Source organism: Phalangium opilio, unplaced genomic scaffold, assembly GCF_054372755.1.
Source record: "Phalangium opilio isolate 3A_F unplaced genomic scaffold, DU_Popi_V2 ptg000390l_1, whole genome shotgun sequence".
Lineage (NCBI taxonomy): Eukaryota > Metazoa > Arthropoda > Arachnida > Opiliones > Phalangiidae > Phalangium > Phalangium opilio.
In genome coordinates this window covers 4,548,361-4,620,449 of record NW_028324234.1, presented here as the reverse complement: position 1 = coordinate 4,620,449, position 72,089 = coordinate 4,548,361, and the positions used below count along the sequence as shown (strand labels likewise).

Here is a 72,089-nt window from a genome sequence, read left to right as displayed (position 1 = left end):
AGTTATCATGATTGATTTTTCTAAATTTTCATGATTAAATTCTTGAAAATATTCATGATTAAATTCTTGAAAATATTCATGATGAGATTCTTAAAAATGTTCATGATCAAATTTTCAAAAATATTCATGATTAAATTTTTCCAAATATTCATGATAAAATTCCTGAATATTTTCATTAGTGAATAAACGTAAATCGTAACATCATATCCAACGTAGGCAGGCACTTGTTTACCGTGATTATACACTTTGGCGTGGTTGATGAATTAAGTGCTTGCCATGCTGCAAGCTTAAAAAACAAGGCTGCCTACCTACTCGGAAATAAAATACAAAAGGTATTTATTTCTCGTTTCATGGAGCCCAGCCTCTATTATTATTATTATTATTATTATTATTATTATAATGTTGATGACTATGTAAATTCCAGTGAACTACTTATATAGTTTTTTATATACACATTAAAAATCCATTTCATTCATTTTTTGAAGACTACTTTTTTAAATACAACGTTCTATAATTAACCTTAGATTTAACAAAAAATATATGGCATTCTAAAAGTTAAAGAGATAGTTGTCTAATTTCAAAAGTGGTGGAAAAATTAAACTTCCAGACAAAAGGAGGAGTATTCGAATATCAATATTTGCATGCCATTAGGGCGAATGAGTCTTTTTAATTTAAATAATATAATAATTCGAACCATTATCTTCGGAGATTACCATCCATTTCACAATAAAAATTATTATTCGTATCCTTCTTCAAGAATTTGTCGTTGTTAGATTCTTCTCTAATTCATGTCATCGTGAATCTTCATCCCCGATTCTTCGCTACATTTCCATGGTAGACACGTCACCTATTCTGCAAACAGGAGTTCTGCCACGATATTTATTCTCCAAGCACTCAAAACATTTCCTTACAAAATCCAACCAAACATTTTTATACCGAAAAGACACCCAAACATTATTTACCGAAAAGACACAAAAACATTAATCATCGAAAACCCACCCACCCAGAAGCTACACAAAATATTTTATTCTTTAAGAGCTTAAAACATTTACTACAGAAAAGCCACAGAAGAATTAAACCCAAAACGCAAACTTCGCACATGATAGAATATTTGCAATATTTTTAATGTCAAAAATCCTTCCACTTTAGCAATTACAACTTGCTTATTATTCCAAATTCACAGACTTAACACTACCCTGCACACAAATCCAAAATTTCTACTTTCCAAAGAGCCATCCAAAACCGTTATTTCTAAGTTGGAACCCTATTGTCCTTTTAAAATCAAGACCCTACTGGCAATTAACTAATAAATAAATAAATTACTGAACGTAATTCTTAAAACCTCATTTCTATAATTTCAGAGTAAAACCATGCTATGGCTTGAACATCCTGTTTTTCTGATCGTAATGTTTTACTACTGAGCTAAGGTGATATAGATAAAATATATAATCGTTAGGCTTATTTGCTATTGTTTTGAACGTCACGTTTTTTGTCATAACTTTTGATTTTCTGAACCGATTTACAATTTGAAAACAGTTTCGGATTCTACGTGACAAGACGCGTGCAACGATAGCATTGTTGATATATTTGAAGCATTATTTCGTATTAAAATAATTTTGAGAAGTAAACCTATTTAGAAAGTCCTATTTTGTTATTCTAGCTCAAATAGGAACAAAATGGCAGCCAAATGAAAATGTCCAGAAACTTTTGACAGGGACTGTACCTACAAGCACCCAGAAGTACTCGGGTCAAGCACCCACAAGTACCCGGGGCAAGCACCCACAAGTACCCGGGGCAAGCACCCACAAGTACCTACAAGAACTTACAAGTACCTACAAGCACTCACAAGTACCTACAAGCCCTCACAAGTACCTACAAGCACTCACAAGTACCTACAATTTTTCACAAGTACCTACAAGCACTCACAAGTACCCACAAGTACCTACATGAACCCACAAGTACCTACATGAACCCACAAGTACCTACAAGTACCCACAAGTACCTACATGAACCCACAAGTACCTACAAGTACCCACAAGTACCTACATGAACCCACAAGTACCTACCAGTACCCACAAGTACCTACATGAACCCACAAGTACCTACATGAACCCACAAGTACCTACAAGTACCCACAAGTACCTACATGAACCCACAAGTACCTACAAGTACCCACAAGTACCTACATGAACCCACAAGTACCTACAAGTACCCACAAGTACCTACATGAACCCACAAGTACCTACAAGTACCCACAAGTACCTACATGAACCCACAAGTACCTACAAGTACCCACAAGTACCTACATGAACCCACAAGTACCTACAAGCACCCACAAGTACATACAAGCACCCACAAATACCCACAAGTACCTACAAACACCCACAAGTACCCACAAGAACCCACAAGTACCTACAAGCATCCACAAGTACCTACAAGAACCCACAAGTACCTACAAGCACCCACAAGTACCTACAAGCACCCACAAGTACCCACAAGCACCTACAAGTACCCACAAGCACCTACAAGTACCCACAAGCACAAACAAGCACCTACAAGTACCCACAAGCACCTACAAGTACCCACAAGCACCTACAAACACCCACAAGTACCTACATGCACCCACAAGTACCCACAAGCACATACAAGTACCCACAAGCACCTATAAGTACCCACAAGCACCTACAAGTACCCACAAGCACCTACAAACATCCACAAGTACCCACAAGTACCTACATGCACCCACAAGTACCTACAAGTACTCACAAGCACAAACAAGCACCTACAAGTACCCACAATCACCTTCAAACACCCACAAGTACCCACAAGTACCTACATGCACCCGCAAGTACCCACAAGTACCTACAAGCACCCACAAGGTAATCAAGTTTAAATAGCTTTAACCTAAGCAGAGAAAGGAAAAAATGTCCATTAAGCTAGCTATTTGTTCTAAGAATTTGACTATAACCGCGGTAAAACGACCAAACTCGCTTCATACACTACATTAATCAAAAATGTCTTGATTAGAATCAAGACCTTAAAAGTATCCATAAGACTGAGGTTATCAATTGTCTGAAGGATCAGATATTATTTTTTCTTTTTAATTGAAACTTAAATGCATGCTTAAGAAAAAACAACGTTCCATTACCGTTTTCCGTTGAAATAAATTATTTTACTGGTAATCAATTTCAAAAATTTACTTATCTCGGCTTTTCGACCACAATTCCATTCCCCGAAAACATTTTATCATTACATTAATTACCTTTGGGAGAGTACGTGTATGGTTTTCGTTTTAAAAGGTTCCTAAAGACGTTACATCCCCATTCGTGACCGGCACGCTTCGCAGTGGAACATTTTAATTATTCTAAAACCAATGGCGCCAAATTCAATAGGGACAGTAACATTTTTACTCGCGGTTTTGCAAAATGATGTAATATCAAGTGTACTTTAGTGAACCGTCGTATTGTTCTTTTTCATAGTTCAGGGCATGATCAGTGTTACTGACCAATTTCTCTATCTAGTTTCTAACAATGGTTAGAGCCTATTTGATAGGGCACGGCACAACGTTATATACATTTGTAAATTCTAAGTAGCACAAAAGGAAAAAGAATCCATTTTTTATATTTTGGTTTCAAATAAATAAACTCATGATAGTAGTTATAACGAACAGAAAGTCAAGGGAATGGCACCGGTAATGAGCAGCAAAAAGAGAGGAAAGTTTGCTTCAAGGTAGCAGAGGGACATGGTAGTGAAAAAAGTAATCTAGAATTTTGTTCGTTCAAACCTTAATATATCATGAAAAATTCAAGTGAGGAGGCGGCAATACCTAGAAAGATTGATTTTGGCAGATAACAGCGAAAAAATTATGTTCTACACACACTAGGACTATGGGAGAGTTTCTGGGCCGCAGGTCGCACATGATGAAATTTCAACTCCAGTTTACATCAATTCTCCCTGGTCGTACTAGTAGCTGGTTAAGCTATAGTTTGCTCAGGTTCTGTTAGTCTCGAAAGGGTTATATAGTCCTTGTAACTCTTAAAAGGTTGTTGTCATGGCTAAACAGACCGCTATTACAGTTTTTATTGTCTTCATTTTAATTAAGAATGTTAAGAAACTGTTTTACATTTTCAAAATCTGCACTAAGCAGAAACATATATAAAGGGGACCATAACTTTAGCTCAAACAGACGTTTATTTATAATGATACTTCAAAAAAAACTTAAATCAATAAAAGTTTGTATTCTTATTGTAATTAACCTAATTCAATTTCGTATACCCTTAAAACTTCACAAAGACGATCCGAAATTGTCAATTTCAACTTTTTTGTAGCATAAACTAACGTCTGTTTGATATTAAGCTTAAAACCTTAAACAAAAATGGTCGGGGCTACCCTAAAAGTTCAAAAAGATGATCCAAGATTGTTAATATGCCTAAAAAGTGCCATCTTCAAAATATGTAGTCGGGGAAAAGAGAGCGCGATCGAGTGGGCTATGCAAGTGGTTGGAAGTCGCGGGGTTTGGGACAGGGATAAGGGAGTTGAAATGGATTGGAAATGATGATGGGCGACCTGCGGCACCGTATCTCTCCCAATGTACCTCGCGCACGCCCCTACCCTTCGGTAGGCGATTGCTAAGTGCTGCCGCGTACCGCCATTTTATATGTATGAGAACTAGCTTCTATTTTGAAGAAAGAGGGAGCGCCCTTTACAATTTCGTCCAGTACGACCCTACCTAACCGCTGAGGATGCTGGAAGGACTAGGTTGCCGTAGGTGGGGGTACACAGGCAACGCTATAGATATGGAGGTTTCCACTCCATTCCTCTCTCCTTCAAGGTTGGGACTCCAGGCATAGCCAACTCCATCACGCACTCGACAACGCAAAGCAACTCGCACCAGCGTATGAAATAAGGCGGTGACACAGGGCAAATGACCAGTTTAAAAATTGCCTGGTCCAGTTCAAAAATTAATTCGGTGGGGGGGGGTCAGTGGTCCACGAGAAAACTAAGAAAGTTCAAGGGTAATCAGACTCCACACATTAAAATTCTAATATTTTAATTATCCACTTCTTTAGTTTAGCAGACGACGTGCTCTGGTCAATGGTCACGGACCAGTTTATTCATACCAAGTCAGGAAATTCGCTGGCCTAATGTCCAGTTTAAAAAATGCTTATTTGGTCACGGACCAGAAAACTTACGTAAACGCGACGCGAATGACGAAAACTACGTATTTTCCGACTGAGGAGAGGCGAAATAGCCCGGCCTCCTTTTACGTCCCCCCTTGTACTTTGAAAGTAGGACTGGGACTATGGCGCGCGAATACTTAGGCATCTTATACCTTCTCCCTAGTAAACTAGATATCGCTTCTTGGAAAAACTTTATATAACTAAAACCATGAGTTTAAAACATATGTTCCATAAAAAGCTTCATACAACTTTTGGAAAACAAATTTCAGCACCCACAAGTATCTACAAGCACCCACAAGTACCTACAAGTACCTACAAGTACCCACAAGTACCAACAAGCAACCACAAGTACCCACAAGAACCCACAAGTACCCACAAGAACCCACAAGTACCTACAAGAACCCACAAGTACCTACAAGCACCCACAAGTACCCGGGACAAGCACCCGGGGCAAGTACCCACAAGTACCCACAAGCACCCACAAGCACCTACAAGTACCCGGGACAAGAAACGGGGGCAAGTACCCAAAAGCACCCACAAGTACCCACAAGCACCCACAAGCACCTACAAGTACCCACAAGTACCTACAAGCACCCACAAGTACCTACAAGCACCCACAAGTACCTACAAGTACCTACAAGCACCCATAAACACCCACAAGTACCTAAAAGTACCCATAAGTACCTACAAGCACCCACAAGTACCTACAAGCACCCACAAGTACCTACAAGCACCCACAAGCACCCACAAGTACCTAAAAGTACCCACAAGTACCTACAAGCAACCACAAGTACCTACAAGCACCCACAAGTACCCACAAGTACCTACAAGCACCCACAAGCACCTACAAGTATCCACAAGCACCTACAAGCACCCACAAGTACCCACAGGCACCCACAAGTACCCACAAGTACCCACAAGAACCCACAAGTACCTACAAGCACCCACAAGTACCTACAAGCACCCACAAGTACCCACAAGTACCTACAAGCACCCACAAGCACCTACAAGTATCCACAAGCACCCACAAGTATCCACAAGCACCTACAAGCACCCACAAGTACCCACAGGAACCCACAAGTACCTACAAGCTCTCACAAGTACCCACAAGAACCCACAAGTACCCACAAGAACCCACAAGTACCCACAAGAACCCACAAGAGCCCACAAGTACCTACAAGTACCTAAAAGTACCCACAAGTACCTACAAGTACCTAAAAGTACCCACAAGTACCTACAAGTACCCACAAGAACTCACAAGTACCCACAAGAACCCACAAGTACCCACAAAAACCCACAAGTACCTACAAGCACCCACAAATACCTACAAGCACCCACAAGTACCTACAAGCACCCACAAGTACCCACAAGCACCCACAAGTACCCACAAGAACCCACAAGTACCCACAAGAACCCACAAGTACCCACAAGAACCCACAAGTACCCACAAGTACCTACAAGCACCCACAAGTACCCACAAGTACCTACAAGCACCTACAAGCACCCACAAGTACCCACAAGAACCCTGGCAAAGCACCTACAAGAGCTCAAACGCCATGTTTTTCTTGCTTAATATCCCTCTAACGGCGTGAATCACGACAAAAACGCCGTAAGTCCAATATAAAATTAGGGCTTAAATGCGTGTCTCTAACAGTGGTAAAACGCCGTAATTCCAATACCCAAAACAACGTAAGTCAAAGTATGTGTTAATAATGATAAAAATCAATACTTAAATTTAATTGATCTTAATGAAACTAAGAAAAGGCACATCTATGGACTGTTATCTTTCATTTAAGATGGTTCCCAAACGTAACGAATGAATAGTTTTCTTTATACACGATCCCAATTAAGGTCATTTTTCAAAAAAATCTCATGTTATCTCTATGGAAGAATATTGTATCTTTCACCAAATGTCGGATTAATTTTATGGATTCTAAAACCACCCTTAACAACTTTTTTCTTTATAGAATTAACTATTAAATGGATCTCTATGAAATTTTAACCACATAATTAGGGCCCAAATTTTAGTTCACTGGCAAAATTTCAAAGATGCAAACACAATACGAAAAAAGTTACGGCCAATCAAAGAACCCTCCTTTAGCATTAGAGGCAGTATCAAGTCTTATCTAAGAGAGCGACCGCTCTCCTAGAATAACTCATGCTAAAAAGTCGCAGGTTCCATAGTTTCAGGGTAAACCACGTAAGTCGGAGCATGTAATTAAAACTATGAAAAACAGTACTTAAACTTAATTTTTCTTGATGAAAAAAATAGGCGCCAACTATGGATATGGGGCTTTCATTTAAGACCGTTTTCAAATCTATCTGACGTACAGTTATTTTTGTAAGGGTATGGACAAAATTTGTAACTTTGGAAAATTTCCCATGTTATTTCTATGGGAAATTTCCAGTTTTTCGTCAAAATCTGTGATTAATTTTATGGAAATGAAAACCACCCTTAGCAACTTTAGTTTTTATAAAATAAACTAATTAATGGATCTCTTTGAAATTTTAACCGCATATTAAGGGTCCGAATTGTAGTTCAGTGTATTTTTTTCGAACCAAATAGTACAATACAAAAAAAAACTACCTCCAAACAAAAAACCCTCCTTATATATTAAGAGCAGTATGAAGCCTTATCTAAGAGAGCTACCGCTCTCATAGAATTTAGATATCGCGAACTCATAGAACGCACGAGTTGACACCAACCCTTTAGACGATAGTTATCAAAACTTTGAGATATTTAAATTTTCGAAATTGAAGGCCGGGGCATAATACATTGAATGATAGACTAAGTTTTAAGGCCGCATGTTGCCCATCCCTGCGTGACTAAACATTTTTTTTAACGCTTGACGTAACCAATTTCTCTTTACCGTTCGTAGGGTAAATACTGGATGTTCACATACTAGATTAAGAATCAAAAGTGATAAGCTTCGCCAAAACTAAAAATGGGGTTTGAAAAGAAAACCCCGGAAGATATCGAAAATTTGATAAACATTCTTGTTACCTTTAAAGACCAAATTTTTAAAAATGGTATAATAACAGGGAAAAAAGCGCTAGTTTGGTCGGACATTTCACTTAAGATGGCTCAAGAAAATCAAAGTATATCCGCAAACGGCCTTTACACAATCGTGCGAAAGAATTACTATTCGGATTGGAGTCGTTTAAATATAAATTTGACTCAAAAGAACGAAAGTGAGGATTTACTTAATGGGTCTCGTGAAAGTGAGACTGCTGACTCAAGCATTAGCAGTAATTCGAAACGAGAACTTAGTCCGAGTATGGAAAAAGGTACGAGTGATTCTGATATCGAAACTTTTGACTTTACCATTACACTTACACCAGAGGAGTTTGCCAAAATGTCCCCAATGGAAAAGAACTATCGGCGAAATGAACCAAAGATCAGTGTGAAGAATTATAGATCGTATTACATATTTAAACCTGGTTGCTAGACACACGTCATAAACAAGCATTTCTTAGAACATAAAAAGTTGCCTTGCGTTTTAGCTTTCAAGCGAGCCAAATTGAGCAAAACTGACGAATATTATGGGAAAATATTTGGCAAATGTACCACTTGCAATTCTAAGTTTAAAGGAATAATAGAAAGCCAGCCCAATGAGCTTACAAGAGTACATATAAAATGTGTTTACCAGGGAAATTACAATATAGATCACGACACGTCTATGAAAAGAAAACTATCAGGATAGGCAATAGAAGAAGCATTGAAGGAAATAATTGACAACAACGTTGCACCCAGTGCTTTTAGACGAAAAAAAGCTAACAAGCTTATGTCATTTGGAGATCGAGAACCTAATGACCTCCCTACAACCAACGTTTTGAGAGTCGCAAAACACAAAGCCTTAAAAAAGAAACAGCTAGATGCAAATCCGGTAGTGGCGTTAAGTATTATGATGGATCAAAGGCAGTTTAAAGGAGTAATTAGAGAACTAGGCTTTCGGCCTTTCAAGGTTTTGTACTGGTTACCTTCTCAGATTCACGTCTTCAAAAATATTTGTCACAATGGCGCTCCAAATATCATTTTAGCAATTGACGCAACAGGAAAGGTGATAAAAAGAATCATTTGGAGTTCAGGTGAAAAAAGCTCGCACATTTTTTTATATCAAGCTGTAACACGTGATTTTAATTCCGGAAAATCATATCCTGTCTTGCAAATGCTTTCTGAATCTCACAATACCGAAGTTATATCTTATTGGCTAAACACTTGGGTTGGCCAAGGTGGCGTTGTTCCAAATACTGTCGTAACAGACATGCCTGTCGCACTGCTTTCGGCAGTATGCAAATCATTCACCGGAACTACATCACTGTCTAGTTACTTGTCTCTGTGCTTCGATATTGCTATATTGGAAAAAGTAGAACCATTGCCGTCTTGTTTTGTTCGCTGTGATGTTTCCCACACGATGAAACTGATATCAAAGTGGCCTTCTTTGATTAAAAATAAAAAAAGAACCAGAGAATTTTATCTCCGTGCAATGGGGCAGGTGATACAGAGTTCTACCGTGAAAGACATGAAATATTTAATCCATGCAATAGTTACCGTTGCTTTAGCCGACACCGAGGGCCAACGTCCAAATTCCCCCGAAGAAACTCTTTGTGAGAGTCGAAAAAAATGGTTGATTCGAAGAATATCAAGTGGCGTGAAGGAAGACCTTGAAACAGAAATTTCTAATCACTTTAATTTAACGAAAGACCAAGATGATGCCGAAAGTGCACCTAGGTCATTTAGTACCTCTTCAAAATTTGAGAAATGGGTTAAAAAAATTGTGAATGAATGTCGGTTAGAGCTTGCTGATCCAAAGGAAAATGGTGACAGAGGGAACCAACAGTACGAAGAAGGTTTAGTTGGTGACTTGATAGGTTTTTCGAAATTGCCTCCTCTTTGGACAGCCTTAATGGTACCATTTTTCAAGTACGACCGGAATCTTTGCGCCAGTAGCGCTATCGTTGAGAGCAGCTTTAAAGACTTAAAACATAGTGTATTTGGACACAAGAAGCTACCACTTAGAGCAGATGAGTTTCTTGCGGAACATATTCTTTCTTTGCAAGGATGTATGAAGTTAATTGCATCCGGTCCCACTGATTCAGGTAACTGTTATTACCGCAGTTATGTTCTGAGAGAACAGACAATCCATTTTGAATATTTTAGAACGGTTCCAAAAGGAAACAGATATTAAACAATTTGATCCAATTACAAGTGAAAGTACCTGCAGATATTGCGATAAGACGGTAAGTTTCCTTACGCTTTCTGGTTTTAGATAACAAATAAGCTTTTTTCTATAATTATATGATAAAATTGTAACATGTTTATAAAAGTAACACCACCGCATATGCGGCTGCCGTTTCTCTGAGATAATACAGTTTGAAAATTAGAAATGTACACTGCAGTTTAGTAACGTTTGTGAGAAAGATATGAAATCACGAGGACATTTAGCAAGTTTTGATATACCACAAATTTCAAAAACCAATTGTTCTCTTGTTTACTATTCTTTTCTGTAATGCGCTGCTTTCATGATTACTTTCAACGAAGACACCGCAGCTTTGATGAAAAGAATATTTCGAGTAAAAAAAACCGGTAGGCCTATTTGGTCGCTTGAACGATCCTTTAATTAGTAGGGTTGTGCTTGACCATAGTGTGGAACTCAATGGAGTATTTAAGTTATACTAAAATTATTTAAAATTTTACTGAAGAAGTTACCCCAATAATCAAAGGCAAATTTTACAAAACTTTGACCACTATGGAGAATAATATAAAATAACTATCTCAAACAGCTATTATCACAGAAAGACGTCTGTAATTTGTGTTTGAAAACATTGCTACGTGTTAAAAGTAAAGAAGCAGGTAAAAAACATTTCCAATAAATTCGATTTGTCTCTCTGTCCTTGCATACAAAAAATAAGTATTTCAGAAAATAAAAGCTCAACCAAAAATGATGAAAAACTAACAACCATCGCCGAAGATAAGGATGCATCGAATACAAACTATACTAGTATGACAGTTCATAGTTTTTCGTAATTGGATTAACAAGAATTGGTTCTGTTATTAATGTTTCCTATTTCTAAAGGCGATAACTTGGTAGAAGCTGAAATTATTTCTGAAGATGACAGTTTACAAACGCCTGCTTTGTTGAGAGGTTGGTACATAAATACAGTGCTATTTTTTACTAGGCCTTTACACTTTTTCCGTAACTTCTAAATAAATTTTGCATTAGAAAGAGATAATGCTCCAAACTCGAATATGTCCATGAGTTCTGATGGAGTCGAAATTAAATCAAAGCTATGCGATAATTCAAACCAGCTGAAGAAAAATTTTTGTGATTCGAGTTCTGACAAAGCTACATATCCTTTGGCAAATTTGCCTACGTCTGGAGACTATGGCGAACTAGTAATTTTTGGGCAAACGACAATGTCTAACGATGTTGATGAATCAATAGGCATTTTTCAACAAGAAAATGCGTCTGAGAAATTTCATCAACCAGAAAATAATTTGGAAAATGTGACGAAGAGGAAACCAATGGTTCCATTTGGTAATAATATATCCAATGAAGGTATGGTTCCGCGTAAATTCTGTGTACAAATTTATCTGAAATGAACAGAGAAGCTTTTACAAGATAATGGCGTCATTGCCAAGTACCTCTTTCTCCCTACTATTTGAGGCTCGAAATATGTATAAAGAAATATATAAACTTCTTCGCCAATATAGAGGTTTACCTTCTTAAAAGACCAGTTCCATCTAAAATCGAGTTTTCATTAAAATAAATCGTTTTCGTTAAAATCGGTTCAAAACTCGCAAAGATAATAATTTTTAAACTAAGAAAAATGGTCGATTAATCTCCGAATCCACTTAGATTTGTTAACTCGTGACAAATATAAGTATATACGTCATAGTTTGGTTCTAGTTTCGTTTCGACAGGCTCAAGCAAATTTTTCGATATAAGAGTAAATTCATCGCGCAGGGAAAATTAAAGGCAACTATCGCGGCGTTTAGGAAACAAAGCTTGCGTCAACAAGTATAATAATTCATGCAAGTTAAGAAAATGAAACCGATTCAGAGATTAACTACTGTTTTAAATAGTTAAAAAATTAATATCTTTGCGAGTTTTGAACTGATTTAAAAAAGGTTTTATTTTAAAAAGCAAAACTAAATCAACCACTCTTAGTCGTCATTGAAAACTTGACCAAGTGAAATACGGTCTTGAAAGGACAACCTTTCAAGACCGTTTTTCACTTGGAATAAAATAAAATAGGCTTTTCTTGTGATAGTACAAATCAAGAGTTAGAAACGTCTATTAATTTAGTCCAATTTAAATTTCTCCGCTATCTTAATTTGTATAGATATAGGCTACCATAAATCATCTTCATGCGTTTTATGCCAATCCGGAAGCTTCCCGAGTGACGACTATAAATGTGTCTTGTGCAAGGTAGTAGTATTTCAGGAACCCAAATAAGATCTGACAACGTTCTTAGACAGAATTGGGCTATAATATCGTGAGCCCAGGTTTCAATTCCCCCCCGGCAATATAGCCATGTTTTCGTTTATACCATCCTATTTGACGAATGACCTCATTGAAACCTAAAATGTCTATTCATACTTTCTCAGGTCTTACTGTTCTTGATGGAAATAATAACTCTTCATAACACGGAATTACTCTTTCAGACAACTGTTCATAATCTAGATGGCTGCTCCTTTGTAGCAGTTTTGGAAGAAGGCTATGATGAAAACCGATACTGTAGTAAATGCTATTTTCTTAGCACCGATGAAAGAGATAAGTTCAGGGAATTCAAAGCTAAAGAAAATTGTATGGGACTGGGTGCTTCACCTCCAGCAAATAGAAGAAGGGGATCATATCTAAATCCATTGCGTGAAATGTCTTATGCTGATTTTGCTTCTGGGAAACAAATAATTCCAAAAAAAATACTGAAAAATAGCAACCGATCACAGCTTCAAGCTGTGAAAGTTCGAAACGAAGTTTACAGTTTCTCTAATACATGCGCCTTCGATGCGGTGATACAGTTATTATGCTCTTCCTACTGTGATAGTGACAATTTTAAGGAGAAATTAGACGATATGGACATTTCAAATCCAATATGTGTTTTGGCGAAATCAATTGTCGTCTCCGGAATTAGTGCCAAAACATACCGCGATAGAGGACTTATTCTTAAAAATCACTTCGAGTCAATTGAATTTCCAGAGAATGTTTATTCATATAATTGTAATACATCCGCTGCGGTTCTGGTCAAAAAACTTTTTACTCAAATTCCTTCGTTATCTGAGACAAGTTTATGTCACAATAAAAATTGTTCAAGCGCTATAAAAATTTGCAAAAGAGAAATAATTGCTATAGAATGCCCGCCTAACGAGATAAGCAGCCTCTTTGAACTGCTCCCAGAAATGTTTTCAACGCAGAAAGAAACTTGCCAAGTTCGTAAAAAGGAGAGAACGATTTTCAAGACCTTTTCAAGCATAGGCCTAATATTTGTAGAGCCAACTAACTTCACCGAAAGACTTGATTATGAAGGTTCCCATATAGTCAAACTTCATGATATACCTATATGTGTTAACATTCAGGATGTCAATTTCAAACTACGCGGTGTTATCGGGTACAAGGGTACAAATAACCCAACTTCAGTTGGCCATTACGTTGCATACGCAAGAAGGGATGATATAAAAAGGGGAAAATGGGAAATTTATGATGACTTAAAGAACAAAATCGCTGATTGCACGGAAAAAGAAAGTATATGCACACATATCATATGTTATTCATTTTAATTACAAAATTGTTATCAATTAAAGTACATTGAATTAAGTATAATAAATAATTGCGATTTAAGTATTTAATAATGAATTAACAGTGAGAGAAAAGAAATGGAGGCGCATATTGGTGCACATACAATATGTCATCTTTTTTACGTTTCGGATACGTGTTTAGCTTTCATTTCGTCAGCCCCCAAAAACATTAATGAACTAGAGGCGATCCGTAGTGGTGCAAGCTAAGTTAGGGGTGGTGCATGATGGTGCATGCTTGGTGCAATTGATTCATGTATGTTTGGTGGCGGTTCCAGTATTTAGTAATAAATTAACATTGAGAAAAATAAAAATGGCTGTTCATGTTGGTGCAAGGATGGTGCACATAGAATATGACATTAATTTTCCATTTCGGATACGTGGGGCTGTCATTTCGTCAGCCCCCCAAAATCTTTTATGAAGTAGAGGCGAACCATAGTGGTGCAAGCTAAGTTAAGGGTGGTGCATGATGGTGCATGCTTGGTGCAATTGATTCATGTATGTTTGGTGGCGATTTGAGCACCTGGGGGGCCAAGTTAATGGACGTGACATATTGGAATATGGATACATAATCAAAGGAGAAGAAGACAAAAATCTAACTGGCGTATTGAATTTTTTTAGCAACAAACGTAATATCATATTGATCAAAATATACAAGTAGCGCTAGAAACGTCGCCTGGTTACATTATTTTGTAGTTGTTTGCCATGCAACTTTCTTCATATAACATTGAAACAACGGAACGTGCTCCTCTTGTTGTTAAAATGTTAATTACAATTATAACGGATAAACCGCGAGTCACAGAATTTTTTATCCAGACAGTAATATATATATTTCTTCTACTTGGAATACTAATATCTGCTTGAATGTAAGGAGAAGTGTTTTAAACAAAGTTAAACCGTTCAATCCTCCTTCCTGGAGTTTCATAGGCTATTCACCCTAGGTTTTCTCGTTCACAACTCAAAGATAACTTGATTACATTCGGATTCTGCGCAGATAGGTCGATAGCTACGTCTGTGTCACTGGGCTTCTAAGTTCAAATACATTAGGTGTGACGTCAGGGGTGACGGTTACTGCACCCTATAGTTCAAGCAAGTTAAAGATTTCAAGTAGACGAAACCTATGCATTCCTAATCCAGACTAATGTATTTCTTCAGGAATACATAGATTTACTACTTGGAATCTTTAAGAGGCCATTTTATGGGCCTGGGTGCTTGACTGAAAGTAGAGGAGGTGTAGAACCGTCACCGTTGACGTCATGCATAAGTTATTTGATCTTACAACCCACGTGACATTGACGTACTTTGCGACCTGCACCGCGACTCCCGCGACCTATGCGCGGTGAACCCGAAAGTAAACATGATACGTCGTCTGAACGATTAAGTTCCAAAACAAGTTGGAAAAACCAAAATATTACCTCTCCGTGTCGAGAAGATTATATAAACTTAAGTATCCAATAAAACGTCGACCTTTTTGCCCTCATCCTTTCCCGCGCTTTGTGCTTCCGCATTTAATCCTTACTCTCAACATTATCTTCCTCCATTTTACATACAAAAATCAAATACTCACAAAAAGAAGCGGCAAAAACTGCTGGCTGTTTACAACCACTTAATTTAACTTAATATCCAACTTCCAAACACTAATATTTACTGGTAGATAAATTTACAATCTACAAGCAAAGAAAAATTCTGAAGAATGGCTCCCGCAAAATTAAAAGGTCTATTTTCAACTAGGTGGGCGTATCTGATTAGATTTAAAATATATATTTTTGAAATTTTTGGTCTGACTGTTATCTACACCTAGGTGGTTTTCAGTCAAACAAACTAGGAGCATAAACACAATATTAAGTAAGTTGAGTGACTTATAACGGTACTTACGTATAAAATTATTAATATTGAAATAAAAACTACTTTCATTACGCAATAAATATTTTAAAACGTTTTTTATTTAAAAACGGAGACGACTAGTTTCGCTACTTTGTTACAAAGGCATCATCAGGTCTGATCTGTCGCTCGCTAAAATTCAATTTAGGAAACCGCATGATTCGGGTCACGTGTCGTCCGTTGCGGGAACTTTGTATTCACCCCTATGCCACAATTCAGCTAAAAAAACTCGCGGGGCCGTTATCTCGATTTAGACATTTTTTAGTTTTTCTTTTTTTAAGGATATTCATAGATTCATGATGGTTAAGTTTAAAATATTGGTCTAACATTATTAGGTTTTTTGCATTGTTAAACAGTATAGAATGGCCAGGGTTTAAGTCGATGTGTTCTGCCAGTGCTGACGAATCACATCTTTTGTTTTTTATATCATTTTTATGTTCATTGAACCTAAATTTAAAATTACGGATAGATTGGCCGATATAAACCATTCCACATGAACATGGGATTTCATATACTCCAAATTTTTCTAACGTTTTGATTTTGTCCTTTAAGGGGGTGATTGTAGATTGGATTTTGTTTAGAGGTCGAAAGATGGGTTTTATCCCATTGGTACTAAAAAGATTACCTATACTTTCACTTATACCTTTGATATACGGTAACACTACTATTGGTTTATCTTTAAATTCGTTAATTAATTTTGTATTATTCCTAATTTGGTGTCTGTTGACAATTTTATCAAAACCTCGTTTTAGTATATTGGGATGAAATCCCCTGTTCATGGCTATTGTTTTTATCATATTAATTTCGTTCTCTAAATCCGATTTTTCTGTACAGATATTCAGTGCTCTTGTGAGGAAGGCATAGAATGCCGACAATTTTTGGTTTAGAGGGTGCCGTGATTCTGCATGTGGGGGTAGAGATACTGAGAATGGTTTTCTATAAACAGTTGTGTTAATTACGTTATTATTATTTTTGACTAAGTAAATGTCTAGGAATGGTAATTTGTTTTGTTGTTCGATCTCTGCTGTAAATTGAATAAAGGGGTTAATTGAGTTTAAGAATTTTAAGAATGGTTGTACTTTTTCTTTTCCTAGTTTCCATACAGATAAGACGTCATCTACATATCTTTTCCAAAAATTGATAGGGAATAATGCATTCCTCAGAGCTACTGTTTCGATTTTGTTCATAAATATATCACTTAATCTATCCGTAATTTTAAATTTAGGTTCAATGAACATAAAAATGATATAAAAAACAAAAGATGTGATTCGTCAGCACTGGCAGAACACATCGACTTAAACCCTGGCCATTCTATACTGTTTAACAATGCAAAAAACCTAATAATGTTAGACCAATATTTTAAACTTAACCTTCATGAATCTATGAATATCCTTAAAAAAAGAAAAACTAAAAAATGTCTAAATCGAGATAACGGCCCCGCGAGTTTTTTTTAGCTGAATTGTGGCATAGGGGTGAATACAAAGTTCCCGCAACGGACGACACGTGACCCGAATCATGCGGTTTCCTAAATCTGGGAGCACGGCAGTGCTCCCAGCCAAGTCGAGCACTGACACCCTTTTCTCGAAGCAACTCACGACACTTTTAAGCCCACTGTAACTTCGTGATGGGTATAGGTAAAAGTCTGAAATTTTGCTTGCCGCGAGGACCGTCAATCCTAGCCATATTTTCCAAATTTCAAGCTCCTACCCTATATACTTTTCGAAATATCGAAGGTGAAATTTACCTTATTTTGTCACTCACTCACTCACTCACCGATCATCAAAATTCTAAGGTACTTAAAATTCAGGATTTAGTTTTCATTTATTTTATAAAGCACAGAAAAATTAAAACATCCCGAAATTCTTATAAAATTGTTCTTTAGTTCTTTATTTTAAAACTAGATGGCGCTGCTGTCTTTTGAACAGAAATAATGTGTGTTCTTGATGAAAGGACGTAATGGTCCAAAGTTAACCGAAAGTTAAATATATATTAAAGCTAATAAGAGTAGTAGTTTAAAAGAAATGTGTCGTAACTGATGCTACATTCTTATATTAGGATATCGCGTAAAATCTTTATTACATATTCTCTGCGGGTCGAAAGGGGTAATTCAGCGTAAATAAGGACAAACGTTAGCGATTATATTGGCAAACGAAGTACCACGAGAGGGTCTTGTTTTAATATAACTACCGAAGTATAACGAGAGGGTCTACAAAAAGAAGTGAGATCCTATGAAAAACATTAACATGTACAAAAATGGGCCAAGCCTCGCCTCGTGCCCTTTCCGCCGTAAAACGTTCTGAGATCCCATGTAGAGCCAAGTCTGCCTTTTGTTCTCATTCAATCGCCAATTGAACAATTATGTTATAAATTAAGTCCTTTTCCTAATTAATAACCAATATTCTTTGACTCTATCATAATTATACATCTTTGTTCGTATCAAAAATATCGTGACTTGGCAAGCGCAGGTCATCCCCTTCGATTATTTTAAAATCGGCAACGATTTAGTGAATATCCCTTCGACTTCCTTTTAATATTACTTACCTGCGATTGCCAAGTCACGATATTTTTGATACGAACAAAGATGTATAATTATGATAGAGTCAAAGAATATTGGTTATTAATTAGGAAAAGGACTTAATTTATAACATAATTGTTCAATTGGCGATTGAATGAGAACAAAAGGCAGACTTGGCTCTACATGGGATCTCAGAACGTTTTACGGCGGAAAGGGCACGAGGCGAGGCTTGGCCCATTTTTGTACATGTTAATGTTTTTCATAGGATTGAATTTTAGCGAGCGACAGATCAGACCTGATGATGCCTTTGTAACAAAGTAGCGAAACTAGTCGTCTCCGTTTTTAAATAAAAAACGTTTTAAAATATTTATTGCGTAATGAAAGTAGTTTTTATTTCAATATTAATAACACAATATTGGAAGCTTCAGTCTTATTTAAAACATGTAAAAAAATTATCATCTCTGCAAATAGCTAACACATGTCTTTTTTACCAATGCGTAACCGTTTGGATTTTTCTAAAGTAATCTAGATATAGATATAGGAGGCAATGAATGAAATATATCACAATGCACGGGCCTTGATAGATATAGGGGACAATGATAATCACTATTTTTGCACGAGAGGTTTATCTTTAATATTTAAATAAATATAATTATTTTCTATTATTTTAATCTTCAATAATTAACATTAATAATAGTTAAATCGTTTAAAATAAAGTTATACCTATTATCTTCTCAAACTTTGCTAATATTGACGTTTAAACTGAAGCGTACCCCTCTTACCCGATTCTTTTAAAATTTTGGTATATATATGGAAATCGTTTCCTTATAACAGTAAGGAAAACGCGCAATTGCGAAAACCTTTGGTGGCCGATCCCTTCTTAGGGAGGCTAGATGTTTCTCGTAACCCTAGCTGATCGCCGCGTATATCCTAAAACCAAACGATGATAATGCAGTAGAAGCCAATGATACAGATTGGTCTCTATGTGGAATAGACGGAAGACCAGTGGATGGTGGTGTTAGAAGCCAGTGTAAGTGCAGACTGGTGTCAATGTGGGATTGACAAAGAACAGAAGATGGTGGTGTTGGAAGCCAAAAAAGTACCAGACTGGTGTTCATGTGGGATGGACGAAGACCAAACATGGTGGTGTGAGAACTCAAGTATAGAGTAGCCAACGGAGAGAAATACAATTTTCCAAATTTCTGTGAACTGTCAATGCGGTCCGGAAATTGGGAACACGTTTGCTCCGATACGCAAACTGCGAACGCGGTCACGCGGGTGTAACAACGGACAGACAGACACACAGACACGGCCGCTACAGAACCTCTCCTGGACTACGTCACACGGAGAGGTAAAAAGGCGAAAATACTTGGAGACTTGCTTTCAGTTAAGAACTCGATATTACTATTCTCACAGGGTGGAGTAACAATTTTATTCCTTCCACTCTTCACCAAAGCTAAACACAACAAAACATCAGTATCCCTATGCAAAGGCTTAGGGTATAAGGGGAGGTAAACGTCATCTTTCCTCGAAATTCTTATAGCATTCGTTTTCAATGCTGAATTTCGAGCTACACTTCTGAATCGTCGACTTTAGTTACAGTTCGAGAAATTTCCGCTTCAAAAACGTCGTTAACGTCAAATTGATCCAAGTTCTCGCACTTCCCGACCATTTCCGCGCCGAAACTGATGCAGACGACAGCTTAAAAGGTCATGATCTCGATCTGTCTCACACATTCGCATAACCAATGAGACGCGAGGAAGGAGGAGCAGGCGGTTTAAAAGTTTTTGGCGCGTCCCGTCACATCAATCAGATATTTGTGTGGTGTCTATGGCCTCTTAAAGATTCCAAGTAGTAAATCTATGTATTCCTGATTTCTTGTTCAAGTTTTCATTCTGGGTGACTATAGAAGAATCCAACCTTGAAAGGGGCAAATCTTCCCATGATTTTCCTTTTTCCCCCATGTTGGATTCCACTTATTATGTGTTGATTCTATTATAATCTGGGCTTAGTAATATTTTAGATGCGGATTAGATATGTTAAAGGCAACTAATTTACAGATGTCAGATATTGCGCTACATCCTGTCCACATGGGTCATAAGGAATTTGACTACGTAGAATATCCACCAATAATTTCAATCACGCAGTGAAAATATTGTCAAGTCGTCCTATTAGAAGTGAATCTCACCAATTTGACGCGAAAATCATTTTCAACGTACAGGTAAATCCATCAATGCTTAAAGGGAGGGTGAAGTGGAAAATCAAGTGATTTTTTAATCGATTCCTCCACTAATTATAAACCAGTCTGCATAGTGAAACATTCAGGAAATACCAGCTCCGAATGATTTTAAAATTCAAATCAGGTTCAGATTTTAAGGGTAATTGGAAATAAGGACCTGTGTCCAATCGCATAACGTCCTGTGTCCAATCTCATAACGTCCTGTCTTTTGGTTAACAAAATTTTCGTGGCCCGCTCCGTGTTGAATGAAATTTGTCGCGAGATTTGGTAAAATTTGCGCGCGATGTGACAATCGTGGCGCGAGACATGGAGACCTAACCTAAACCTAGCCAAGGCAAACCTCAACCTAGCCAAACCTAACCAAATACGCCACTAACCCTTCACAAACTATCTTTTCGACTATAATGACGTTCGACAAAGTTCCGTGTCGACCGTATTCCGAGTTTGTTATTTTCAACCTCATTCCATTCGACACTAAAGGTTTTGGAATTGGGGCGATACTGAAAACATTTGTCTGATACGTTTCGCGTAATTTTTGTCGGTAAATAATTGTTAGGTACTTTTCAAAAAGTTGTCGATGATGCAGTCCAAGGAGAAAATATAAAACAATCGATTAAGAGACGAGCGAACGAAACCTTTTCAAAAAATTCGAAAAAATTCAAGGAAGCATATTTTAACAAAAGGAATCAGAAAAAGTACTTCATTTCTGACAATAATTATCCCATTAAATGATAAACGTACTGTTGTATAGGTGATATCAAATTTATTTATCTCCCTGAAATGTAGATACATATTAAGCATGGAAGACTCTTTTTAATGTAATATCTATCAAACAGCCTACGATATTGAGTATTTATCTATATAAATTTAAGTAACATTCTCAGTTATTTAATGTTTCAAGAATACTCGACCGGAACACGTAACACACTAAACTAGTATAAAATTTATGCGTAGAATTGTCAACGTATCCAGGACACTTATAATGTGCTTTCCTATCGGGAGTCACTATCGTAAGCGTTTGGGAATAAATGACTAAAGCAAGTGAATTTCAGTTTGAAAACAAGTTAGAGTAATATTTTTGCAAGAACTTGTTGCATTAACCCCAAAGGCATTTTACTTGTGATATTATCAAGAGAAAATAGAAGAGAGTATAATACTTCTGTCTCTGAGTGCTTCTCCTCGTTTGAGGGGTTAGATTTCTACCCCCTCCAAAAATAGCCTTGTTCCAGCTTTTAGAGAGATAAAAATTGATCCCGTATGAACACTGGATCTCCAGCGTTCATGGTTTCGCACTTGGAGGCGGCTGATGAGGAGCAGCTCCCTCTCCAGAATCCTTTGAGGAACGCTAGTTTCCAAAAACACTATATCAATCCTCTAGCTTCCTAATTGGCTAATTGAAGTTTTGGGCTGGTAAAAAAAGAACAGGATGACCCCCTCAATCGAGGTAGAAAGCAGAGCTAAAGTAAAATTTGACCCAAGTGTTATGTTCTCTACTATTTTCTCTTGATATTATCGTTTCAAGTTTCTTCTTTACAAAACTTTATCCGTCGATCTCATGTTTAGAGATCTTTCCATCTTTGTTAGTGTCCATTCTAGAAAACTCATAAATCATTTTATGGACGTCTCTTTTACTCATCGAATGATATTTCAGCCCAAAATCTTGAACTTCGGAAAATTCGAGCACTCCGTTGTGATTCTTATCGTGGTTTACGAATATTTTATTCAGATATTTCTCTTTTTCCTCTTCGGGACTTTCATTCGCCATTACGGCAGAAGTTGAGTTGAAAAACTCTTCCTCTGACAAGGAACGACGAACTCGGCAATAGTAGCACCCGATTCCTTTGCGGCAACCTCCTCCACAATTGCATCTACGCGCAGATGAACAGGGTGCGTTAAGGCCAACAAATACGTAAGTCTACTAGGCCTAATTAAAAATTTAGTACCGATATTATCATTTGATTAAGAATATTATGGTATTATAACGCCCTGACCCAAAAAATATACAAAGTATTATATCGCAAATCCATTCTTGATGCGTTGTAAAATTTGTAAAATCACTAAATATGTTGAGTCTAAGCAAGCACGTGGTTTAAACAGAAAAAGGTAGTGAATTCTATACAAGGAAATCAATGCCTCTGGTAGTTCTCTGAAGCTAGATTGCTGTAAATCTTTCCCTCAAAATGTTAAACCAGGGATAGATGTAATTTTAGAAGCAGAAATGGAGAACGGTATTTACTTCAGTCCGACTCGCAGTCCAGTGTAGAGCCCCTCCCTCCAACACGCAACGCAAATTTTGAAATTATCTTATTGGCTCACTTAAGCTACGTTTTGATGACATTGCTACCGCGGATGGCGAGAAATACGTAATTGTTTTTTCCTCTGTCGCTATGACCCGCCTCTTATTTCATATCCCCCGTTCCGGGGAAGGGGTCCGGGACCAGATTACGCTGATCTCTACTCCTACTTTTAAATTTTTATCTATTCCTGGTTAAACCTCCGATTTCTGGCGATATTTAAGTTTGAGTATGTATAGGAAAAGCTCTGACGGGATTACCTTTATAATTTTGAATCAATTTCATATGGAATATAGTGACACAGAAATATGAGATATACCCCTTCTGACCAAAATCTCAAGTCTCTACTTGCTCCATCCACTATCACTTTACTTTATAAAAGCGTCCATCATGTACGATGTAAAAGCTACACAGCAAGAGTCTTCTTTAAAGGTCAAGTCGCGTTTAAATAGTAAAATTTAAAATACGCCATTAAGCATGCCTTTTCTTTAGTACGTAAAAATAAAACAATATTTTTTAGACTTAATCTTTAAAGAGAGTGAAATGGCCTGACAATTTTTTTAATCTTTTTTGATTGTTTAAAACAACATTTAAGTTAGTAACTATCCGTTTATTTTTATATAACATAGAGCCAATCCTAATTTTTAAATAATATAGAAATTGATGGTCACGCATATAATATACTCACCCAAAAATATTGCAGCTGCCATATCCGCAATAAGGTGTTGATGAAGTACAATCATCGCAAGACCACGGATTGCCAAACCTGGTGCAACGGGCCTGGCAACAGTCGCTTGAAACAGATTTGTAAGCTGACGCCACCAATAAAATCGTGTATAATATAGTGGTAACCGTGCCCATTTTGGTATCTAGAAAATTTTGGAATAGAGAATTTCAATTGTGAGTTTTATTATTGGGAAAAATTATTTGTGTTTTTCTAATCATGTGTGTGAATCTGACAAGTTATTATAAAGTTTAGAAAGATCACACATAAATAATTTATTATTTTTTTTTAATCAAACTCTTTTATTTGGCGATCTATTAACCATGCATTAAAAGAAGATGACCCAAGAGCTGCACCATAACAGTAGCCACATCGTTCTCTACTTAATTACAACATATTTAATTAAGAAACGAACATTGCTTATATTAAAGTAAAACTTCAGATAACATAATATTATACTTTAAAAGAATATGCTTCATAAGATGTGGCTAATAAACTGAGCTTGTGAATTTACTCTCAAAAAATTAAATATTTCTCAAATGACAACCAACCTTTCAGGAGTAATTATACTCTGCACTTGATCTGAGAAAAACAATGCATGCCAAAGATAATTTTTATATATTATCTGCGGATGCCATATTGTGAAATTGTCGGAAGGAAAGATTCCGTACATTTCATAATTTTCATTATCTAAAATATCAATAAGGATAATAGCTCAACTTTTCAATTCCGGTGGAAGTTCCTCTTAACGTACAAGTTATTTCCTATACATATAATTTATCTATCCGGATCCACCTTCAGATTTTTACCACCCCGTCCGTTGCCTACGTTATATCAAGGCCCGAGTACGCACTTCTGGTTAGTGGGGACTTTTAAGGAACGCGACACCTTGTTTTTTGCTCTTTTTTCGATGATGGCGCTCGTAGTAATCCCATTTTAAGGGTTCTTCCATTTATTTGAAATTGGAGGGAGCGTGCTTAAAAATGATGGGCCAAAATTTTTAAATAAAAAATTAATATTTTCCAGCGTTTCAATGCTTTTAATAGTGTTTAAAATTATGAACTGTATCTTCTATGATATCTGATTGCGATATCCTTCCTGCAAAATCGTCAACAGTCCACTGAACGTCGTATTTACTTTCTGTTATTAAATCTGATCCGATAAGGTGATAATTTTCATCCGACCTAGCGCTATCTGAACGATTTCTAATCTTATATCTGTTCAGATATCTTTATAATTTTACAGATATCCGTGTTTAACTTTATATACTGATTATATATACAACCATTCCAGTACACGTGAAAACCTTCAATTATGTATTCAAGACAGAGATACAGAGATTCATGTAACTTTTGAAGTAGGAATAGAGAACAGGGTACTTTTTGGTTTTTGCGCGCGTCAAAGTCACCGGCACCCTTCTTCGAAACGGGGGGGATAGGTATGAAAGAAGAGGCTGGTCATTGCGACAGAGGTAAAAAGCAACGATCTATTTTTGGCCGTCTCCGTCAGCAACGTCATCAAAACGTAGTTTAAGTGAGCCAATTAGATAATTTAAAATTTTCGATACGAGTTGAAGGGATTGGATTTATACTGGGCAATGAGTCGGATTGAAGTTTAGACCATGAACCTTCTATATAATGGACCAGAATCTTAATGGCGGATCCCATGTTAAAGTTTTCTTGCTAAAGTGTCCCAAAATAATAAAAAAAAAGCTAGCAGACGACAAGGTCTTGGAGAAAGACGGTACAATGTAAACAAGTAAAATGTCCGCTTGGTTTCATTTCGCTTTTAAAAGTAGAGTTTAATAAAATAATTCAAAATAGGAAAATTAAAGATTTGCGCGTTTGGCAATTGTGAGAGTGATTCAAAGAAATTAAAATGTAAAAACATAAGTTTTGTTTACGTTTTACCGCGGTGCGCGTACCCTGCGAAATTGGCGGGCAACTGCGCACAGACGTTGTAAGCAGAAAACAAGTTGGAAAAACCAAAATATTACCTCTCCGAATCAAGAGATCTACTACTACAAACCTATTTATCTAGATATGTAATTATTTTTTTTTTTTGAAGTAAAAATTTACGAATTATTAAAGCAGCATTCCAAGCATAGAGAAGTAAAGCAGACGACATTTTACATCCAATAAGGATAAATCTTGGACACATGGAAATCAGTCCCATGAGGAAAAGAACAGGAAATGAATTGTATAAATTTTGGAGAGATATAACCTATATGTGTTTGTAAATTGTCTACGCTTCAGCTGTTTACCCTATATACTCATAGCTACATTCACAACATGGTTTGCAGCAGAGAGAATTTATAATAGGGAGTGGAAGCTCTTGCCCTTGACAGTGCTAATTACAATGTAGCTCAAACAAGTAGGCTGCGACGCTAAAATTGGCCAGGTAAATTTCCGGTCACATGACTCTCCTTTAATTTTAAAGTTTGCCCTCAATCACTGTTGGTTGTACAATTACCCAATAAGGGTTCGCGATTTCGAGTGTGACTGGCGCCATTTGGATTTATTTTAAGTCAGATGTTTCCGTTTCCCTTTCCCTAAAAAGATAGTGTCCATCTCCCCTAGACCCTCCCGCAACATTCTAGACCCAACAAAAAGTAGTACCGGGGCGGAAATAGACCTGGCCAGTTTTGTTGATCACGTGATTTTTGAGCTACATAATATTCCTCAGTTTCACTCCCTATTATAAATTCTCTCTGTTTGCAGTGTAAACACTCGTCTCGTCTCACATCAACAATAGTCTTAAGGCTGGTTTACATGTGCGCGAGAATTAAGTTTAAAGCGGAGAGTAGAAGTTGAAAGTTGAATCTTTTTCTCGCGCCCAAAAAAAATCGCGTCTGCCAAAAGCGTTTGTTCTCGCTGCTCCACCCGCTCCTTCGTTTACATTCGAGCTGGGCGGTAGCATGAGCCTAGATAGCAGAGTTGCCTTTGAAGCCTTTCAGTCGGAAGTAAACAACTAAAATGGCGTCGACTGTCGTTAGTTTGCTTGTGCTTAAAAAGAAACTATAGAGCTATTTCAGAGGGGGTAATGGCTACGTCACCAATGCTATTTGCCCATAGAGAAAATCTGCACAAAATGGCCGCCCTGGTCCGCCAAAGGCAGGCCCAATTTTCGTAGCAGACGAAATTTTTCCCCCACTGAAATAGCTCTATTGCTTTTGAAAAAAATTGGACATTTATGACAAAAAAAACAAAACAAAACAGAAAACTAGAATGGAATATCGTTGGTGGGGACATCCTGTATGGAGAAATAGAAACAAAGAAGGCAATTTTCGCACTTTGGAACGTTATTTGATATAATTTGTCAAGGTGCGTATATTTTCTCTACTTGAGTTTAGAATAATATTGATTTAATTGTATAGCTTGAAAGGATGAGGAAATGTGATTAAACGTATTTCCAAAATTATATCTTGTTCTTTTCTTCTTTTTAAAGACATTCTCAATGGGGGTGCCTAGGCCAAATTTCGCGAGATAAACAAACGCAAAAATATCAAACGATATTTGGTCCTTGGCTATTATGGGCTTGGAAAATCACGCGACTCTTTGCGACAAGCAAACATGAGCTGAAAAATCTATCACGGCAGATCGGAGCTGGGAAATAGGGAGATAGAAACGCGATCTATAAAATCCGCCGAAAAATGGAAAAAATAGGGGGGGGGAAGTAACAAAAATTTAGGACGCACGTCCTTCGCGCAAGGGGGGACCTAACCGCCTCTGTCTCTGTCATCCCCTACGTAACTGAAATTTCTTTCTAGTATTGGTAGCCCGAAAGAAGAGAACCTGTAACGTCAACTGTTCGCGAATAAGTTGCGCGTTAAGAGCCGCGGCGTACCGTACATTTTCCCCTCTTCTCACTACGCATGGATCACGGCTGCCTATGCTGATTCTCTCTCCCTATTTCCCTCCTCTTTGCTTCATCTATGAGCAACAAGCGCGACTTAAAAAGTTCTCGATTGTTTGTAAACGGTACGCCTAGGGAACGCAAACCCCAATACGCCTCATCTCTCAGCTTTACGCTTCGAATTTTTAGCCACATCGTAGTATACGATAGGCTCTTAGTTTGACCCGAGCCGTCCGTAGTAGTAGTAGTAGTAGTAGTAGTAGTAGTAGTAGTGGCCGGGGTTGTCGCTTCGTTATCGTCAGATTTTAGCTTAAAAGGAAAACTGAACCATACAGACTAGATAGAAACTCCGAGTTTTTTATTATTTATTCTTATCTCTAAAATGTCGGGGTGAAGTGGGGTGGGGTACCTCTTAATCTGTGGGGTCGGAAACTTTTGAATTTTTATCTGTAGGGTCGGCTGAATTTGTATCTTTGGGGTCGGATACTTCTGAATTTGTATCTTTGGGGTCGGATACTTCTGAATTTGTATCTTTGGGGTCGGATACTTCTGAATTTGTATCTTTGGGGTCGGATACTTCTGAATTTGTATCTTTGGGGTCGGATACTTCTGAATTTGTATCTTTGGGGTCGGATACTTCTGAATTTGTATCTTTGGGGTCGGATACTTCTGAATTTGTATCTTTGGGGTCGGATACTTCTGAATTTGTATCTTTGGGGTCGGATACTTCTGAATTTGTATCTTTGGGGTCGGATACTTCTGAATTTGTATCTTTGGGGTCGCATACTTCTGAATTTGTATCTTTCGGGTCGGATACTTCTGAATTTGTATCTTTCGGGTCGGATACTTCTGAATTTGTATCTTTCGGGTCGGATACTTCTGAATTTGTATCTTTCGGGTCGGATACTTCTGAATTTGTATCTTTCGGGTCGGATACATCTGAATTTGTATCTTTCGGGTCGGATACATCTGAATTTGTATCTTTCGGGTCGGATACTTCTGAATTTGTATCTTTCGGGTCGGATACTTCTGAATTTGTATCTTTCGGGTCGGATACTTCTGAATTTGTATCTTTCGGGTCGGATACTTCTGAATTTGTATCTTTCGGGTCGGATACTTCTGAATTTGTATCTTTCGGGTCGGATACTTCTGAATTTGTATCTTTCGGGTCGGATACTTCTGAATTTGTATCTTTCGGGTCGGATACTTCTGAATTTGTATCTTTGGGGTCGGATACTTCTGAATTTGTATCTTTGGGGGCGTATACTCCACCAGACTTCATTAAAGTGGAAGTGGCGACTTTAACTCTTAAAATAACCATTAATAATCTAAATTTTTTAAAGCTCAATGGAAATAAAAGGTATAGCTTGTTATATTTCCCCTTCCCGCGGGCGCCGGCCTTGACTGGCTGAGGCTCCGCGCTGCCTCTACCGGTATTACGGGTTATAGGTAGTTAACATTCGGTGACACTACCCTGCCTCTACTTATATATATGTATTATGGCTTTTGGGCAAGTTAACATGGGATCACACTACTATATGTCTTTCATTTTCGTTAGCTTTTCGCCAAAAATGAAATCATTGTGAGAGTTCGGCCTATCTAAAGTGAGATAAGGTTTGCTTGCCTTGGTTCTCTAAGTTTTTTGAAAACTAAATGGAAATAAAAGGTATAGCTTGTTATATTTCCCCATCCCGCGGGCGCCGGTCTTGACTGCCGGTGGCTCCGCTCTGCCTCTGCCTGTATTACGGCTTATAGGTAGTTAACATGCGATGACACTACCCTGCCTCTACCTTTACTATGGCTTTTGGGCAAGTTAACATGGGATCACACTACTATATGTCTTTCGTTTTCGTTAGCTTTTCGCCAAAAATGAAACCATGCTGAGAGTTGGGGCTTATCTATAAAGTGAGATAAGGTTTGCTTGCGTTGGTATGTTAACCATTTCCTGCTTTTTACGTTGGCCGTTTTTTTAAATCCTCTTCATTTCTGGACTGAAATTTCAATGTCGAGGTGTGTATTTTTCTGTCGGTGAATATTTTTGTGTATAAAAACGAGAGCTAAGTTACACCGTAAAGTTTTTCTACCTTTTAAAGTGAAAGACTGGCTTAGTGTTTGGTTAATCTGTGAAATATTGGTACAGTGTTTGGTTAATCTGTGAAAGACTGGCACAGTGTTTTGGTTAATCTGTGAAAGACTGGCACAGTGTTTTGGTTAATCTGTGAAAGACTGGCACAGTGTTTTGGTTAATCTGTGAAAGACTGGCACAGTGTTTTGGTTAATCTGTGAAAGACTGGCACAGTGTTTTGGTTAATCTGTGAAAGACTGGCACAGTGTTTTGGTTAATCTGTGAAAGACTGGTACAGTGTTTGGTTAATCTGTGAAAGACTGGTACAGTGTTTGGTTAATCTGTGAAAGACTGGTACAGTGTTTGGTTAATCTGTGAAATACTGGTACAGTGTTTGGTTAATCAGTGAAAGATTGATACAGTGTTTGGTTAATCTTTGAAGATTTCAAGTAGGATATTTAACTTTCTTATTTCTTATATATCCCATATTCGAAAATAGTTCTTTGTCATAAGCTCATATAGAAGAATGTCTGGTAGCGAAAAAGGGGACGATGTAGATGATGGTGAGAGAAGTAAGAAGGAGAAAGTTAGTGATAAAAAGGGGAGAAATATTGTGGATCCTGAGGTTCGAGCAAAACTAAATGCTAGGCGCAGAGAACTATATAAAATTAAGCGGGAAAAAGAGAAAAATAGCAAAGCAGATGGGCAAGGCCTAGGAGCGGAAACAATTGCGAATGCAGAGAGTAAAGCTAAATTAAATGCTAGACGCAGAGAATTATATAAAATTAAGCGAGAAAAAGAGACAATTGCCAAAGCCGAGGGAGGGCAAGACCCAAAAAATAGAGATAATATCGAGGGAGGGCAAAATGTAAAAAATAGAGAGAGAACTAGAATTTATATGGCGGAGCGAAGGCTAGAACCCGATTTCCGGGAAACAGACAAAGCCTACAAAACTAAAACAAGGCAAGAGGAAGGAAATAGGAAGAGGTATGCAGCTTATATGGCTGAGCGGAGGGAAGACCCTCAATTTCTTGAAAAGAAGAGGGCTAAGGTGGCGGAGCGAAGGGAAGACCCTGAACTTCGGGAGAAGGAGAGGGCCAGTATGGTGGAGCGAAGGCAACACCCTGAATTTCAGGAGAAGGAGAGGGCCAATATGGCGGAACGAAGGGAAGACCCTGAATTTCGGGAGAAGGAGAGGGCCAATATGGCGGAACGAAGGGAAGACCCTGAATTTCGGGAGAAGGAGAGGGCCAATATGGCGGAACGAAGGGAAGACCCTGAATTTCGGGAGAAGGAGAGGGCCAATATGGCGGAACGAAGGGAAGGCCCTGAATTTCGGGAGAAGGAGAGGGCCAATATGGCGGAACGAAGGCAAGACCCTGAATTTCGGGAGAAGGAGAGGGCCAATATGGCGGAACGTAGGGAAGACCCTGACTTTCTGGAGAAGGAAAGGACCAATATGGCGGAACGTAGGGAAGACCCTGAATTTCGGGAGAAGGAAAGGAACAATATGGCGGAACGTAGGGAAGACCCTCAATTTCGGGAGAAGGAGAGTACCAATATGGCGGAACGTAGGGAAGACCCTGAATTTCGGGAGAAGGAGAGTACCAATATGGCGGAACGTAGGAAAGACCCTGAATTTCGGGAGAAAGAGAGGGCCAAGGAGAGGGCCAATAAGGCGGAACGTAGGGATGACCCTGAATTTCGTCATAATGAAAATTTCGCTACCTGCTTTAGGAGGGCTATTAAAAAGGATGACCCATTATATCAAGAATTTTTATATTCTGAATCGATTAAAGATGTACCTACGCACAAGTGCGAAATATGTTCTAGACTTTGTTTTAAGAACAGTTCGACCTCAATAAGTTTAGAAACTTTTCAGGCGCGCGTCGGATTGGTTACCAGTGTTTTGACTCCCTTAGTGGAATTGTGCATGCCTTGTCACGCGGCCGTATCTAAAGGGTTGGTTCCAAAATACAGCCCCGTGAATGGCTTTTTTTTTCAGTCGTAAATGAGACTATTACAGGGTTATCTAATCTCGAGCAACGGCTTGTTAGCCCTAGAATTCCCTTCATTCAAATACGATCTCTTGGCTGTGATTCGCAAAAAGGGTTAAAGGGCACCGTTGTTAATGTTCCTTGTAACGTGGACACGTCCTGTTCCGTTTTACCAAGGCTGCCTGACAACACACATACAATACAAGTGAAATTAATGCGTCGCATGCAGTATAATAACCCATTTTTGTTTGAAACTGTGCGCCCTAAGCTTATTTTAGCCGCGTTTAAGGCTTTGCTGCAATCACCACTTTATAAGAAACATTGCATCACTCTTTCGGAGGACCTCATGAACACGTTGGTACAAGAAACCGTTGATTTCGTCGTAAACGAAAACGACAGAAATATTGCTCAAAGTGAAGCCGCACAAGTGAACGATACACCCTCAATCGAAGGTGATGGGCAAGTGGGCAAGAGTGTCAATGTGCAGGAAATTGATAGTGACGAAGAATGGGTTGAGGAAAAGGAAGAAGAAAGCGTCAATTGTGGAGCCAGAGATTCGTTGCTATTATCAGCTGATGATTTATTGGACACTAATATCACGATAACCTTTGCACCAGGAGAAGGTAGCAGACCCGTGTCTTTGCTATACGATGAAGATTGCGAAGAACTGTCCTTTCCTCGAATCTATGGAGGGCAGAAAAGGGACATTAAGGTCAAATGCAGCTATCAAGATATTGTAAAATGGGAATTGCTGTCTTCAGACAGAAGGTGCGCTAGTGACGTCACCAATCTATTTTTTAAATGGTTAAAGATTGAGACTATGAAAGTCAGTCAAGCAATTCAAATTTGTTTACGCAAAACTAAGTCTGCTGACGGGCGTGGACTAACAGCGGGGACACTGAGGTTAGAAGGTGGAATTGAATCGCTGCTTCACCATGACGATGGTTTCAGAATACTGGAGCCCCTTCGCAACTCCCCCGCATTTTGGCAACGAAAATCGAGGGACCTTCTGGCCATGGTGAGACAACTCGGAATTCCTACGTTTTTCCTGACTGTAAGCGCGGCCGAAACCCGATGGCCTGAGTTAATAAATGCGTTGTTGGTAACTGCTGGCAAAAGGATAACGAATAACCAAGACATTGAAGCTATGGCTTTCAAAGATAAAGCCAAGTTGATTCAGGAGGACCCTATTACATGCGCGAGATATTTTGATTACAGATTTCAAGCATTACCTCAGGAGCAGGGTTGGACCTCTGGGACTAGTGGTGGACTATTATTATCGAGTTGAGTTTCAACACCGTGGGTCGCCTCATGTGCACAGTGTAATTTGGGTTTCCGGCGCTCCAAAATTAAAACCGGATGGTTCAAACACTGAAGTAGTCGAGACTTTTGTTGAGCGCTTCATTTCTTGCGCCAAATCAGAAAATGAAGATTTGGTTAACCTGGTTCCTCTTCAAACGCACAAACACACAAGAACGTGCAAGGTGAAACGGGGAGAAGAAACGATTTGTCGTTTTGGAATTCCCTGGCCTCCAATGCCGAGAACATATGTTCACGATCCTGTTTTAAGAAATTGGACAGAAGAGTACGGTCAACATATCGCATTGGAATGCAAGAAAGTGGAAAAAGCCATAGCGGCTCTGACATGTGAAAATTCTCCTAAAACATTTGAAGAGTTTTTGCGGCCTCTTCAAATGACGGAACGGGTCTATATTGATTGCGTTACGATAAATCTTAAGAGAAAAACCATTCTCCTGAAGAGATCTCCTTTGGAAGTAAGGGTGAACGCCTACAACAAAGACATTCTTAGATTATGGAGAGCCAATATGGACATTCAATTTGTTCTCGATGCTTACGCGTGCATTATGTACGTCATCGCTTACATTGGAAAATCACAGCGTGGCATTTCCCAATTACTTATGGAAGCTATGAGAGCCGCTAGGCAGGCGGGCTCTACTGTTAAAGAAAGGCTTAAAGTTATCGCCAACAAGTTTCTCACTGGTCATGAAATTTCCGCCCAAGAAGCGGCGTACTTATGCCTGCAGATAACCGTGTCTAAGTCTAGTAGAGCTACCATCTTTATCAACACAAATATGCCAGAGAAACGAGTTCATATTCTCAAGCCAAAGAGTCAGCTTGATGATTTGCCAGAAGATAGTACAGATATTTTTTCGGAAGGCCTAATTGATCGTTACCCTTTAAGGCCAGATGATATGGAATCAGTCTGTTTGGCTGAATTTTCAGCTTGGTATGAATTCAATAAGAAAAAAGGCCGAGGTCGACAAGTTTCAAGTCTAAACGAAGATGAACGACCTGATAGCGAGCCTGAATCTAATGTAGCTTCGGTTTGGATCGCTTTGAAGCATGGCCATGGGTTTGTACGCAAACGTACACAGGCTAAAGTCCTCCGATACAGGAATTACAGTATCGAGAAAGATACATTGGATTTCTACAGAGAGCAAATTCTCTTGTTCTATCCTTGGCGCGACGAGGCCACAGATGTTTTGGAAAAAGATTTCAAAGAAGTCTACGAAGCAAATCTGGAACTGATTTCGCGGAAAAGAAAAGAATTTGTAAATGAAACTGGTGAAGCCGACTTTGAAAGAGCGAGGGTAGAATTCCTCGATAGTGAAGCTCAAGTAGATTTGGCTAATGTGCAACCAATACTGGAGCATCAAGATGAAAGAGATCGCCAATACACGATGGATGACCCAGAATTCGCCGTTCTGGCTTGCGCACGAGATGCTACGGCGGACATCGGACGGGAAATCCCCGATTGCCGTGTCCCAGATTACACAGTCGTTCAAACTGTTCGTATAGTAGAGGACAGTGAGTATGCCAAAATGGTACAGGGTCTAAACGTAAAGCAGAGAGAAGTATTTGGCTACATTCTTGGGCATTTCAAAACTAAGCCCGACCAGTATCTCCGCCTATTTGTCACTGGGGGAACTGGAGTAGGTAAAAGCGTCCTCATTAACGCAGTTTGCGAAGGCGTCACTAGGTACTTTCACAAACAACCTGGGGCTGACAACTCCAACATTATTGTCTTGAAGTGCGCTTTCACGGGAAAAGCCGGTTTTAACATTGGTGGAACCACTTTACATACGGCTTTCTCGCTTCCAGTTAGCCAATACGGAGGGCCCATGTCGAGAATGGAGTCGGAAACTCTGAACAAAATTAGGGTTGCCTGGAAGGACCTCAAACTGATAATTATTGACGAGATTTCAATGGCAGGAGTTGGGATCCTCACGAAGGTCAATTCTAGGTGCCAAGAGATTATGGGATCACAAGAATCATTCGGTGGACTATCAGTTTTGGTTGTTGGCGATTTTAACCAACTGAAACCAGTAGGCGATAGTTACGCATTTCAAATTCCTAAAGCTCGTGACACACCTTATGCTGGATTGCTAGATAATAATCCCCAATGGAAAGAATTTAAGGTTTTTTTCTTGAATGAGATCATGCGTCAGAAGGAAGACAAGGCGTTCGCCATGGCTCTGAATCGAATGGCAATAGGAAAAATGGAAGTCAGTGACGTATCACTAATCAAGAAACAGCAGGTGAATGTAAAAGGCGACCCTCCTCTCGACGCCATACATCTGTATGCTACGAACAAAGGCGCGGCAGATTTCAATGAGCTACGTCTCAGTCAGTTCAATACTGAATTTTGCGATTCTTGGCTTTCGATAACGTGAAAGGAGACTTTCAAGCGCTTGTGCGAAAAAATATCCTGGATAGAGCGAAACAACTGAAGCCCAGTTCCACTTACGGATTGAGTGAAAATATTCGCTTGCAAATCAGTGCTCGGTATATGGTTACCAACAACATTGACATTCAAGATGGAATTGTTAATGGAGCCACTGGTAGAATACGTCAAATTGACTACGGAGTGCGTCCAGATGGGGTTCGTGTTCCTATTAGAGTCTGGATTTCCTTTGACCACGAAAGGGTGGGTAAAGATATTAGAGTTAAAAGTGCCGCTTTGATTGTCGCTTCTAAGGCCGAGCCTTGTAAAGACGGTGAGGTCATTCACGCTTCGACACTCGAATAAAAACGTCACTGTGTCTAGGAAACAATTTCCCTTACAAGTGGCAGAAGCAATAACCATTCATAAGAGTCAGGGTGATACCTACAAATGCGTGGTGGTTCATACCAACAAAAACCGAAAAATGCAAAGGTCAATGTTGTACGTTGCTTGTAGCCGAGCCACTTCCGCTCAGGGGCTTTATATCGATGGTGATTTTGTAGCACCCGAACCTCCAAAGGACAATGACGTTGTCAAAATAGAAATGGAGAGAATGGAAAGAGAAGCGCAGCTCTTTGTGTCCACATTGCTTTCACGGCCAGTTATGTTTTTCCATAACCCCGAGTCTTTAAGGGGTCATTTGCAGGACGTCAGACGTGATGATTTCATTGTCAGTGCTGACTTGCTTTTGTTTGTGGAAATTCGAGCGAAAGAGCAAGATGATTTAAGTATCGCTCAATTCGAGAATTTTGGAGGAATTTTCTTGCCCGAGAACGCTCCCGAAAGAAGATCTTATGGATCGACGATTTTTGGAAATAGTAAAGTGACTGAACAGGTTTTGGACTGTAAAGTCACTCATGGTCGGCTTCCTAATGGGCAGCCATCGCCCATAGCCCGCCTTGAACGGATTTGGCTCGATTGTAAATTGGGAGGAGAGAAAATAGCGATAGTACTGTTGTACAAATCGCCTCAAGCCAGCTTGAAACTGGTGTTAGATGACTTGACTAGGCTATTTTCTAAAAAATACGATCCGACCGTACCTACTTTGGTCGTTGGAGATTTTAATGTTGACTTTTTACTAAGGAAACAGGCATTGACAAAGTTTTTTTTGCCTTGGCAAATTGAACTTATGCCAGGATTGAAGAACAAGGTTTCAACCAATAAAGGGAGTCAGCTTGACTTAGCCTTTGGAAACGTATTGCTAATCCAAAAATACAGGGTGTTTCTGAAAAGTCCATCACAAATTAAGGGGCGTGTTTATGGGACCAAACTGAGCGGAAAGTACCAAAGAACATGGGGTGTACAACATTTTGTTACGGAGATATGGCCTTCCAAACATTCGCCCCTAAAACAAGGAAATATCCAAAAATGAGGAGTAACACTTAAGACCGACTAACCAGCTTGTTTAAAATTACTAGACAATTTCAATAGCCTTTAATCGAACAATTGATTTCTACCTTTACTAATCAGAAGCGTATAAATGAGTAGAAGTATGCCTACGGTGGTAATGTAAAATTAATCCCAAGTGACATGATGTTTCAAGATCTTCCCAGCACCAAGTAAAATGGTTCTGATTGAAGGGACTTTTATTAGCACAGCGTAAACAACGTTATTTTCAGGAATTAGTCCAAATGTCCACGGGCGGCATTACAAAAACGAGGCAGTCTTTCGAATGATACTTGGACATGTTGGAAGATCTCTGGCTTGTTCCTGTTATCTCAAACCGTAAAAAGCTACGCAAATCTTCATCATCACGGACAACACTCTTGTACGTTAGGTATGACCTTGAGAAAACCTAAAAGGACATCTCGAATGTATTTGAAAAACCCATCTCCAATTAAGGGGCGTGTTGTTTGTTTCCAACAGAGTAAACTCGCCCAGAGAACAATTACAATGCAGAGCCACGTTTCGGCGTTAATGGCCCACAAAGGTGGTCCCAAAAACAAGAACAAACTTTAATTTGTTTCGTTCAGTAAGTGTTTCATGTGTCATAGATAAAACGCCATGATTAATGCACAAAGAAAATGTTATTGACAAGTTTTCGGACCGCGATGCTGAAATGTGGTGGTGCACCATCGTGCATGAACCACATTCTGTTTATTAAACCTAAGGGTACGTCTTCGAGTAGTTCTGGTAAATCGTCCCGTAAGAACTACAAGTAAGCCACACCGTTTAACCTGGGCTCTAGGAAATATGGCCCAATTAAATTGTCACCCACAATACTACACCACACGTTTAAGCTGAGTTGTACTTTGTGAATTCTAACGCAAGTTGCGTGTGGTTTTTTCTTAATCAGCAAACCAATTGGCGGCTGCTTGTTTTTGGATCGTCCTCGAAAATAGTGAGAACTTCGCCTATTCTTAAAAAACAGAGCACTAAAACAGAGCACTATGTTTTTTAAGAAAGGAATAAAAGAGGTTTCACGTACATGTGTTTGTTTTATTAAACTCATAATTCAACGAAGTCTGTTACAATGCCTTTCTTCACAAATGCCGAATATGCGGATATGCACCTAATGTATGGACTAGCCGAGGGGAATGCCGCTGCAGCTGTACGCTTGTATCAGGAAAGATTTCCGCAGAGGCGACTACCAAATCGACTGACGTTCGAGGCTGTGGACAGACGTTTGAGGCAAGATGGACGAATCCAACCGGCTGGACCTCAACCTAGAGCGAGAGCCATCCCAGAGGCCGTAGAAGACGAAGTTCTCACCATTTTCGAGGACGAGCCTGAATCAAGTACCCGCCAAGTTGGTCGCCGATTAGGCGTAAACCACACGCTCGTGTGGAAAATCCTCAGAAGCCACCGGTTTCATCCTTTCCATGTTCAAAAAGTTCAAGGTTTGAATCCAGCGGACTACCCACGACGCACGGCGTTTTGTCAGTGGTTTCTGGCTAAAGTAAACGATATCGATTTCCCACGGGATTTGTTGGTTACTGACGAAGCTAACTTTTCACGGGATGGTATTATTAACTTACATAATAAACATCAATGGTCCCAGCTAAACCCCCACGCAACTTGCGTTAGAAGTCACCAAGTACAATTCAGTTTAAACGTGTGGTGTGGTATTGTGGGTGACAATTTAATTGGGCCACATTTCCTAGAGCCCAGGTTAAACGGTGTGGCTTACTTGCAGTTCTTACGGGACGATTTACCGGAACTACTCGAAGACGTACCCTTAGGTTTGGTAAACAGAATGTGGTTCATGCACGATGGTGCACCACCACATTTCAGCATCGCGGTCCGAAATTATCTTAACGCGACCTTCCCTTTGCGGTGGTTAAGTCGAGGTGGACCTGTGGAGTGGCCTGCTCGATCACCCGATCTGAACCTTTGTGATTTCTTTCTTTGGGGCCACCTGAAAGACTTAGTTTATCAGACTGAAGTGCCCGATGTTGAAGAGCTACGTCGACGAATAATTCACGGCTGTCAAACAATTCGCGAAACTCCAGGCATTTTTCAACGTGTAAGGGAATCATTTGTAAGACGTGCTAATGTGTGCCTTAACGCGGGTGGTGAACACTTTGAACAATTTTTGTAACTAGTTGCAATTAAATGTTAAAACTTGTCAATAAATTCATTTTCTTCGTGCATTAATCATGGCGTTTTATCTATGACACATGAAACACTTACTGAACGAAACAAATTAAAGTTTGTTCTTGTTTTTGGGACCACCTTTGTGGGCCATTAACGCCGAAACGTGGCTCTGCATTGTAATTGTTCTCTGGGCGAGTTTACTCTGTTGGAAACAAACAACACGCCCCTTAATTGGAGATGGGTTTTTCAAATACATTCGAGATGTCCTTTTAGGTTTTCTCAAGGTCATACCTAACGTACAAGAGTGTTGTCCGTGATGATGAAGATTTGCGTAGCTTTTTACGGTTTGAGATAACAGGAACAAGCCAGGGATCTTCCAACATGTCCAAGTATCATTCGAAAGACTGCCTCGTTTTTGTAATGCCGCCCGTGTACATTCTAAGAAACTAATTTTATCAAATATGTACAGTCGCGGAAATAAGTTTCGGATCATTTTCAATCGACGATATTTTCATGATGGATCGTCGTATCGCAAAAATTTTGACAATATTAGTTAAGTGTGAATGTCAAGAATAGGTCAACACCTTGTTTTTGAAAATCCGAAAATTATTGCGCTCGTGACTACTAAAAAACCAAAAAATCACTTTTCGACCAATCAAAATCCTCGCGTCACGTGACATTTTTTAGATGCATCACATAGCTCGCGTCATTTGGAAACGAACCCTTTTTGAAATTTTAAAATCGGTTCAGCCGTTCAAAAGTTATGGCGTAAAATGTGACTGGATTTTGGTCACAAATTAAGCCTAACGTCCAAAAGATTGTTTAAGAAAAGCCAATGAAGCCAAAGGCGGGTAATGTTATTTCAATGGAAAAAGGAAAACACAAAAAAAAATTGCTTTTGAAAAATATTATAAAATTGAGTAACTAAAATAAAAATTTATTAATTAAAATAAAAATTGATTAATTAAAATTAAAACTCATTGAATCAAATTAAAATTGATAAAATCAAATTAAAATTGATAAAATCAAATTAAAATTGATAAAATCAAATTAAAATTGATAAAATCAAATTAAAATTGATAAAATCAAATTAAAATTGATAAAATCAAATTAAAATTGATAAAATCAAATTAAAATTGATAAAATCAAATTAAAATTGATAAAATCAAATTAAAATTGATAAAATCAAATTAAAATTGATAAAATAAAATTAAAATTGATAAAATCAAATTAAAATTGATAAAATCAAATTAAAATTGATTAAATAAAATTAAAATAGACGCATACAAAATAAAATTCATTAAATCAAATTAAAATTGACTAAATCCAATTAAAATTGACTAAATCCAATTAAAAATGACGAAATCCAATTAAAATTGACTAAATCCAATTAAAATTGACCAAATCAAACTAAAATTGATTCAATCAAATTATAATGGATTAAATCAAATTAAAATTGATTAATAATAATTAGAATTCATGAATAAAAATGGAAACTCATGTGTAAAAATTAAAATTCGCAGAAAAATCTTTAAAATGAATAAAAAATTAAAATTCAGGAATGATAATTAAAAGTCATGTTAAAAATTGAATTTCATGAATAAAAATTAAAATTTTTGAATTTTATTCGCGGAAAAATAGAAATTCATGAATAAAAATTAAAATTTTTGAATTAATTCGCGGAAAAATAGATATCCATGAATGATAATAGAAATTCATGAATGATAATAGAAATTCATGAATGATAATAGAAATTCATGAATGACAATAGAAATTCATGAACGATAATAGAAATTCTTGAATGATAATAGAAATTCTTGAATGATAATAGAAATTCATGAATGATAATAGAAATTCACGAATGATAATAGAAATTCACGAATGACATTAAAATTTCATTCTATGATAAAAATTAAGGTGGCTTTTATGGGGGCGCTATAGCCCCCATAAAAGGCTTTTAAGAGTGTCATCTTACACGTTTCAGTGTGTCGCCTAACACGTTTAGCAGTGTTTTATAAAGGTATTACGAATTTCTTTGTTAATTTAATTTAAAGGATAAAAATATATTCTTTCATGAATATCATCTTAAAATATAAGTTTAACAAATATTTTTTTACTCTAATATTCAAACATTAATGGAAATGAAAGACGTTATTTAAGAAATTCGCAAAATGGTGCAATTTTTCCATTTTTAATTTTAAAACGGTGTTTTAAAAGTTTTATATTTTACACTTTCAATTGGCCACAAAAACTCAAGGCCAACGCTTTTGGGTGTTTTTTCGGTGTATAAAAAGTGTTTTCTTAAATTACACTCATTTAACACGTTTTTAACACTTCCTTTTCCTAGAGTGTGTATTTTATAACTGAAAATTACAATACCTGAATCAGTCTTTCATTTTATCAAAGGATTCTCACATCGAAATGAAAGAGACTAATTTTGTTTTCAGCAATGAAGGGGCACAAAAGCCTCCCCTGCAACAAAAATCAACTGCGGGGACAGTACGAATGTTAACTAGCTGGACGGTTTTTTGGATCGCCTGATTTGTGACTTTAGACCCTACCCTATAGTGCGAAATGTCCGCCCAGATAAGTGTCCTGCTATCCCAACGTTTACTACGGTTGATTGCAAAATGCACTTAATGGGTACAAAATCGGTAAGCGAATGAACAAGAAATATGCAATCAAATGGTCAGAAAATCCGCTGGCGAATGGACTCAAGTCTAGTGGACACGAAATTGGTAGTCTTGAGGACACGAAATTTGCAAGCAAACGGTCAGAAAATCGGCAAGCGGATGGACACGAAATCAACTGGTAAACGGTTATGAAATCGCAAGGTGAATAGACGCAAAATCGGCTTGCGGATGGACAACATAACGGCTGGCTAATTGACACGATATCGGCTGGCGAATGGACACGATATCGGCTGGGGAATGGACACGATATCGGCTTGGGAATGGACACGATATCGGCGGCGAATGGACACGATATCGGCCATCGATCGAAAAATTAATTCGGAGGCCCCATTCGACTGAACTCCCGCACTTTTGACGACTTTCGAAAAGTGGTAAATAGCTTCAAATTACTGCACGTAACGAAAGTGTTCATTGCTATTTAATCTCCGTTAATATGGAGTAGCAAAGAGTTATATTTTCAAACGATTTGAAGGCTTATCTAAATATAAGGGAAAGATGAAATTAGCCATAATCCGTAACATTTTCTTTGATATTATTGTAAAATCATGCTTATAAAGATAAATTTATATTTAAATCTGGGTAAATTAACATGTTACAGTTAGTTGTTGAGATATAATGGATTTTTAAAGAAAGTTTTGCTTGTAGTTCAAATTTTACATCAACAGAATCGTGGAACTTTAGTGGAGAATAAGTGTCGTTATTATTTGGATTTTCTAAACCTTTATTTCAACCGAAATCCAACACTTTGGGCCGTTCACGAAGAGTGTGGGAGTCGTGATCACTTGACGAGCATACCGCTATCCATTGGCATTAAAGGAAACCACACATTTCCATAAACGTTTATCATTTAAATAAAATAACAGAAGTTTAGAATGAAAAACGGAACAAATTGAAGAAGTCAAACGTTGACATGATATAGATACATTTCAGATAAATTCCAACAATCTCGACGACGTTGGAATTTCAAATATAGAGCAGCCGGCAGATTGTTCCATTACAAGTCTAAATTTAGCACGCGCGATACTTAATATATCGTAACTATTGGACTGCCTGATTTGAGTTCTGAAATAAGGAAGTCATAGACTTATTATGGGAGAGCCAGGAGAATGTCTCATTACAAGATAAAACCAAGGAAGTCAGGGACTGAAATAAGGAATAAAATTAAAACAAATGACACCTAAAACATCTAATAACAATACTAATAATAATACTAATAATGGATTTCAGATACTGAAATGTAGAGAAGCCGGCGGACTGTCTCATGACGATCGTCATGAGACAGTCCGCCGGCTTCTCTATATTAAGTCTCGCATTTTCAGTTTCAGTCTGGTTATGAAACAGTCCGCCGGCTTCTCTATATTAAGTCTCGCATTTTCAGTTTCAGTCTGGTTATGAGACAGTCTGCCGGCTTCTCTATATCAAGTCTCGAACTTTCAGTTTTAGTCTCGTTATGTGACAGTCCGGCTACTTTGTATTAAGTGTGGCGCGTTCAAGTTATACTCCTGCTTAGTTAAACGTGCGAGACTTAGAGAAGCCGGCGGACTGTCTCATAACCAGACTAAAACTGAAAATGCGAGACTTAACATAGTCAAGCCGGCGGACTGTCTCATAACCAAACTTAGACTGAAAAGGCGAGATTTGATATAGTAAAACCAGCGGACTGTCTCATAAACAGACTAAAACTGAAAATGCGAGGCTTAACGTATAGTCAAGTCGGCTGACTGTCACATATCAAGATTAAAACTTGATCGTTACAGAGTTAAAATGGAGAAGCCAGCGGACTGTCTCGTAACTAGAATAAACCTGAAAATGCGAGACATAATATTGTCAAGCCGGCCGACTGTCCCATATCAAGATTAAAACTTGATCTTGCCAGAGTTAAAATTGAGAAGCCAGCGGACTGTCTCATAACCAGATTAAAACTGAAAATCCTAGACTTAATATAGTGAAGCCGGCGGAATGTTTCAAAACAAGACTAAAACTTGGTCGCGCCTGATTTAATATAATCTAGAGTAAGAAAAACAGGCTAAATTTAGAGCATTCGGAAGACTGTCAACCGACTTATAAAATTAGTAATAATAATGGACTGTTTACATTATTGCTTTTCGGCTTGTGTTTACGTGTATTATCAGTCCCGGGTTTTTAGGACACCTAGCGAACACACGGACTGTTAAAAGACTGTACTGTGGAGCCCATGTGCTACTGGGGCTAATTCACTTGCCTCACAAATAAACCTATTCAATTTTACGTAGAATACAAATTTGAGGTATAGCACAAGTATTTGAAACAAATAATTAGTCATAAACAAAGCTCATACTCCCATTAGAGCGGATAAATAGTCGAATTGCAATAAATTTTAATTAAACAAGTGCGAAAGCATGTTGTTGTATAGAGTTAACAAAATTTTAATTGGATTGAATTGAATTCTTGAATTTTAATTATTATTAATATTGAATTTTAATTATTATTAATATTGAATTTTAATTATTATTATTAAATTTAAAATTAATATTATTGAATTTTAATTATTATTTATGAATTTTAAATATTATTTATGAATTTTATTAATTATTTATGAATTTTATTTTCAAAAAATCTTATTATAAATAACTGAATTTTAATCAACCAGTTTTAATTTTATTTAAATTTTTTTAATTTTAATCAATAAATTTTATTATTTATAACTAAATTTTAACCAACCAGTTTTAATTTTAATTAATCAATTTGAATTTGAGTTGATAAATTTTAATTTTACTTTAAATTAATCAATTTGAATTTGATCTAAAAAATTTCAATTTGATTGAATTAATTTTAATTTTACTTTAAATTAATCAATTTCAATTTGATTGAATAAATTTTAATTTTACTAAATTAATCAATTTCAATTTGATCTAATCAATTTTAATTTGATTGAATCAATTTTAATTTGATTGAATAAATTTTAATTTGATTGAATCAATTTTAATTTGTTGAATCAATTTTAATTTGATTTAATCAATTTTAATTTGATTTAATCAATTTTAATTTGATTTAATCAATTTTAATTTGATTGAATCAATTTTAATTTGTTGAATCAATTTTAATTTGATTTAATCGATTTTAATTTGATTTAATCGATTTTAATTTGATTTAATCGATTTAAATTTGATTTAATCATCAATTTTATTTGATTTAATCAATTTTAATTTGATTTAATAAACTTTAATTTGAATGAGTCAATTTTAATTTGATTTAATAAATTTTAATTTGAATGAGTCAATTTTAATTTGATTTTATCAATTTTAATTTGATTTAATCAATTTTAATTTGATTTTATCAATTTTAATTTGATTTAATCAATTTTAATTTTATTTTATCAATTTTAATTTGATTTAATCAATTTTAATTTGATTTAATCGATTTTAATTTGATTTTATCAATTCTAATTTGATTTAATCAATTTTAATTTGAATTAATCAATTTTAATTTGATTTAATCAATTTTAATTTGATTTAATCATCAATTTTAATTTGATTTATACATCAATTTTAATTTGATTTAATCATCAATTTTAATTTGATTTAATCATCAATTTTAATTTGATTTAATCAATTTTAATTTGATTTTATCGATTTTAATTTGATTTAATCAATTTTAATTTGATTTAATCAATTTTAATTTGATTTAATCAATTTTAATTTGGTTTAATCAATTTTAATTTGGTTTAATCAATTTTAATTTTATTTAATCAATTTTAATTTGATTTAATCAATTTTAATTTGAATGAGTCAATTTTAATTTGGTTTAATCAATTTTAATTTTATTTAATCAATTTTAATTTGATTTAATCAATTTTAATTTGAATGAGTCAATTTTAATTTGATTTTATCAATTTTAATTTGATTTTATCAATTTTAATTTGATTTTATCAATTTTAATTTGATTTTATCAATTTTAATTTGATTTTATCAATTTTAATTTGATTTTATCAATTTTAATTTGATTTTATCAATTTTAATTTGATTTTATCAATTTTAATTTGATTTTATCAATTTTAATTTGATTTTATCAATTTTAATTTGATTTTATCAATTTTAATTTGATTTTATCAATTTTAATTTGATTTTATCAATTTTAATTTGATTTTATCAATTTTAATTTGATTCAATGAGTTTTAATTTTAATTAATCAATTTTTATTTTAATTAATAAATTTTTATTTTAGTTACTCAATTTTATAATATTTTTCAAAAGCAATTTTTTTTTGTGTTTTCCTTTTTCCATTGAAATAACATTACCCGCCTTTGGCTTCATTGGCTTTTCTTAAACAATCTTTTGGACGTTAGGCTTAATTTGTGACCAAAATCCAGTCACATTTTACGCCATAACTTTTGAACGGCTGAACCGATTTTAAAATTTCAAAAAGGGTTCGTTTCCAAATGACGCGAGCTATGTGATGCATCTAAAAAATGTCACGTGACGCGAGGATTTTGATTGGTCGAAAAGTGATTTTTTGGTTTTTTAGTAGTCACGAGCGCAATAATTTTCGGATTTTCAAAAACAAGGTGTTGACCTATTCTTGACATTCACACTTAACTAATATTGTCAAAATTTTTGCGATACGACGATCCATCATGAAAATATCGTCGATTGAAAATGATCCGAAACTTATTTCCGCGACTGTACATTCTAAGAAACTAATTTTATCAAATATGTACATTCTAAGAAACTAATTTTATCAAATATGTACATTCTAAGAAACTAATTTTATCAAATATGTACATTCTAAGAAACTAATTTTATCAAATATGTACATTCTAAGAAACTAATTTTATCAAATATGTACATTCTAAGAAACTAATTTTATCAAATATGTACATTCTAAGAAACTAATTTATCAAATATGTACATTCTAAGAAACTAATTTATCAAATATGTACATTCTAAGAAACTAATTTATCAAATATGTACATTCTAAGAAACTAATTTATCAAATATGTACATTCTAAAAAACTAATTTATCTAATATGTACATTCTAAGAAACTAATTTATCTAATATGTACATTCTAAGAAACTAATTTATCAAATATGTACATTCTAAGAAACTAATTTATCAAATATGTACATTCTAAGAAACTAATTTATCAAATATGTACATTCTAAGAAACTAATTTATCAAATATGTACATTCTAAGAAACTAATTTATCAAATATGTACATTCTAAGAAACTAATTTATCAAATATGTACATTCTAAGAAACTAATTTATCAAATATGTACATTCTAAGAAACTAATTTATCAAATATCTACACTCTATAAATGCGAAATATATAATATTTCCATATTTAAATATTAAACCAAGTATATTGACACTATAATCAAACTATTTTATGAAATTAAGGAAATTGAATTACCTATCTAATCAAGATTTAAAATGCAAAAAAACTAAATTGTTTTATTATTTTTTAAATTAAGGAGACCAGATATGTAGTTCTTTAGAAAACTATTCAAGTTCATCCCACATGTAAAGAATCCCCCCCTCGAAATGTTTTAATCCAATTAAAACCACATCCAAAAGCTTGGTTGAGACAAGATGAATAAAACTATATCAGCGAAACGGTGCTTCACAGCCGGGAGTGTGGCGCACTCCTGTAAGCCAAGCTTCAGGGCGGCAAAGTTTGAGGGAATAAGACACATGTCGGCGATCCTACCCTATAGGTGCCGACTGCCCCGTGTCCGCCGGAGGTGACTTGACCCCCACACCCTTTCCGTTACCTCCCAAGTAAACCTCATTTCCTTCCCTGCTTAAACACATACTGAACCCTGACTAATCGCATCCTTGTCGGTGACGTATGTGCCCTACTTACATTGAAACCTCCACAATTCAAAAAAACCGGTGCTTCACTGTCAGAAATAATGCCTGGGAAGCTGCTAAGACAATTCGAAATAATTCTATAGAGAAAAACATTACCCGAAGCGCCGTTAACTTAAAATTACAAAAAAAATTCAAGAGGCAAAAACCAATGAAGCCGTGTGTGCCGAATGAATAAAAAACTAAACCAACACAACTGGAGACCTGGAGATTAATGATTCACCAAAACCCATAAACCTTCCAATCAAGAAATCCAAAAAGCAGTCTAAACTATTGCTGTCTGAAAAGTTCGAGGGGAAGTCAATATTAAGAACAAGTTATAGAATTCCGTTATAACCCTTAAGGCCATATTAATTTTCCGTTAACCTTCACATCTGGTCCCTTGTTTTTTTGTGTCAGAAATATATTTTTAAGTTTGTGTATAATTAAAAGTTCCTTAAAATTTATTTTGATGTGCATATGGTACACTAACGCCCCAGGAAGATATTAAATTTATACGGGTAATAATTTTATCACTGTTTAGGGTAGGGCATCGAGGGGCTATTCACTCGGATTTTGTGTACGGTAAATCATTTAAGCATTGTAAAATAGTAAAATATAGCGCTATTCACTCATTAGGGTAAGGTATAGAGGGGTTATCCACTCATTGGGGTAGGGTATAGAGGGGCTATTCACTCGTACGATGTGGCTACTATTACGAGCCCTTGGGCCGTCTTGTTCCATTTCTCGCGCACATGTAAACGAGCCTCAAGTGTATCACACTGTAGCTTTCGCTGTTGATTTTCAATATTACGAAAAACCAACTTTCAACACACTCTTGCCCTTAAAAAAATAGTCAAGAAAAAATTGAATTTAGGTGGCACAATAATAGAGTAATTTCGTCTCCCTGCCTTTGGCTTATGGTTAGTTGTGAAACTACTCTGTGTAATAGGAAACCGCTTTGGTTTATCATTCGGTAGTTTGATAAACAATACTAAGCGGGTGGCGACATATATTGGACTTTACTTTGCGGAAAAAGTCTCCGAATTGAGCGATGACATTTTTGTCCAAAATACAATGAAATTTAGTTTTGAACTAAATATATTTTAACTAATTTACGTAAGAAGAAATATTTTGGTTTGTAGACTTCTTTGCCCTTTAATATCACATGAATGCTAGAGAATGCAAAACCTACTCTCTCGAAATATTTGTTCCAACCTGAGCAAATAATTGCGAAAGCCTCAACACACTGGGAGCATACTTTTGCGTTCAGTTTTGAATAGTAAATACAGGTACCAAAATTGAACACCAAAACGGTGTGCAAGGTTGAATACTTTCGTGCTCATTGTTGAACACTGTGTGTGGTAGGATTTCTTCTTAGGGATGCAAAATTGAACAGTATAGTCGACAATTTGGCACACATTCAAGTTTTTGTCAGTTATTATTTCTACTTAATTTCGTATATTATATTATCTATTTATAACAGTTAAAAACGCCGTTAAGCCTATGTCCCAATAATCCAGCGCCAGATGGCGCCTGCTGTCGTATGGTATGTTATCGATTGGGCGTGTTATCAAAACAGCATCGTCCAAGACAGCATCGTCCAAAACGGCTTTCTCATAAACGCGTTTGCCATTATAGCCATTTCTCGTTTTAGCGCATTTTGATTACAGCGTTTATATCTTGAGCGTTAAAATGTTACGCCTTTTTCAAAATATTGTTGTTTATCTTCACTGACTTCCCAAAATAATATGCCTTTTCCAAAAAATTATATTTTATATTTACTTCCGATATAACATTACTCCTTTTTGCATAATATTGTTCTTTGTTCTGTATACTTAATATAATAGAGATTTCCCTCTTTATCAATCACAGTTTGGGCGGAAACAGCAACCACTCTTTTGGGAAAAAGCGCTGTATTGAGAAACGCGAAAACAGCAACCGCGGTTTTGCAAACCGCTGTTTTGGGAACCGCTTTATTCCAAAACGCTCTTTTGAAAACCGCTCAACTACCCGTGAACCCTGTCGTATCAGTGACGTTCATCCGCTTGATATGCGCGTGCGCGGAACCTTTTAAACAAGATGCCCCTAGCTCAGAAACTCTTTCGGAAAGGCCTATTCGGTACAATGGAAAGGAATCAACACGAATGTCGAAGGTTGGCATTATAAGAGTTAAAATGGTCCGTTGAACTATTCAAAACTGCCACATTAAGTGCGCCAATTTTTCACTAAAGCCCTTCAAAACTTCCACTATATGCTTTCCAAATTGTCAAGTTTTCAAGTTTGTTGTAGACAGCGGTTGAATTACACTGGCAGACAGGGTTGGCAAAAACTAGTTTTTGCCGGGACACGTGGCAAAAAGTGAAAAAAAAAGGCAAAAACGGAAAAAACCGGCAAAAAGTGGCAAAAACCTTTTCCCTATTGAAATGATAATTAGAAATGCTAACTTTGGCTTTGTATTTGTCATTCGTGTTATTATATGTCTTCCAACAGCTAATATGTCTCAATCTTAATCAGTTTTATAGCATTTATTGTATTTTAAACGCTCGAGCTAAATCCACTTTAAACTTACAACTTATGAAATTTTGCTCACATTCCAATGATCCTGGTTGCTTCGCATTTGATAACTAAACAATAATTTTTAAGCAGTTTCTAGCTTTAATCTGTTTCGAAAACTCAAAATTAGCGAGTTGAAAAAAATAGTGTTGAGCGAAAAATAAGGACTGATTTTTCATTTATTCGTATAACAAAGCCAAAACGTTCTTTGCCACGCGGTTTTTTTCTCCATTTTATACTGAGAATGTAACCCACTTCATAAGCCTATACAATTATGGTAGAATTTTGGACGTTTTATTTTCATTTCAAATCCGAATTTTTTTATTTCTAAAATTTAGTTCGTTATTTCCACATAAAGTGGAAAAAACCGCGGCAAAAAGGTTTTTGCCGCCCGGTTTTTTCCACCCCTGGCAAAAACGTGCCAACCCTGAATTTAACCAAACTTATATATCTTCATCGCTTAAATAGTAGATACTTTAAGCAATGATCTACTACTTACGCGTACGTGTAGCCAATTTAAACAGCGCACTTAAAATAAACAGACCAGTTCATTGCAGAACTAGCTTACACGTATGTGCGCGTTAGGACTGCTAAATACGCGTAGTGTCACTTTAAACTCCCTAAAGCTCAACCAGAGGCTCACGATATTTGCAAAAGCTTAAAAACGGAAGTGAACTTTGAATTTCAAGCCGAGAGAAATATTTCTGAGTGGACATATTTCTGTTAAGACCAATCATAGTGCGAATGGGAGGGGGGGGGTTAAAGAAATGTGACGTGGTTTTTAGGGGAGTGGTCTGAGAAAACGTGAGGAAGCGTGATCTGGGGGGACGGGGGGTCAGAAAATGCCTTTTTTAACGTGACGTAGTTTATGGATGGTCCCTTATAAGGTATAATGTTATGTTAGCTAAAATTTTCAATGCAACATCGGGGTAATGGTACCTTCGCTACTTTGTCAAAGCCATTAAAAAACCTGGTTTTCGCTACCCTATTTACGAGATCTTAGTGAAATTATAATAATAATTATTGAGCTCCATATTTCCCATGTTAATATCTTTGCCGGTTTTTTGGGCCGGGATTAAGTACTCCGTCACTCGTCACAATTCTGAAGTCTTTCTAACTGTGATTATATTGACTGGTAGCAACACTAGTTCCTAGGCGTGGGCAAAGTGCAAGGTGCAGAGAGATGAAGTTCGTCATGCATAGTGACTAGTCTAGCCTCGTCTCACAAAATCCGCCAAGATACGTTGAGAAAATGGCTAACAGAATAATTTCAATAAGATATACACTGTTTAGAAGAAGGCATATCTAAGGTACTTCAAAATCTCTTCACAACGTTTTTAGTACCCATGAACATATACAATCAGTTTTCTTACATTGCGGATATTAAACGATTCAGAAAAACATTTTATGGAAATAAAAGTTAGGGACCGTCCATAAACTACGTCACACTCTTATGGGGGGAGGGGGTTTGTAAGTTCGTGACGGTCCGTGACAAGGGGGGAGGGAGGGGTTCTTCGGTGTGTGACGTCACATTTAACATTAATTTTAGAACGAGGCAAATTGGCTCCCTTTTGTAGAAGAAAAAAACACAAAGTCCACCCTAGGAACGATTTAACTGACAACATTTGTGGGCACACTATCTATCTCCATGTCAATAATCAACCTTTTGCAGGAGCTAAGTAAAGTTTCACCCGAGGATAGGCAAGGGTCTAAGGGACCGTCCATAAACTACGTCACACTCTTATGGGGGGGAGGGGGTTTCTAAATTTGTGACGGTCCGTGACAAGGGGGAGGGAGGGGTTCTTCGATGCGTGACGTCACATTTAGCTTGATTTTGTTACGAAGTCAGTAAGAGGCCGATTGGCTCTCTTATGTTATAGAAGAAGAAAGACAACATTCCATAGTCCACCGTTACAATAATTTAGCAAAATTTTTATTCCATCATCACTTAAATAGTAGAAACTTTAAGCAATTATCTACTATTTACACCTTAATATAGCCAATTTAAATAGCGCAATTAAAATAAACAGCGTAAACTCTCTTATTTCTCTGTTTATTCGCCCCTATTATTTGTGAGGATGAGTCAAATCCCCCGGCCGATTGAAATGGTTTCGATTCTTTAGCAAATTTTCTAAATCTCAAGCTCGATTAGTATGTTTTCGGTGACAGTGTCGAAACCTAAAAAGTGTGCCCCTTTAACTCAGCTTTATGGAACTTTTTTGAAGCTTATAAAAAGCACATCCAGACATTAAAGTTCTAAAGGTCAATCAGAGGGAAAAAGCTTAAAACGGAAGAGAACTTGAATTTTCAGCCGAGCAAAATATTTCTGAGAGGGCGGCATATCACTCAAGAAATTAATCAAATTTAATTTGTAAATTAAGACAAATCATAGTGCGAAGGGGGGGGGGTTAAAGAAATGTGACGTGGTTTTTAGGGGAGGGGTCTGAGAAAAGCGTGACGAAGCGTGATCTGGGGGGACGGGGGGGTCAAAAAATGCTTTTTTTCGCGTGACGTAGTTTATGGACGGTCCCTAACAACGGGCTAGCACCCCTTCAAAGTTTCGCGCCATTTCCTATGGGGTGGCAACTCCACTCCAAAATATTTTGGACATGGACAGTAGGCGCCCGATTTCCGGTGACCACAATGAAAGAACCCCTACTTTGTACCGTAAAAGACCAAATAAATAGCGTCTGTAAACCCCAACCTCTAACGCGAGTTAGGTAACCACGCCCAAAATAATTATACCCTTGTTCACAGCTTTTAAGGTCATAATAATGGATGACATTTGTAGTTACCTAATTACGTTCTTGTTAGGTACCTCGTTGGCACGTACAAAACTCTCTCTTGAAAGTTAAAACTGAGAATTTGGCACCCTACAAATGTTGACTTTGCGCAAAGTTTGCCTAAACTTCTTGTCAATTAAAGACATACCAGCTAGTGTAATCTAAAAATAAACGATCATCACCCGACGCGACTTGGGGAAGAATAGACCCATCCATTAATTACTCGCAGACAAAATGCTCACACGGTGTCGGGAGTCCGGTCTCTTAGGTTATATCACTAGCGCCAAGAAGCAACGTCAGATGGTGTTTGCATCTCATCTGTAATTAAGGGAATAGTCTATTCCAATAAAACTAGCTAAAAGCCGCTTTATACCTACCAAACCTAGAAAGCTTAAATTTTGTTTTAAAGTATTCATGTACCACTGGTTTCCCACTTTGTTTGTCACCATTTAACTTTACCCAAAATAAAAATTCGCGGAGAGGGGGCGTACATACGTTTTAGGTTTTCGATTCAACTTAGGGCGATGACCTTTTTAAGAAAGATGAAATAATTTAGAATAATATTAGATAAAACTGTCTTTGTCTCTATCTATGGATCCTAAAACAAACCAAACCTCCATTTGCCAATAAATAATAATATCATAAAAACAAGGTTCTTTAGTTTGAAATAATAAATTTTGTTAATCATTTAATGAATATTGTCAGGGATAGATTTAATTTTAGAAGTAGGACTGAAAAACTAACGTTTAGTATTTACTTCAGTTATTCCGACTCATAGCCCACCCAGTATAGAGCCCCCCCCCCCTGATCCCTCCAACACGTAACGAAAATTTTAAATTATCTTATTGGCTCACTTCAACTACGTTTTTATGACGTTGCTGACAGGGACGGCGAAAAATACGTAATTCCTTTTTACTTTTTACCGCCATAGATGGCGTTAAAAAGTAATGCATTTATACCAAAGATTTACTACCCCCCACTTTTACCCCCATTTTTAGCCCTTTTTTAGTGCCTTCCCCAATATATTACCCCCTTTTTTCCCCCATTATAGCCTTAACCCCGCCCTATCCTCGCCCATTTTCGCGTGCTATCCCCGCCCATTTTCGCGTTAATTTATTTAAATTTATTCATATAATGCTCTAAAACGCGAAAAGATGGACCTAGGGTAGCTAAACTTTATATTATTTTATTTCGAAAATTTCCAAATCCCCGAGGGGACTCGAACGTACCAACGTTAACGCTAGCCCGTTGCTTTCATAAGATAAAAGCTGGGAGATAGACAAATCCATCTCGAGTCTAGGCGCGTTTCGCGCTAATAAGAGAGAGAAATTAAATAATCGCCCACTACTACGTTAATATGACGTTAAGTCGGCCTCAAAGTCACGTCTGACGCTTAGAGTTCTTTTCCTAAAACCTTATCAGTCTTGAATGTAGAGAGAAACGAATTAGCAGGCAAAGTTCACCATGAGTTAACCAATGATATCGTCTCTTGAAAACTCGTCTGCTACTCTGCTTAGTTAAGCGAGCAGTCCACGTTTACAAGTGAGATTAATGATAACTTTATAAATAATGATGTAGTTTAATTAAGTTTAAAATTAACCGATTGAGGAAGTTACAATAGTTCAATATATATTATTCTGTATTTTAATTAAGATTAGAATAAATATCTATTCACGAGTGAGATTAATGATAATTATAAATAATGATTTTTCAAGTAAGTTAATTGAGGAATTTACTTTAGATTAATTAATATTATACTTTAATTTAATTAATATTATACTTTAATTTAATTAATATTATACTTTAATTTAATTAATATTATACTTTAATTTAATTAATATTATACTTTAATTTAATTAATATTATACTTTAATTTAATTAATATTAAACTTTAATTTAATTAATATTATACTTTAATTTAATTAATATTATACTTTAATTTAATTAATATTATACTTTAATTTAATTAATATTATCATGATACTATAGTTTATAACTTTACAAATAATGATGTAGTCTAGTTAAGTTTAAAACTAACCGATTGAGGAAGTTACTATAGGGTTGGTACTGGTAATTGTGAACACTTTTTGCAAATCTTTGAATAACTTCCGTGGAGCTAACGTTAGACACCAGAAACTTTCAGGATATGAAATATGATTCTTTAGACACAATTCGCTATGTTTTCAGCTTTTTAACTCTCTTAAATTTTGCACAATATCCTATTTCCCAATCCCCGTAGAGGACCCCAAATGTGAACAATCGCTGGTAAATGTAAACACCCTGACCCTAAACACTGAAGGAGGTAGTGACTGAACACTGGACCCAAATGTGAACAACAATGATAATCAAATGGGAGGAAATCTTCGGTATAAATGCATTACTTTTTAACGCCATCTATGGCGGTAAAAAGTAAAAAGGCCCTAGGAAAGGACAGGGTTGCCACAGTACCTGGAAATCCTGGAAAAGTCAGGGAATTTAAAAATGGGCCGAAAAGGTCAGGGAAAAGTCAGGGAATTTGATTTTAGTGGGTAAAACTTCTGAGAATATGTCTTTATTGAAAGAGTAATGAAAGCTTCTCCTCATGCTCTCTCAACACAGAAAACTCTAGATTAATCCTTAAAAATGTCTAGAATTGATTTTGTAAAGTAAATGCTCTCTTAGACTGTTATTTATAGTTAAAATGTTTCTTATTTGTTTTGGTGCAACAAATACATGGGAAAACTTAATGTAGAGAGTTTATTTAATTATAAGCACTTAAAACGTGCTGTAAACATTCACACTCTCGGCCTAAAAGGTCAGGGAAAAATCTGAGAAAAAGGTCAGAGAAAATCTGAGAAAAAGGACAGGGAAAACCTGGAAAAGTCAGGGAATTTGGTTCTGAAAATTCCGTGGCAACCCTGAAGGAGCTACCATTACGTAGAGCCTAAATTCATGCACCTAGATTAAAGTTTACGCAGATGTGATAAGTGATAATAGGACAATATAGTTAAAACAATAGCCGAGTAAAAATGTTCAATAATTTGTTGAGAAGTCCTATTTATTTCGATACCTCGCATAACAGCTATCTCGTTTTCTCGCTTTCCCGCCCAATAAGTAGTGGTAGCTACCGCCCTCTTACCGCTAAATTGATAAACTTACTAATGGCGCGACATTTGAGTCTTTTTTGGTTCAATGATGTATTTTAAAGTTAATATTATCCGAACGTAGATTCCTTACACCACTTTTACTTTTTATTTTATAGTAAAATAGCTTAAAAAGGATTCTAATTAACCTTGAAACATTTGCAATTTTTACTTGGTTTTTTCCAACTCTATTTATAAAATCGAATTCCGAATCGAAACCACAGATATTAATATCAATTTTCTAGCGAAAAACGTGATCTATCTAACGATTAAAGGTTTGTTATCGTGGGATTATTGTAACTTTTGCCAAAGCTTATTCCCCGATGGTATTGTATAAAGCAACACCTAAAATTGGCATCAACTTAAGTTGATTAGTCCGAGTTGGTGTGTATATAAGTTCGTATCTTTCATCCACGTATTCCTACAATGTTCATACCATTTTTATCCTAATCCTCAATATTCAATCTACAAATAGAGCCCTTTTAAAAGGAATTTAAGCCGCCCAAAAATTAGCTACAAAATGTTAAAGAAAAAATAGAATCGTTCACATTTACCAGTACCGACCCTAGTTTAATAAATATTATTCTGTAATTTAATTAAGATAAAGTTCAGTAGGTTAAGTTTAAAATGAACCTAATGAGTAAGTTGTTAATAGTAGTGTGCAGAGCGCTAAGCTTATCCTAATTAAATTAATCAACGAAAGTAACGAGATTTTACATCTAATAGAAACGAATTTAATAAGCTAAAGGTTTACATGTGTTTATAGTAAAACGGTTACAGAGCGACTGACGGCTCGCCTTAGAAAGAGTAATAAAAACAAAAAGAGAGTTATAAAGTTCATCGCCGCGGGGAAACAACTTCTACATATCATACTGGATAGCTAATAGGGTAAGCCCGTTCGTCTGTCCACATTTAACACTTCCCCTTGGAGATGTTGTTTTCATCCATGCTTAATCCGAAACGTTCACAATGATGTTTCACGTGCGCTGCACCAAGAGGTTTTGTGAACATATCGGCTAGGTTGTTTTCCGTTGAGACGTAATTAAAAACAACTTTATTTTCTTCCACCATCTCTCTAAGGAAGAAATATTTTAAGTCGATGTGCTTGCTTCTGTCTGAGCAGATTTGGTTCTTGGCCAAACACATTGCTCCTTGATTATCAACATAGATATGGGGTGGTTCTTCAAATATGGATTTTACACCCAATTCAGCCAAAATGCTTTTTAACCAGAGTAATTCTTTGGTAGCTTCACACATTGCTAAGTACTCTGCTTCCACGGTTGATAGTGCGGTTGCCTTTTGTTTTCTGCTGCACCAAGAAACGGCAGTTCCTCCTATTGTGAAAATGTAACCGCTGTAAGACTTCCGGTCGGTTTTGTCTCTAGCCCAATCAGCATCACAGAACGCGACAAGGCCTTCCGATTTGTTCTTAAATGTCAATTTGTAGTCTTTCGTATTCTGGATGTAGCGTAAAACGTGCTTCACGCTATTCCAATGCTCTTCAGTATATCCTTTATTGAACTGACTGAGATACGTTGCGGCAAACGTTAAGTCAGGTCTGGTTGTACCAGCCAGGTATAGTATACTTCCTATGGCTTGTCTGTAAGGAATACTTTTGTTTTTCGCCTCTTCATTTTTCCATTCTTCATCGGATAGTTTGTCTAATTTAACACCTGGGTCAAGGGGTGTTTTTAGTCCTTTGCAATTGCTCATGGCAAATGTCTTCAGAATTGACTCGGCATATGCTTTTTGATTTAATGATATGGACTCGTCTTCATTTCTTTCAATGCAAATTGATAATACATTTGCCGCTAAACCAAGGTCGTGGATTTCAAATGTCTCTTCTAATTTCTTCACAAAGCAGTCGGCGGTGTTTTCATCTTTGGCAATAATGAGAGTGTCATCCACGTAAAGCCCTACTATAATGCCATCTTCTAGGTTGTAGTAAATGCATGGATCTGTCTTCGATCTTGCCAAGTTACTTGTTTTTAGGAATGCGTCAAAGTGTTTGTTCCATTCACGCCCAGATTGTTTCAATCCGTACAAACTCTTGTGTAAGTGACATACCCAGTCCTCTTTTCCTTCTTCTTGAAATAGTTCTGGTTGTTGCATATATATATCTTCATGCAATGTGCCATTGAGGTATGCACCTGAAACGTCTATGTGTCGAATCATCCAGTTCCATTTAACAGCGAGAGCTATTAGGATTCTGAGACTTTTCATTTTCATTACTGGTGAATATGTGTCGGTGTAGTCTGTACCACTAACTTGTGAAAATCCCTTCGCCACAAGTCTTGCTTTGTATCTTTCAAGCGTTCCGTCTTGATGAAACTTCTTCCTGAATATCCATTTTGATCCAATAATAGTCCTCCCGTTAGGTCGTGGTACTAATGTCCAAGTTTTATTATTGTTCAGTGATGACATTTCTTCGGCCATTGCCTCTTTCCATGTCTTGGCGTCATCTCCGGATATTGCTTCTTCAACGGTGCTTGGGTCTGGGTCACTGCATGCGATTTTGCAGTTTTCTTTTCTCTTTGCTATTCTTTCTGATCTTCTAAGTGGTTGTTGTCCTACGTCTGTCTTATCTTTGACCTTTGATCTTGGCAATTTTGTATGAATTTGTACATCAGTTATTGGTGTTGATGTCTTCCCCTGCAATGTACCGAGTTCGTCAATTGTATTGTTCATCTCAATTTCGTTTTCGTCTTCATCATCTTCATCTGAGTCGTCCGAGTTAATCTTCCAGTCATTATCAACGAAAACTACTTCTTCGGGTTGTTCGTTTTCATTTGGGATTTCGTCTTTCTTCTTCAAAGGGTAGTGATGTTCTTCAAAAATAACATCGCGACTAACGAAGATTTTTGTTAGTTTTGAAATTCCATAATTTGTAACCTTTAACCCCTTCAGGATAACCAATGAGAACTGTTTCTTCTGCTTTTGGATCCAACTTCGTGCGTTTCTCTAATTTGCTCTTCACTGACCAAACACGGCATCCAAAAACTCTTAAGTTATCCAAGTTGATAGGTTTCCCGGTCCAACGTTCTTCTGGTATTTCGTTTTTGATAGCCTTCGATGGACATCGGTTTCTTAAATAAACTGCTGTATTCAATGCATCGGCCCAAAAGCTTCGCGGTATTTCTGATTCCAGTAATAGACATCTTGTCATATCCATCAGAGTCTGATTTGTTCTCTCCGCGACTCCGTTCTGCTGTGGTGTTGCTGGTATGGTCAATTGATGCTTTATACCGTTATTCTTCAAATAGTCGTCAAATTGTTTACTGCAGTATTCTCCCCCGTTGTCCGATCTCAGGGTGCTTATTTTGAGTCCGAGCTGCGTTTCCGCGCTTTCCTTAAACTGCTTAAATTTGTCAAGGGCTTCGCTCTTGTTTTTCATGAAATACGCAGAGATGCGTCGTGAAAAATCGTCCACAAATGTAATGATGTATTTTGATCCGCCTTCAGACGTTGGTTCTATTTTACCCATGACGTCTGAGTGTACAAGCTCTAATGGTCTTGTAGCTCTAGTTGCTTCGTTAGTCGGGAATGGCTTTCTTCTCAATTTTCCCAAAATACAAATCTCGCATGATTTATCTTTAGACTTATCTCGAGGGTAATCTTCTCTGAATAAATGATGTAGCGCTTCAGCGTTTGCATGACCCATTCTTCTGTGCAAAAGTTCAGCATTAACTTCTTTTGTAAATTGAGCTGTTTGTCTGAGAACTTCTTCTTCTTTGACTTTATATAGCCTGCCCTCACGTGTAGCTGTTAAGATGACTTGTCCATCTTGTTGTTTTATTTCCGCTATTCCATCTTTAAAAAGTATCGAATAGCCCATTTCTTCAATACGCCCTACGGAAAGGAGATTTCCATCCAATTCGGGTACATATAACACGTTTTCCAACTGAATGTTAAACGACGACTTGTTTCTTTTCGTACGGAATTCCATCTTTCCTCGCCCTTCGACGCGTATAACTTCTCTATTGGCAACTTCAACTGACGATTTAAACTTTTCGCAAAAGTTAGTCATATTCTCCCTGCGAGAAGACATATGATCCGTTGCTCCACTATCCAGATACCAAACGTTCGAGTTAACTTCGGCTCCTTTCTTTGCATTTAGATAGAGTGCTTTATCGCAAACTAATGCGGTTTCTTCATTGGTGTCTGTCGTCTGACATTGAACCTTCTTCGCGGCGTTTTTCTTTCGCTCTTGAGTTTTTGATGCGACGTCTTCTTTTTGGACTTTGTCCTTATATTGCCTTTCGTAGTCGGGGCATTCGCTCGCTATATGGCCAAATTCGTTACAACAAAAACATTTAACAAAACGCGTATTTGTTGGCTTCTTTATCTTTCTGGTGTTTTTCTGGATTGTATTTTTACGGGTGACTAAAGCTTTTCCGCCATTAAGTCCTTCGACGCCATTTTGACTTTCTTCATCTTCAAGTCTATCTTGCCGTTTCTCTTCGACGGCGAGTCTGGCTTTGACTATTTGCGTGGTTAAAGATGTCACATCATGCTCCAAATTCAAAATGAGATGCTCATATGATTTAGGAAGGCCCAATAACATAATTAACGCAACTTCTTTGTCAGTAAACCCGTATCCACATGCTTCTAGTTTTCTATGCAAATCCATAATTCTAGCCAAATAGGTCTGCACCCTTTCTTCTGTCTTTTTATTAACATTGAACAAATCCCTCATGAGTTGCAAAATATGTAAAAGACCATACTTTGTGTGCATGTCGGCTAATGTGGTCCATGCAGCTGACGCTCTTTGATGAATTCCAATGTCGTCCAAGAAATTGTCTTCAACCAGTAAAAATAACATAGATATTGCTTTGTCATTGGTCTTCCTCTCGGCATCTGACATAGCAGGTCCGTAGCCAGGATCAATGGCTTCCCATAATCCTTTACTGATGAGTGCCGCCTTCATACGAATCGCCCATGAATGATAGTTCGCTTTCTCTGCTGACAAGCGAGTGATTTTAAATTCGTCTCCTTGCGTAGCCATCTTAGCTTTCTGTCTCGTTCAACTTCCTTGTTCCGAAAATTAACTTTGAACTTCTTCTTTTAGGATACTTCTAATGTGCTTTCACGCGCAACTGACGCGTACCTGGACCCATAACCTGTTAATAGTAGTGTGCAGAGCGCTAAGCTTATCCTAATTAAATTAATCAACGAAAGTAACGAGATTTTACATCTAATAGAAACGAATTTAATAAGCTAAAGGTTCACATGTGTTTATAGTAAAACGGTTACAGAGCGACTGACGGCTCGCCTTAGAAAGAGTAATAAAAACAAAAAGAGAGTTATAAAGTTCATCGCCGCGGGGAAACAACTTCTACATATCATACTGGATAGCTAATAGGGTAAGCCCGTTCGTCTGTCCACATTTAACATAAGTTACTGTAGTTTATTACTAGATTTATTTTATTCATAATAGGAATGCTATTTTATAAAAAATAAAAAAAACCCGAAATTCTAAATTAGCTGGGGTCATCTTATAATGTATATAGTAATACTAATTCTTGTCACTAGAAGGCGGTAAAAAGAAATATGACTGAGTCATCTTGTTAACTCTGTTGCTATGACCCTTCCGCCTCTTCTTTCATACCCCCCACCACCCGTCCCGTTAAAAGGTTGATTCCGGGACTTTGACGCGGGCCGAGCCACAACACTCTGTTCTCCATTCCTACTTCTAAAATTAAATCTATTAATAATTCTTTATCGGAAGATCGAAGGGAGATTTTTTGAACGCGATATAAATTTTCACGAATAAAATGTTTAAATTCGCTATAATTCATAAAATTTGGAATTGCATATATTGAAAAAGGCAGTCTAGACCAGCTTCGTTTCATTTCTTTGGGGGGGGGAGAGTAGCACGACCTGAATCTTAAGAAAGCATTTTAATGGGGGATGCAGTCACAAATCATCCTTAGAAAGGGAGGGGGTATTCAAAGAGGCAAAGATGAAACACAAATGACTCAGTTTTCGTAGAAGCTGTAAAAATGAACCCTACACCGACGCACACACCAACTACCAGTACCAAAACGAAATGCTAAGCCTTTGGAATTTTTTCTTTTCTTACATAAAGATGAAATAAATCAAAGCTCCTTATTTATTTAGTAACTTGTAAAAAAAATTCAAAAAGTTCAAATTTAATTCTTATTCAAATTAAATCTATATTGGAACCCGTTGTTTGTTTTCAATGTTTTGCAATTTTCTGTCTATCAATTGCAGAGTTGATCGAGTTTTAAATTAAGACTTCATTAAAATAATTTGCGATTTTATTTTTTATTTTAATTGTTTTTAGGCCTAAATTTCAATAATTTTGTTATTATTTTTAAATTCTTTGTTTTTGGTTAAACTTTGAAGGAATATGAGCTAGGAAACGTCACCCCATATCTTTGAATGACTTCAGTCGCAGCGAAAATTCCGCATTTTACGCAAATTTCTACGGGTTGATTTTGGGACAATTGCGCTAAGAAACCTCCGACGAACGCGTCCCCGGCTCCGTTTGTATCAAAAACCAAGTTACTGTCTAGTTGAACCGCTTCGTACTCTGTTATTTCATTGTCTAAAATTAAAAGATTTAAAAGACACACGCTTCTAAATAATTATTTTATCAAAAAACAACTAATTTTTTTTTAATCTAGAAATTTAATTTTGAAATATTGCCAATTAAAAGAATGCGTAATTAAATACCTTTGGCTACAATTACCGGATCTTTTCCCTGAGTAATTATGGTAATCCTTGATCGTTTATCATTAATTTTTGGCATTTTACATATTTTCAGAGCAATTTCTTTCCTACACGTTACCTAAGATAAAAAGCTAATGAATACAGTTTTGTCTTTAAAGGGAGGGTGATAAGCAAAATCGCTCGCTTGATTTTCCCTTTCAACCTCCCTTTAAAAACAAGAGTATTTTGAAATACGCTTTACCCCCAAATTTTGTTCTTTAGCGAAAGTATCGGCTTCCTAAATGTACCATACATAAAAATCAAAGCTGGAGTTAGAACTATTTGTTTATCAAAATTGCCAAGATAAATTATCTCTAAATTGAAGTTAATTAAGGAAAAGAAGATAAAATAAACCGTTTCATTGCCAAATAAGATATCAACGTAAGGTAACGCATTCATCAATGGCTCTTTATAAAAGGCACTGATGAAAGGGGCACTCAGGTTCATGCAAAATAAACGATTATGCGATGAAGCGTATTCTGCCACTAACATTTGCGATTCTGGACTGACCGTCAGAAAGAAACCCTTCGAAAGGAATTAAACGCATCAATTACCCAACTTGAATCTTAAATTCCTCAACTAAAGAGTCTCGAAAAAAGCAAGTCACGAAAGTCAAGATTTTCCTATTAGCAAGGTGTGGTATGGATTGAGGGTGGGAAGGGATTGTTACGCTAACTGTGGAACGACTCAGGTCGGGTGGGACGCTAAAAATGGGGGAGGAATACTCGGAAAGATGGCGGGCGGTCTTCCTGATTCGTCTAACGTTACTGAAGTGGACCGCCAGCCATTTTTTTCGAGTATTCCTCCCCATTTTCTAGCTTCCCACCGGACTTGTACCGTTCCACAGTTAACGGCCGATTTCTCATCCCCCCAACATCCCCGCTATCGTAATATTGTGCGCGTGTGCTTAGGGGGCTAGAGAAATTAACCCCACCCCTCCCCGTTTCTTAACTTTAACCGCGTGTTGCCAGTAGTAACAAAAGCGCATAGATCAGAAAGTGAAGAACATTAAACCTTTCCAGCCTTTAGCAACGGTATTCGTGTAAAATGAGACGCAAGGGGGGACACAAATGGGTGGTTGGTGAGCCTCGTTTTCAACTACCAATCGAATCAGAGATATATTAGGTCATCGTTAATGTCACGTCACAAGAGGAAAGTAGTTCGCGATGGTAGCGGCTCCTGGGGATAGTGGGGAATACTATTGAGAAATCGGCTGCTTAACTAGGCTTAACTAGGCTTAACGGTTGTTCTTTAGCGCTCTTTCGGTTCAATCGTCGTGGAATTTTCAATTTTCGTTAAGTTGAATTTTGATATTGTTTTTCATGCATTCTATTCTTTATCAATCAGGAAAAAGTCATCCTTTTCGTAGCTTTCTAAAATGTTTGCTAAATTCAAATCTGACATTTTGACAAATGTGCCGATTCCCGACTACCTAAATGACTAGATTATATTAAGCCTTGGAATTAAACTATAGCAGGCGACATGAAAATAAAGAAATAAGTGAACTATATTTTCGAGCCAACTTACACATGTACCTTGTGTAAAACTACGCGAAAGTAACTCTCCGCCGCGGCATAAGACCAACTCTTCCCGTCTCTCTGTAAGGGGGACGGAAATCTTGAATCGACTATGGGGGAACTCATTTTTCACGTTGCGGTTTAGGCTTCTCGTTCTTCACTTTCTGGTTATCTATGCGCTTTTGGTAGTAATTCGTGTCTCTATCAGCATCTCTTCGGGTTTGGAACCGAATTGAAAATACTGAATTGAACAGAATAATACCAGCTTTTTCAGTATCTGTTGTAATAGATAGAGGTAGAATTGCACAAGTCACGTATGACTGGCAACACTTGTTTTACGCACTACCTATATATCCAAACTATACAGCTATTTCAATTCGGGGGGAGGAGAGATTTTGAGGCGGGGTTTCGCTAGTCCCCGCCTTGGCGCCATATTGTGCGGGGAATTTGGCATAGAGTTCTTCAGCGGCCCGCATAGAGGGAGGGTGAAAACCGGCTTCGTTTATTGGAAGGCCCAACTGTGACGTTTTCCCCCTACAACTGATATAGCTCTATATACAAGTATAACTACACGCTCTATCAAAATTATTTCATAAAATCTGTAAACCAATAAACCCAACCAACAAATCTTTTGAATTTTTATAACCGCTCAGATCTCGTTCTCGGGCTTAGAGGCGAGAAAGGGATAACCTGATTGGCTTGATTTTGCCACGCGCAGAACCTGTTTTACCCCAAGAGTCAGACTTTAATCCAATCAGAAAAATAAGAGATTTATTTTCGTCGCTCAACGACAGATGGTGGTACTACAGTCAAATTTGTTAGTCACGTGATCCTATCCCTCAGATGGAGACAAGACAAAGCCATATTTTTTATTTATTGGTTGGGTCTATAGGCCTATTTCAGATTCCCATAGAACCTAAGCGGTACCAAAAATGGTAGCCCGCAGCCAAAACTAAGCCCTGATAGACACTGACGTCAGGCAGGAGAGACTTGAGAGGGAGTTTTCATTTAATGCTAAAAAAACCGTCATACAAATGGTAAAAGGAAAAAAAGTGAGGGTAGGAATTTCTATCTCCGTTCCACGATTTTAGCTAACGCGCAGGCGCGACTGACGTCGTTTACTACCGCCAACAACACTTCTTATAGTTCACCAGTCACCATGACGGATATTCAAAAACAACCTTCCCCTTCCAGTTCAAAGCCGGTTTTAAATTTGACGCATGCGCGCGGACACCGCGACGAGTGGCAGAGCCAGCGCCAGAGAGAAACTAGTTTAGCCACGAAGCGAACGAACCCGCCTATTCACTTTATTACTCCCTCTCAAGTCTCTCCTCCCTGCTGACGTCACAACTGAGATAGTTCTGTTGAAGTTACAAATAGCGTGTTGTAAAACTACTTTTCCCATTTTTATTCCCTTTTGGTTATAGAGCAAACTAGGGTTGTAAATTTTCCGGAAAAATAAAACGCGGAAAATTTTCCGCAAAGAGGAAAATTTTCCGCTAATGGGAAAAATATAAAACTAGCAATTAAGTGAGCTTTGAGTCAATTTATCAAACTTTTAAAGATTTTAAAGACGATCACTATCCTTTATGCCTGATAACTTTTAGTTTCACTTGGGTCTCTTAACCAGTCCTGGAAATAAGGTTAATTTTTAAACTAGTCCTTGGGACCAGTGACCCCCTAGTGTCCGAAATATTAAACTGGTTTCCGGACTGGCCCCAACCTTTGTTCTCCTATAGTTTTGTAATTAATAAACTGGTCCCGAGGACAAGTAACCCCCACTTTTTGAATTAAAAAACTAGTCCAAGCAATTAATAAACTGGTTTTGGACCAGAGGAAGTGTGCTATTTCCCAGACTGCTCTTAACGTTTAGGTCTCTGACTCTCTAACGCCTTCTACCCTCATAAGAGCAAACAGTAACTCTATGCATGCAAGCGATAGCCAATGAGTGAGCTTTTGCTATAGAAAATAGGGGTCACTAGACTCTGTGCCCTTGAACAATTTTTTCCACTCCGAATTCACCGAAAACAAAATAATGAATGTTTTGAAAAGTAAGCCAATTGAAAAATTTCAAATATTTAACTTTTTAATTGAGAAACCGGTAGCGGAAAAATGCGGAAAATTTTCCGGAAAAATATAGCTCGGTCATTTTCCGCGGAAAATTTTCCGACTTACAACCCTAGAGCAAACAGACACTCCCCATCCTCGTGGGAATACAGAAATTTAAGTGGAACCAATTACCCCCTTTCACTTGATACACTGTTATTGGAAAAGGTTCAGATGGGGTTCGGTTTTTAACCATGGAGGGTTCAATCGACACAAATGGTGCTATAAAAAACCTAAAACGGTAAAATCTAAAACAATGGTTCACTGGTGTACCTTAAAGGGTTCATCCGCATGAAAGGCTCCTATATAAACCTTTTAAGGTTCAAATTATCTCGATGCAAGGTTCAGAGATAAACCTTACGAAGTTCATTTGAATAAAAGGTTCAATCCTAAATCTTGAAAGGTTGAATGACAAACCACACATGGGTCATATGAAAAAAGATTCAATGCTAAACCATGGAAGGTTCAAGTATAAACCATGGAAGGTTCAGGTATAAACCTTGCATGGTTCATTTAAATATAAGGTTCAATTCTAAACCATCGAAGGTGTAGTAAGAAACCATACAAAGTTAATCTAAATAAAAGGTTCAATGCTAAACCATGGATGGTTCAATGCTAAACCATGGAAGGTTCAGGTATAAACCTAGCAAGGTTCATTTAAATATAAGGTTCAAATCTAAACCATCGAAGGTGGAGTAAGAAACCATGCAAACTTAATTTAAATAAAAGGTTCAATGCTAAATCAGGGAAGGTTCAGTGAGAAACCTCACAAGGTTCAATGCCATAACACTAAATGTTAATTTTTTTTAAGGTTCAAATTAAAAAAAATTGAAGGTGCTTTATCACAATTTTAAACGTTTAATGATAAACCATTACGGGCGCCTCAGGTTGCGGCTCGTAATATTTTTGTGCCGGAGATTTATATACTCCTTTTAGCACGTTTGAAGGGGAATAATAATACATATCACAAATTTAACGTAACGAGTTTTGAATTTGAGGGGCTTACAAATTTGAAATATATTTTTAAAATGTATGCTCTTATAACCACTAAATAATGTGTACATTTGAGGTCGCATTATGTCACCGTTTTTAAGAGCATATAGCGGTGTTTTTTACGTACGATACTACTGTTCTTTAAATTTTACTAAGCGGTATATTTAGCGCTGTCAAGCTGGAAGTAGCCTATTTCTAAGTATTTTGTTTCAGAACCTTTTAGCTCAAAATGCACAAGAAATTCAATGGACGAAACCATTTTGGGTTCAAAAGGTAGGTTTTTGGTTTTGAGGAGTCGGAAACTTGCTTTTTTATAAGATTTTGCAACACTATTAGCACGAATCATTTTCTATAGAGTATTTCGGCTCACTGCCTTTATTAGAGCTTGTGGGAAGTTAACATGGAGTGATACTACTCCATTGACAGTTTTGGTTCTCTAGTTTTTGATGCATTTCCTTTCTCTCGGTTTATTCTCTCTTGCACCCTGCTACTTTGATTGAAAGGCGTGATAAGAATGTCGTTCGCGAAACTAGCATTTGCAGAAACGATGGTACAGTCGACGCAATTAAAAACTTTCTCTCCCGCGACGTCTTGTTTTAACATAAAGCCGCAAATCTGATACAATTGATAAAAAACCTATCTTATATTATTCTTTGAATATATTTTTTACAAAGTGTTTTTTTTTAAAGTCGCCACTTCCCATTTCCAAATGCTAAATAAGGGGTTTTGAATCATTAGGGATGATTTTAAAGAGAAAGTGAACAGTTGAACATAGCTCGTCCAAATAACCGAATGACATTCCAGTAAAGGGGCAGTAATGTTAACTGTAATGTTCTGAATACACGTCCACCACGGAATCAGGAGCAGATGACAAAGGAGTCTCGGACGCTAGCTACCACAATATAGAGGGCAATGGGACCCGCGTACGTCACAGCTGTAGCGGTATCGTTTGCCATATTAATTAAGTCTAAGTATGTTAATTTAATTAAAAATGTAAGTACCTCAAAAGATTATTCTACAGCAGACGACGCTAATTGTTCATTACTCTACAGTAGACGACGCTAATTTGCCATTTCACCGCCTTGAAACTTTAACTTGATATTTTTCAATAAATATAACACTATATTTATTAAAAATTTCTCTGGCGGGTCTATTTTTCGTTTAATTATGTGTCTCGGTTGAAATTCTATACTTAAGATACCTTTTTAATTTATATTTTAGATGTTAGTTTCGACCAAGGCTTAAGTTGCCTTACTTAGGCCATGGATTTATAATAGAAGCTTACGCTTCATGGATATTTCACTGTAGCCTTCAGTAAGGCATAAGGATAGATGGATCAGTGTTGGAAATAAGTATTTTTTTAAAACTGGACCTGTGGCCTAGGTATTTTAATTAAAATAACTGGCCACGGTGCCACTCACTGTTAACGTACAAGGGCAGTGAACGCAATGTCATGGATAATTGTAATCGTAGAGTGGACTGTAAAAGATACGGATTTGATAGTTTAAAAATCGTGGCAGGATGTTCGTTTTGAAGTTGACTATTAAGCTCGGGTTCTAAAACGAATTGTGAGCCGTATCTTACAGGGTGAGAAATAAGGAAATTTTTTAAACTGGTCATTTGACCAGTAGAGCCCAAGGGTTTTAATTAAAAAACTGGTCAATGACCACTTAATATTTCTACATACTGTATGTGCTGCACTGAAATGGATTAATTTCTATAACCCACTACTGGGAATTTATTTTTTACTAAAGAAGGGGAATTTAAAAAGTGGTCACGGTGACCACTGGACCCCCAGGCATTTAATAAATAAACTGGTCAAAGCAATTTTTAAACTGGTCATTTGCCCAGTGCCACCGCCTTATTTCTCACCCTGGTATCTTATAAGAATTAGTAGAAGTGTAGAACCATTTTTAACCTCGTCCTAGAAGTGAACAAGTTGGGAAAACCAAAATATTACCTCTCCGAGTCGGGGAAAAGACTAGTATACGACTCAATATCGAAATACTATAGTCTGTCAAACGAAAGAAGAGCCCTGAGAAATTTGTCCAAATTGGTGTCGCCACCATCGACCCCATAGTACTTTATCAACTTGTTTTGTTTTGCCAATAGTTGTCTGTAATATAGTCTGCTATAAGCAGATAGGCTTAATCGCAATAGAACCAATACATTTTGCAATATATATATTAATATTTATATATTAATAATTATATATTACATTAAATGTATATTGCAAAATGTATATTAATAGACATATATTATATATTATATTAAATATATATTGCAAAATGTATTGGTTCTATTGCGATTAAGCCTATCTGCTTATAGCAGACTATATTACAGACGACTATTGACAAAACAAAACAAGTTGATAAAGTACTATGGGGTCGATGGTGGCGACACCAATTTGGACAAATTTCTCAGGGCTCTTCTTTCGTTTGACAGACTATAGAGCAACATTTTTTTGCTTTGTTTTGTCTAACGAGGCTTAAGTCATTGAATAGTTTTCTCTACATTGTCAAAATATATAATCATCCGCTAATCCTAGGTTTCAAATCATTATTTACAAAGAATATATAAGTTCTATGTTAAATTTTATTCTCTGATGCATACCACTAACTCGATAACGATTAGCCCTTTCACTGATCTAATTGCTACCATGATGCTATCTTTCTATTATAAAATCTAACTCTGATTATTGCAACGTGTAATTAACTTTCGGCTCACTCTGAACCGTTAATGTCCCTTCATTACAGACACGATAATCAAAGCCCAGAGTTTACTCCACCTCAGGTCTCAGTTATTTACTCTTTGGTTCACTAAGCCTATTGCGGATCAAACTTGATTTGACAGAATCCAGGCCATAGCTTTCGTCTTGAAATAACTAAACCAAGGATTATTCTATATACAGATGTAGAATAGCTTAAGTAATATATAAACAGCCATTTCAAATAATAATATTAAAAAACATCCTTGGAATATCAAAATGAAACAGAGCTTTAAAGCTACAAAAGTACTAAATGCATCGTAATTACGAAAAAGATTTCCACATATTCACTTTATATTATGGAAAAAGTGAATATTAAGGTTCTGTAGGATTTCTGAACACATCAAAACAAAGCGAACTGCTAACTCGGCGCACTAGTGTGATAACGGACAAACGCACACAGACAAAAATATAGACTGCTTTTTAACTCTTTCCGTATTAACTTTGAATGGAGAAAAGAGATTATCTTAAATATTATAACAAGTCGGGAAAACCAAAATATTACCTCTCCGTGTCGAGAAGATTATATAACCTCAAGTATCCAATGAAAACGTCGACCTTTTTGCCCTCATCCTTTCCCGCGCTTTGCGCTTCCGCATTTCATCCTTACTCTCAACATTATCTTCCTCCATTTTACATATAAAAATCAATTACTCACAAAAAGAAGTGGCAAAAACCTGCTGGCTCTTTACAACCACTTAATTTGACTTAATATCCAATTTCCAACAACAATAATATACCGGTAGTTTAATTGACAACCTACTAGCATCGAAATTCTCATTAAGAATGGTTCCCGCGGATAAAAAACGGCAATTTTCAACTAGGTGGGCGTTATCTCATTAGATTTGAAAAATATCATTTGTCTTTTTAACCAATGCCTAACCGTTTGGATTTTTTAAAGCAATCTTAGCACCAAAAATATTTTTGAATGAGGATAAAAAAGGTCTGTCCTCTCGTAATTTTTAAAGCTTTTCTCATGATTACTCAATACAAAAGTAACAAGGAGTATAAACCCATTAGTGGAAGCAGTATTTTTTTCCCAAAACAATCTCGCTTATGTTTATGCAATGAATGAAATATATCACAATGCACGGGCCTTGATAGATATAGGAGGCAATGAAGGAAATATATCACATGCACGGGCCTTGGTAGATATAGGAGGCAATGATAATCTCTCTCTTTGCACGAGAGGTTTATCTTTAATATTTAAATAAATATAATTATTTTTAATTATTTTAATCTTCAATAATTAACATTAATAATAGTTAAATCGTTTAAAATAAAGTTATACCTATTATCTTCTCAAACTTTGCTAATATTGACGTTTAAAGTGAAGGGTACCCCTCTTCCGGCTTTCTTCAAATTTTGGGGTATATATACGATTCGTTTCCATTATAACAGTAAGGAAAAACCGCAAATGCGAAAACCTTTGGTGGCGATCCCACCTTAGGGAGGCTAGACGTTTCTCGTAACCCTAGCTGATCGCCGCGTATATCCTAAAACCAAACGATTATAATGGAGTAGAAGCCAATGATACAGATTGGTGTCTATGTGGAATAGACGGAAGACCAGTGGATGGTGGTGTTAGAAGGCAGTGTAAGTGCAGACGGGTGTCAATGTGGGATTGACAAAGAACAGAAGATGGTGGTGATTAGAAGCCAGTATGTACAGACTGGTGTCCACGTGGAATGGACGAAGATCAGAAGATGGTGGTGTTAGAAGCCAGTAAGAACAGACTGGTGTCCATGTGGGATGGACAAAGACCAGAAGATGGTGGTGTGAGAACTCAAGTAGAGGAGCCATTTCCGTGACTGTGAAAGCAGTTAGGAAATGGCGAACACGTTTGCTCCGATACGCAAACTGCGAACGCGGTCACGTGGGTGTAACAACGGACAGACAGACACACAGACAGACACACACACAGACAGACAGACACACACACAGACACGGCCGTTACAGAACCTCTCCTGGACTACGTCACACGGAGAGGTAATAAATATAATTAATATTTAATATTTTCTTCGTTAGTTGTTCGCCTTATTGAGCGTTACATCGTTTTAAAAAAGAATAATTAAACAACCTTGAGAGACTTGACTAATATTGACGTTTGAATTGAAGGATACGACTGTTGTTTCGCTTTACTCAAATAGGTAGTAT

At 37.0% G+C, this 72,089-nt stretch overlaps 4 protein-coding genes across 4 annotated transcripts; 2 read left to right on the top strand and 2 right to left on the bottom strand.

The window, feature by feature from the left end:
• Positions 1 to 22,152: 22,152 nt before the first annotated feature.
• Positions 22,153 to 23,767, bottom strand: LOC149596303 (uncharacterized). The gene is made up of 2 exons (XM_089861431.1): positions 23,595 to 23,767; positions 22,153 to 22,480 (listed from the first exon to the last, which is right to left on the bottom strand). Exons 1-2 carry the CDS (start codon positions 23,765 to 23,767, stop codon positions 22,153 to 22,155), a joined length of 501 nt encoding a protein of 166 aa, XP_089717557.1.
• A 5,631-nt stretch (positions 23,768 to 29,398) lies between these two features.
• On the top strand, positions 29,399 to 31,801 carry LOC149596302 (uncharacterized). Its single transcript, XM_089861350.1, has one exon. It carries the CDS (start codon positions 30,077 to 30,079, stop codon positions 31,559 to 31,561), a length of 1,485 nt encoding a protein of 494 aa, XP_089717476.1. The 5' UTR covers positions 29,399 to 30,076; the 3' UTR covers positions 31,562 to 31,801.
• On the top strand, positions 31,762 to 35,598 carry LOC149596301 (uncharacterized). Its single transcript, XM_089861430.1, has 3 exons — positions 31,762 to 32,791; positions 32,970 to 35,195; positions 35,246 to 35,598. The coding sequence occupies exons 1-3, from the start codon at positions 31,762 to 31,764 to the stop codon at positions 35,596 to 35,598; spliced, it is 3,609 nt and encodes a 1,202-aa protein (XP_089717556.1).
• Positions 35,599 to 62,083: 26,485 nt separating this feature from the next.
• Positions 62,084 to 63,520, bottom strand: LOC149596300 (adenosine kinase-like). Its single transcript, XM_089861398.1, has 4 exons — positions 62,904 to 63,520; positions 62,752 to 62,787; positions 62,514 to 62,628; positions 62,084 to 62,385 (listed from the first exon to the last, which is right to left on the bottom strand). The coding sequence occupies exons 1-4, from the start codon at positions 63,039 to 63,041 to the stop codon at positions 62,171 to 62,173; spliced, it is 504 nt and encodes a 167-aa protein (XP_089717524.1). The 5' UTR covers positions 63,042 to 63,520; the 3' UTR covers positions 62,084 to 62,170.
• Positions 63,521 to 72,089: the final 8,569 nt, after the last annotated feature.

Excerpts from the sequence above, each read along its gene's own strand:
- LOC149596303 (XM_089861431.1), bottom strand. The coding sequence starts at position 23,767 with ATGGGCACGGTTACCACTATATTATACACGATTTTATTGGTGGCGTCA. Across the intron at positions 22,481-23,594 it reads GGCAGCTGCAATATTTTTGG|ATGCAATTGTGGAGGAGGTT; the intron begins GTGAGTATATTA and ends ATCTGCGCGTAG.
- LOC149596302 (XM_089861350.1), top strand. The coding sequence starts at position 30,077 with ATGTCTGGTAGCGAAAAAGGGGACGATGTAGATGATGGTGAGAGAAGT.
- LOC149596301 (XM_089861430.1), top strand. The coding sequence starts at position 31,762 with ATGCGTCGCATGCAGTATAATAACCCATTTTTGTTTGAAACTGTGCGC. Across the intron at positions 32,792-32,969 it reads AGCATTACCTCAGGAGCAGG|AAAATGAAGATTTGGTTAAC; the intron begins GTTGGACCTCTG and ends GCGCCAAATCAG. Across the intron at positions 35,196-35,245 it reads TTTCAATGAGCTACGTCTCA|GAGACTTTCAAGCGCTTGTG; the intron begins GTCAGTTCAATA and ends ATAACGTGAAAG.
- LOC149596300 (XM_089861398.1), bottom strand. The coding sequence starts at position 63,041 with ATGTTAGTGGCAGAATACGCTTCATCGCATAATCGTTTATTTTGCATG. Across the intron at positions 62,788-62,903 it reads TCTTATTTGGCAATGAAACG|GAAGCCGATACTTTCGCTAA; the intron begins GTTTATTTTATC and ends TGGTACATTTAG. Across the intron at positions 62,386-62,513 it reads TCCGGTAATTGTAGCCAAAG|ACAATGAAATAACAGAGTAC; the intron begins GTATTTAATTAC and ends TTTTAATTTTAG.